Source organism: Cavia porcellus, unplaced genomic scaffold (assembly GCF_034190915.1).
Source record: "Cavia porcellus strain 051 isolate PalLab524CR breed Dunkin Hartley unplaced genomic scaffold, mCavPor4.1 scaffold_27, whole genome shotgun sequence".
Lineage (NCBI taxonomy): Eukaryota > Metazoa > Chordata > Mammalia > Rodentia > Caviidae > Cavia > Cavia porcellus.
Window position 1 is genome coordinate 36861564 of NW_026947510.1, and position 72089 is coordinate 36933652.

General features: G+C 39.3%; 1 protein-coding gene across 13 annotated transcripts; it reads right to left on the reverse strand.

Annotated features, from left to right (window-relative positions):
- Positions 1–34973: 34973 nt before the first annotated feature.
- On the reverse strand, positions 34974–53426 carry LOC134473555 (uncharacterized). 13 transcript variants are annotated; one of them, XM_063238226.1, is made up of 21 exons: positions 53268–53425; positions 50778–50864; positions 49980–50075; positions 49258–49353; positions 48537–48632; positions 47820–47915; positions 47099–47194; positions 46381–46476; positions 45649–45744; positions 44920–45015; positions 44189–44284; positions 43461–43556; positions 42728–42823; positions 42008–42103; positions 41286–41381; positions 40549–40641; positions 39829–39924; positions 39107–39202; positions 38388–38483; positions 37753–37847; positions 34974–35241 (listed from the first exon to the last, which is right to left on the reverse strand). In XM_063238226.1, exons 1-20 carry the CDS (start codon positions 53335–53337, stop codon positions 37753–37755), a joined length of 1881 nt encoding a protein of 626 aa, XP_063094296.1. In that variant the 5' UTR covers positions 53338–53425; the 3' UTR covers positions 34974–35241. The 13 variants fall into 13 exon arrangements, with proteins under 13 accessions (XP_063094296.1, XP_063094302.1, XP_063094298.1 ...); XM_063238232.1 differs by lacking the exon at positions 41286–41381 and having other exon boundaries at positions 53268–53426; XM_063238228.1 differs by lacking the exon at positions 47820–47915.
- Between the last annotated feature and the right edge of the window lie 18663 nt (positions 53427–72089).

Here is a 72089-nt window from a genome sequence, read left to right on the forward strand (position 1 = left end):
CTTGTTGATTTCTGGTTGCTTTGGGAGTCTTTTGTCTGCCATGTACAGTATTTCCTTCTCCTCTAAATGCCTTTCTGCCATTCCAGCTTGTCTTGAAGGCAGCTGGATATGAATGGAAACCTGTACAAAATGTGAGTCAAAACTAATGTTTCCTCTTTAACTTTGGAGGTCAGGCATTTTATCTCAACAATAAAAAAGTAACTATTATGGAGATGAAAGACATTAGATAGTAGGGAATATCCCTTGCTCTTGGATGGGATTAAGTCTTATAACCCAAATGGCTGGACTTCCAAAATTGTTATAAGGATTTCATGCTATCCTGATCAAAATTCCAACAGCATACTTCACAAAATTAGAGAAAATGATCCTAAAGTTCATTTAGAACCAAAGGACAAATAGAATGGCAAAAGCAATTTTGGGCAATAAAGGCAAGGCTAGGGACGTCACAGTCCCTGACTTGAAATTATACTACAAAGCTACCATGAAAGTTACCATTAAAAACAAAACAAGCAAAACAGCAAAACCCAACGATAGAACTATCAGGAAAACAAGTCCAAACCAAGCCATAATGAAGAATCATTGGAACAGATTCAAAGGTGCACAAAGGACTCCAAACATGCTCAGCCACCTTGTCTTAAACAAAGGAGCCAAACAGCTCCTCTGGAAGAAAGACAGCCTCTATAATAAATTGTTGCAAAAACTGAATTTTGCCATGCAGAAGGTTAAACCTAGACCCATATCTCTCACCATGCACTTAACTAAAATCAAAAAGAGGTCAAAGATCTGAACATTAGAAAATAAACACTAAATATGCTGAAAGATGGAACAGGGAGGACCCTTGAAAACATAGGTGTGGGCAAAGAGTTAGTGAACAAAACCCAGTTGCACAGGATAAATCACAAAAGATTCCATCACTGAGTCTCATTTTACTAAAAAACTGTTTCCCAGCAGAGGTAACCACTAACAGAGTGCAGAAACCACTCAAGAATGGGAAATTATTTTTGTCAGCTGTTCCTGAGACAAAGGACTAAGATCTAGAATATATAAACAACTCAAAAACTCAGATTCCCCAGATTTGAAGGCCCAATCTAGAAGTGGGAATCTAAAATCAATAGACACATCTCTTATGAAGAATTATTCAACATAGTCACTTGAGACACATTAAGCCAACTCTGAGATTTCATCTTACACCAGAAAGAATGACTATTATCAAAATATAAGTTAAAAAAAAGACTCACACAAAGAAAATTAACATAAAGCAGCCAATAGCATTTTAATGTATGAGTAACATACTTGCTGAGAACAAAATAAATATTAATCTCCTCATAATAACTATAACAGAAATATCTAGACATAACCCAAGAATTGGACAAACTACAATGAAAATTTAAAAAACACTGATGACAGTAATTGAAGAGGGTGGATATATATTCATCAAACAATGTGAAAAGATATCCCATGTTCATGGATTCTAAGATGACATTTTTAAAACACTGACACTCTTTGTAATGTTTGCTACACTATGTCAGCTTATGAAGTTTAGAAATTTAACTAAGGGACTCAGCAGACAGCTGGGATTCTTACTGGGTAAATATCCTCAGTCTGTACAAAATGAGGTTCGAGGGGTGGTGTGAGTGCTACATCCACCCTGGGAGAAGCTTACAATAGAAGAAAGAAGAGAAGTCTAGTTGTTCCCCTTCTGCTCTGGCTGCTCTTACTGGATGCTGCCTTAAAGTGTTGCCCTGGTGCCATGGCCTCCTATCTTGGATCCTGCTGATCATGGACTGAAAGCTCCACAAACATTGAACCAAATAAACCTCTTTCCTTAATTTTGGGTTCCAAGTATTTTGTCCCAATAATGAGACAAACATAACCAAGACAGAATTTGGTACCAGGAGTGTGGTCAATGCTATGACTATACCTGATCATGTGGTTCACAAGCCTTTGGGGATGGCTGTGAGAGATGTCACTTGAAAGAGTTTCCCTGACACACCTTAAGCTGTTCCATATTGGAGATTCGGCTCAGAGCTTAGAAGACTGGGAAACCAGTAAAGACCAGGTTCAGAAGGTTTCTGCTAGGAAGAAAGACTGCATTGGTTGTTGGACACCAGACGATCAGTGTTATGGATTGACAGAAGGTTTGTCTGCATTTTGCTCATGTCCAGAGACTGCCTGAGACTGAGGTTAAGGATGGTGGGCTAACTTATCTGACAAAGGAAATTTCAAGGCAGTCAAAACTTGAGGCAGTGGCATGGCTATTTAGGGGGCTTTTCGCCAAATTTCTTTTGTGAATAAAGAGCAAAGAGCCCAACACTCAGTGACTCCCTGTCACCCAGGAACAATCTCTGAGGCCCACAGGGACCTGGAGTCTGAAATCCCCTCAGTGAGGCCTATAGGGATTAAAAGTCTGCACCCAGTGGCCATCCACACCCAGGAACCATCCCTGAGTCCTGCAGTGACTAGAAGTCTGTGCCCAGAGACCTATAGTCATCTAGTCACCTGCAGTGAGGCCCACAGGGACTGAGAGGTTACACCAGTGGCTCACCCACATTGAGGAACCAGAGGTAAGACTCCTGGGGACTGGGAGGCTGCACTGAGTGATCTGTCCACACATAACCATCTATGAGGCCTGTGGGCCTGGGAGCTGTGCCCAGCAATCCATGGTCATCTGAGAACCCACAGTGAGTCTCCTGGGGACTGAAAAGCTGTACCTAGTGACTTGTCCACACTCAGAAACTATCACTCAGGTCCATAGAGACCGATACTCTATGCCATGTTACCTGTAGTCATGTGGAAATTTTAGTGAGGCTTGAAGGGACTGGAAGTCTGCATCTTCTGACCTGCCTATGCCCAGGAACCCTCTCTGAGGCCAGCAGGGACTAAGAATCTGTGACCAGAACACCATGATCCTCCAGGAACCCAAAGTAAGAACTGCAAGTCCTGGGACGTTGCATCCAGTGACACACACACTGCCAGGAACAGTAGGTGAGGCTTGTGGGGACTGCGAAGCTACACCCAGTGACACAACCACACTCAAGAGCTCTCTCTGAGGCTGTAAGGATGATGAGTGTGTGCCCAGTGATCCGTGGTCATCCAGGAACACTTGTTGAATCCCTCAGGGAATGAGAGTCTGTGACCACTGACCTGCCTATACCTAGGAACCTTCTTTTAACAACATGAGGACTAGTAGTCTTGTCCAACAACCTGCAGCCATCCAGAAGCCCTCAGTGAGAACCAAGTGGGATGGGGAATCTGTGACCAGAGGTCCACGGTCACCCAGGAATCATCAGTGAGACCTGCAGAGACTGGGAGTCTGCACCTAGTGAACCACCCTCCCTGGAAGTATTGTTTGCAGCCTCCAGGAAGCAGCAATACATGCCCAGAGACCCACAGTCTTTGGCAACTCTCAGTGACATGCACCACCAGACCGGCTGCCAACACCGGAAGCAACTAAAACTTAATATCCCACTGATTTAGAGGAACACAGGAAAATGCCAAAATGAACAAACAAAATGAAACCTCAAACTTCCAACATCCAGATCAAGTACAGGAGTACATAGACATGGATTAATATAGAAATCACATACATGGAATTTCTGAAATGAATGCAATGGAAATAAAGAAACAACTCCAGAAAGTCATAAAGGAAATCAGAAATAATCTGTCAGGGAAAAGTAGAAATGATAAACATAATGAAAGAATTTGTGAGTATATCCAACAATGATATAGATAAAAAAAAAAAAAAGGAGCATTGAGAAGTGATGGAAACCTTGAATGAACAACACAGAAAACAATTAGGGTACATGAAACAGATTGAAGGAGATATCCAGAAAATCAAACTTTCCATCATAAACTGGCAAAGCTATGTAAAAAAAAACTGAAGACAGACTCTCAGACCTTAAAGACAGGTTTGCAGCCATGAAATGAAAGAACTCTTAAAAATGACAGGGAACGAGGAAATAATAATTGAACATCTACAAGATTACACAAAAAGAAACAATATAAAAGTGATAGATATCAACAAAAAATAAGGAGAAAGAACAAATGACATAAGAAAACTATTTGGAGAAGTAATAGCAGAAAGTTTCCCATACATGGAAAACAAACTTGACCTACAGATAAGGTCATATAGAACTCCACTTAGCCATAACCAGAATAAATCTACACCTTGACATGTCAAAATCAAGATCCCAGAAATTCAGCATGAGAACAGAATATTAAAGGCTGCTAGAGAAAAGAAACAGGTCTCTTGCTATAAAGGAAAGTCTATCAGAATCACAGCAGACTTCTCAGCACAAACCTTCAAGTCAAGAAGAGCCTGGAGTGAAGTATTTCAAATACTGAAAGAAAACAACTTCCAACCCAGATTGATGTAACCTGAAAAACGATCTTTAAAAATCAATGGAGAAATAACATATTTCCACAACTGCAGAACTTCATGACCACACAATCAACCCTACAGAAGAGCACTGAAAGACATTCTGTAAAGAGATTAAAATGATCACATTTCAGACAACAACAGAAAGAAGCCAGTAAGTAGCACAAGCAATTAAACAGAGGGGAAAAGTAAGGAACCAACAGCAGAATGATAATATGACAAAGATAAGACAATAAATAGTAATAACCATTAGTGTAAATAATGTCAATTCACCAATCAAAAGAAACAGACCAGCAGCGTGGATCAAGAAACAAAGTCCAACAATATGCTGTACCTAAGAAACACGTTTAACTCAAAAGAAAATTATAGACTGAAACTCAAAGGAAGAAAATTAAAATTCCATGCAAAAGGACACCAGAAAAAAGCAGAAGTAGCTATTCTGTTTTCAGACAATGTAAGCTTCAAACCAACAATCATAAAAAGAGATAAACAGGGTCACTATATACTTGTTGGGGGAAAGCTTGAACAAAGAATGATAGTGATCATAAATATATATGCACCAAATATGGGAGCACTGAACTATGTAATATAAATATCAATAGACATGAAAAGTCAAATAATAAATAATACAATCATAACAGGGGACATTAGCACCCCATGTCACAAAGAGACAGGTCAACTAGACAAAAAATCAGCAAAAAAATAACATAACTGAATCAAACTTCTGAACAAATGGACTTAGTAGATGTGTACAGTGTGCTCCACCCAAAAACAGTAGAATACACATTCTTCTCACCTGCATATGGAACGTCCTCTAAAACAGACTACATAATAGCCTACAGAACATGCTTACATAAATGCAAAGGAAGTGAAATTATGTCATTCATATGATCTGAGCACAGTACACTGAAATTGGAAATCAATAACACAAGAAACTGTAAAAGCTCCATAAACACATGGAAATTAAATAGCACCCTACTGAACAACCAATGTGTCACAAAGGAAATTTTAAAAGATGTTATACAATGTATACAATGAAACAAAAGTGAAAATACAACTTACCAGAAACTGTGGGACACAGTGAAAGCAGAACTGAGAGGGAAATTTATAGAGGTGAAGACTCATATCAGGAAAACTGAACAAGCACAAACAACCAACCTAATGCTGTATCTCAAATTTCTAGAAAAACAAGAGAAAGTCAAGCAAAAATCCCAAAGAAAAGAGGAAATTATAAAGGTCAGATCAGAAATTAACACAATGAAGATGGAGAAGACAATACCAAGAATGAATGAATCTAAAAGTTGTTTCTTTGAAAGAATAAATAAAGTTGATGAACTCTTTCTTAGCTAACCTTATCCAAAAAAGGAAAGAATCAGCTCAAATTCATGCAGTAAGAAATGAAAAGAATGAAATCACTACAGATCCTGAGGAAAGACAGAAGATCATCAAGATCATCAACACTACTTTGAAAACCCTTATTTCATAGGATCAAAAATACAGAAGAAATGGATGAGCAGCTTCCTAGAAACATCAGAATTGACAGAGTTAGATCATGAAGATATAAAACTTCTGAATAGCACAATATCAGCTAATGAAATTGAAAATATACTTAAAAACTTACCATCAACAACAAAATCTCAGGGTCTGGATGATTTACAGCTGAATTCTATAAGAAATTTACAAATAATGTAATACCTATACTCCTCCAACTCTTAAATGAAATTGAAATGCAGTCAATTCTCCCAAATTTATTCTAGGGGGCAACTATTATTCTGATACCAAAACTAGAGAAAGACCCAACCGAAAAAGAACATACAGGCCAATCTCTCTAGTGAACTTTGACACAAAAATCCTCAATAAAATGCTAGCAAGCACAATGCAGGAAATAATCAAGAATATTATACATCTTGAGCATGAGGAATTCATGCCAGGAATGAAGGAATGCTTCAACACAGGAAAATCAATAAATTTAGTACACTATTTTAACAGAGCAAAAGACAAAATCACATGATCATTTCAACAGATGCAAAAAAAAAAAAAAAAAACAGGAACAAGACAAAGTTGTCTACTATCACCACTCCTATTCAATATAGTTCTGCAAACATTAGCCAGAGCAATTACACAAAAGAGAGAAATAAAAAGAATAAAGGTCGGAAGAGAAGAAGTTAAATTATCATTATTTACAAATGACATGATACTTCACACAGAAGACCTGTAAAATACTACCAACAGACTTCTGGACTCAATAACCTAATTCGGTAGTGTACCTGGATACAACATAATACTCAAAAAGTCAATAGCATTTCTAAGCACAAACAACCTCAATGAGAGAGAATTTATGCCCTTTGAAAGAACATAAAAAAGTTAAATATATATGAATCAATCTAGCAAAGGAAGTAAAATATGTATACATTAAAAATTATAGTACTCTGAAAAAATGAAATTAAAGAGAAATTCAGAAATGGAAAGATATCCCTTGTTCATGGATAGAAAGAACAAACATTGTGAAAATGGCCATACACCCAAAACTGTTACACAGATTTAAAGCAATCCTATCATTGTTGGAATGTTCACTCTACAAGCTTTAATTTTGTGACTTGAACAATTATTTCTAAGATGGCAATATGTAATCCATTAACTAGTGATTTCCTACTGCGCATTTTTTTCTTCTGTAAATCTGTATAACTTGTACCCCTTCACTGTTTTTTTTCTTTTCTCCTTAAATAAAAAAAAAATAAATAAAGCAATCCTGATCAAAATACCATTAGCATACCTCACAGATCTGGAGAAGACATTCCTAAAATTTATATGGAGACCTAGAACAACAACAACAATCCTGAGCAAAAAAGAGCAAGGCAGAAGTCATCATAATCCCAGATATTAAATTATACTACAAAGCTGCTATAATTAAATCAGCATGGTCCTGGGGAAAAAAAAACCAGACCTGAGAACCCAATGAAATGGAACAGAATAGACAGACAATTGCAAACACACTCAGCCACTTTTTCTTTAACAAAGGGTCCAAACATGTTCACTGAAGGAAGACAACCTCTTTAATAAGTGATTTTGGAAAAACTAGTTTTCTACATGCCAAAAACTGAAACTAACCGCATTCCTTTCACCATGCAGTAAGCTAAAGTCAAATTGGATCAAACATCTAAATATTAAGACAGAAACACTAAACCTACTGGAAGACAAAGTAGGTACAAATCTCTAGGGCATAGTAGTAGACTGAGAGTTCATCAACAAAAACAAAACTGCATGGGAAGTACTTCAAATAATAACAACTGAGATTTCATCTTATTAAAAGATTTTTGCAAAGCAAAAGAAATCACCAACAGAGTGAAAAGAAAACCCACACACTGGGAAGTGATTTTTCCTAAATGTTGCTCAGAAAAAAGACTCTGATGTACAACATATAAAGAATGGAAGAAAATCAGGCCCCCCAAATTTAAAGACCCAATCCTAAAATGGGGCTTTGAGATGAATACACAATTCTCAGATGAAAAATGCAAATGGTGAAGAAATACTAATGACAAGTATATACATGAAAAAATGTTCAGCAACATGGTTCATTTGAGAAATGCAAATTAAAACACTGAGATTCCATCTGACTCCAAAAGAATGTCTGTCAGAGAGAAATCACCAATGTCAAATGCTCATGGGGCTGTAGGGAAAAAGGAACCCTCCTCCATTGTTGATGGGAATATAGACAGGTACAAACACTGTGGAAATCAGTGTGGTGCTTCCTCTAAAAACTACATTAGAGGTTCCATTCATCCCACCACTTTCCCTTCTGAGTGCTTTCCCCAAAGAAACAAAAACATCATACCACCATGATATATGGATCCTCATGTTTATAGCAACATAATTTGCAATAGCTGATTCTTGGAAACAACTGAAATCCCCATCAACAAAAGAATGGATAAAACAAAGAGGCATTATTTTTATACAATGGAATACTACTCTGCCATAAAAATGATAAAGTCATGGATTTTAGAGATAAAATGATGCAACTAGAAACCATACACATAAGTGAAATAAACCAGACTTGCATATGACAATACTGTATTGTCTCACTAATATAAAATTCTAAAAGAGTAAATAATATGCAAAAGTTACAATAGATTTAGTAAAAAGGAAAGAAATTTCCCAAAGGGAAAATATATTGTTTGATCAGTCTCACATGCCGTATCTCACAACCTGAGCAATTACTTTGAGGATAACAATATGCAATATAAAACTACTGTTAAACTCCTACCATGTTGTTTTAAAATCCTATATCATTATTGTATTTCATTGTTGTTCTTTTCATCATTTTAATTTCTTGGATTTTTTTCACTGTTGAAAATATTCCTTTTTTTTAATGTTTACAGGAGCAACCTGCAGCTCCAAATATATGCCAGGTAACAACAGAGACAGACTGTTAGAAAACAAACAAAAGGAGGCTGAGGGGTTAGCTCAGCAGCACAAGTACCTGCCTGGCAAGCATGAGGTCCTGAGTTCAACCCCTGGTCTCCTCCCAAATAATATTAGTCTGAGGCCAGTCTGGGATACCTACTGTATTTCTACCTGAAATAAGACCAGGTCTTATAGTGATTTTTGCTCCATAAGATTCAAGATGGCTTATTTTCAAGGGATGGGTTTTTTTTCATGTACAGCAACCTACATTTACTCACATAGGACAATCTACATTGATTTGTGCACAGAGATATACATTCATTCACATATGTCATCATCCTAGAACATCTCATCACTCTGTAGACCCCAAACTGCAGCCCCAAACTTTCTGTGACTCCTCTTTCCTACAGAACTTTTGTGCTCAGTCTCTCATGTCCTGTAGTACAGCTCTCCTTAAAAAGGCTTCCTGTGCATACAGCTGCTCACAGCGCCCTGACAACTCAGTGGCTGGTGATTTTAACCATGTCATGAATTCCTCATCCATGACATAATCACCTGCAAGCTGTACTTTACCACATCTCCATGCTGATTTCTCTCCATGCTATTTTCAGCACCGTCACTGACCTCCATGTGCACATAGTCCTTGAGCCCCTGTTCATCAAGAGCCTGGAGAGAGGTGGTCAGTACTCATGCAGGATCCAGTTTCATATGTTTCTTTCTATGTGAACAAGTTCTTCTGTCTTTGGTGTGGTGAGCACTGGCTGAATCCTAATGGCAGACCTGGGCAAATGAGTGGCAGTATTCGATGGAGTCACTTTCTCATCATTGCTTGTTGCAGTGGGCACTTCTGCTTCCATGAAAAATTTGCCCGCTTTAGTATTGTTTTTTATGACATGAACAACTTCTTTTTGGCCACACAAATTGCTGAAATACAGGTAACATGTGCACGTCTGTCCCCGGTGAGGGGAACACAGATGATAAGAGGCCCTCATATCTACTATCCTTTGAGATCCTGGGCCCATGAACCCCATGCCTCCTTCCACAGGAGTCATGGAGAGTTGGCATTTAGGACAGGACAGGCCAGCAAGTCACAAACACAAGCGCATTTAGTAATCCCGGGTCTTACAGCTTGAAATAGTGCTACCATCTAGAGACAAAGCAAATGGTACTACTGAAGGAAGCCATCCAGCCAGTGCTGAGATGCCTTGAATTCATCAGGACAGATTTCTTTTTTTTTAAAGGAAAAAGAGAAAAAAACAAAACAAAACAAAGTGTTGTAAGGGTACAAGTAATACAGAACTACAAAAAAAAAAAAAAACAGTAAGAAATCACCGGTTAATAGATTACATATTATCATCTTAGAGATAGTTGCTCAAATCACAGTATCAAAGCATACAAAGCGGACATTCAAACAGTGAGACTGCAAACAGTTGTGTTCAATGATCCAACCAAAAACATTAATATGGTCAGCTATTTAACACCCCTAAACACACTTGCTGTTGTATCTTTTGGAGCACTTTTTTTCCTTCTCTTTTTTACAAAAAAATTTACACATTTTGGGTCTTATCCTTAGGTCTTATTATGTTTTTTGGGGGAGAGAATAAAGTCAAATATGGCAAAACAAAGCTGTCAGTCAAAACCAAGGATAGACATAGCACATGATGTAAAAGAGAGTACAAGGTTATCAATAATGGTTATCAACAATGTCTCTTGTTTCCTTAAAAAGATTTGTCTATCTCATTAGATATTATAAAGTTGAACAAAACAATAGAGAACAAGACCAATAAAACTTAAGCATTGTAAACATTACAGGACTTCCAAAGGAGACAATAGTCAAACCAGAATGGGCATCTTAGTGAATCTTATTGCCTTCAAAGTAGTTACCTATACCCTCAAACTTGATACTATCATACAGAATGGAACAGAGTCTAATCAGTCAAAACAAGATAGTGGGAGTATTACAGGACTTCAAAACAAGTTAATAGGATATAAAAAAAAGTTACTGTTATATATCCTGTTAATTTTTTTAATTTTTCCCCTTAATTAAAAAAATAAGAAATAACTAAATAATTTTTTAATGAATAAGGGAGAGATTGAGATAAAAGAAGACATAACAACATAACAATACAGGTCAAAGCATGACTGTTTCAGCAACCTAGTGCTTCACCACCAAATAACCCGACTTAATAGTAGTTACCATAGTGTCTGTTTTTTCTTTGAAATATTTGAATAAAACTTCATATACTATAGCTTCAAATATTTCCATGTCAAGAAGCCCAGAATAAAGCCTTTCCAATTAATAAGTGAAAACTTTATAAGGCTTCAAGGCCACATAATGGGGAATCATGATTACCACATATTTTTATATACTTGAATCATTACTTACATTAGGAAAACTATTCGGTATTCACACATGCGAGATTGATTTATTTCACTTATGAGTATGGTCTCAAGCTGCACCCATTTATTGATAAATATCTCAATGTGATCTTTCTTTATAGCTGAATAATACTCCATTGTATAGAAATACCACAACTTTTTTATCCATTCCTCAGTTGATGGACACTTGGGTTGTTTCCAAGATCTGGTGATTACAAATTGCGCTGCTATAAACATAGGTGCACATATATCACTGTGGTATGATGCTTTCAGTTCTTCTGGGAATATGCCTAGAAGTGGAATAGCTGGAATAAATGGGACTTCCAATCCCAGCTTTTTGAGAAATCTCCAGACTGACCTCCAAAAAGGTTGCACCAGTCTACACTCCCACCAACAATGCAAGAGAGTTCCTTTTTCCCCACAGCCTCTCCAGCATTTGTTGTTGTTGGTTTTCTTGATCCTGGCCATTTTTTCAGGAGTGAGATGGAATCTCAGTGTTGTTTTAATTTGCATTTCTCTAGTGACCAATGATGATGAACATTTTTTCATGTATTTATTTGCCATTTGTATTTCTTCATCTGAGAAGTGTGTATTCATCTCAGATGCCCATTTTTGGACTAGATCTTTGAATATTGGGGATCTGAGTTTTTTTCATTCTTTATATGTTTTAGACAAAAGTCTCTTGTCTGAAGAGGAGTTCACTAAGATCTTTTCCCAGTTTGTGGGTTTTCTTTTCACTATGCTGGAGATTTCTTTTGACATATGGAAACTTCTTAATAAGAAGTGGTCCCAGTTATTGATTCTGGGAAGTATTTCCTGTGCGGTTTGAGTCCTGTTCATGAATTCTCTACCTACTCCTATGTCTTCAACATTTCTACCCAATTTGTCTTCCAACAGATTTAGTGTTTCTGTTTTAATATTCAGATCTTTTACCCATTTAGATTTTAATTTAGTACATGGCAATAGACATGGGTCTAGCTTTAGTTTTCGACAAATGGAGAGCCAGTTTTTCCAGCACCATTTATTAAAGAGACAGTTGTTCTTCCAGTGAACCTGCTTGGCTCCTTTATCAAAGACAAGGTGGTTGAGTGTGTTTGTAGTTGTGGTTGTATCTTCTAATCTATTCCATTGATCTTCGGCTCTGTTTTGATTCCAATACCATGTTGATTTTACTACAGTTGCTTTGCAGTATAACTTCAAGTCAGGGATTGTGATGCCTCCTGCTTTGTCTTTGCTGCTTAGAATTGCCTTTGCTATTCTAGGTCTCTTCTGATTCCAGATGAAATTTAGGAGTGATTTCTCTAGATCTATAAGGTATGTTGATGGTATTTTTATTGGGATTGCATTGAATCTATATAACTGTTTTGGGAGAATGGCCATTTTCACAATGTTTGTTCTTCTTATCCATGAGCAAGGGATGTCTTTCCATTTTCTGAGATCATCTTCAATTTCTTTTTTCAGTGTATTATCATTTTCACTGTATAAGTCTTTCACTTCTTTCGTAAAAGTAATTCCTAAATATTTCATTTTTTTGCTTGCTACTGTGAAGAGTGTAGTTTCTCTTATTTCCCTCTCTGTGATTTTGTTGTTCGTGTATAGGAATGCTATTGATTTCTGAGTATTGATTTTGTATCCAGCCACATTACTGAATTTATTTATTGTATCTAAGAGTCTTTCAATGGAGTTTAGGGGGTCTTCTATGTAGAGTATCATGTCATATGCAAACAATGATAATTTAACTTCTTCTTTTCCTATCTTTACCCCTTTTATTTCCCTCTCTTGCCTAATTGCTATGGCTAGTACTTCCAGTACTATATTAAACAGGAGTGGTGATAAAGGACATCCTTGTCTTGTGCCTGATTTTAAAGTAAAGGCTTTCAATTTTGACCATTTAGTATGATGCTGGCTCTTGGTCTATCATAAATGGCCTTTATTATATTGAGGTAAAGACCATCTATTCCAATTTTCTGTAAGGTTCTTATCATGAATAAATTTTGGACCTTATCAAAGGCTTTTTCTGCATCTATAGAAATGATCATGTGATTCTTATTTTTGGCTTTATTGATATGGTGGATTACATTTATTGAATTATGTATTGTGGACCATCCTTGCATTCCTGGGATGAATCCTACTTGGTCATGGTGTATAATCTTCTTGATGATTTGCTGCATCCTATTTGCCAATATTTTATTGAGGATTTTTGCATCTGTGTTCATTAGGGGGATTGGTCTATAGTTCTCTTTTTTAGTTGGGTCTTTCTCAGGTTTTGGTAATAGAGTAATATTTGCTTCCAGGAATGACTTAGGAAGGATTGCTTCCCTTTCAATTTCATTGAATAGTGTGAGGAGTGTCGGCATTAGGTCTTCTTTGTATTTCTTGTAGAATTCTGCAGTGAATCCATCTGGGCCTGGGCTCTTCTTTGTAGGTAAGGACTTAATTACATTTTCAATTTTATTAACAGAGATTGGGTTATTCAACAGTTTTACATCCTCTTGATCTAGCTTTGGTACTTCATATGTTTCTAAGAATCTGTCTATTTCTTCTGTGTTATCAAACTTTTGAGAGTAGAGGTTTTTGAAATAGGTGTTGATGACCTTCTATATTTCTATTGGGTCTGTAGTGATTTCACCTTTTTCATTTCTTATTGCATGAATTTGAGCTTTTTCTTCCCTTTTTTTAATAAGGTTGGCTAGGGGCTTATCGATTTTATTTATTCTTTCAAAGAACCAACTCTTTGATTCGTTGATTCTTTGGATTGTTTTCTTAGCCTCTATTGCATTGATTTCTGCTCTGAATTTTATAATTTCCTCTCTTCTTTTGGCTTTGGGCTTGACTAGCTCTTCTTTTTTAGCTGTTTGAGGTGTAGCATCAAGTTATTTATTTGTCTTCATTCTGTTTTCCTGATGTGGGTACTCAGTGCAATAAATTTTCCTCTGAGGACGGCTTTCATTGCATCCCACAAATTCCGGTAAGTTGTATCTGCATTTTCATTTTCTTTTAGGTATTGTTTAATTTCTTATTTAATTTCTTCTGTGACCCACTGATTACTCAAGAGGGTGTTATTCAGTTTCCATGTGTTTGCGGGATTTTTGCAGTATCTTTTATCATTAATTTCTAATTTCAGAGTGCTATGATCCAATAACATGGAAGGGATGATTTCAATTCTTTTGCATTTGTTTAAATATGTTCTGTGAGCTAATATATGGTCTATTTTGGAGAATGATCCATGTACTGCTGAGAAAAATGTGTATTCTGATGTTGTTGGGTGGAACATTCTGTATATATCTATCAAATCCATTTGTTCGCAGGTGTGATTCAGTTCTGTTATTTCTTTGCTCATTTTCTGTCTGGTTGATCTGTCCCTTGGTGTCAATGGCGTATTAAGGTCTCCTGTTACAATTGTGTTACTGATAATTTGAGTTTTCATTTCTGTTAATAGTTGTTTTATATAACTGGGTGCTCTGGAGTTTGGTGCATATATATTTAAGATAGTTATCTCTTCCTCTTGGAATTTTCCCCTTACAAGTATGTAGTGACGTTCTTTGTCCTTTATGGTTATTGTTGGTGTAAAGTTCATGTTGTCTGCAAACAGAATGGCTACTCTGCCTTTTTTTGGATTCCTGCTGTATGAAGTATTGTTTTCCATCCTTTGACTTTCAGTCTGTGAGTATCCTTCTGGGTTAGATGGGTTTCCTGTAAACAGCATATGGTTGGATTTTGTTTCTTCATCCATTCTGCTAGTCTGTTTCTTTTGATTGGTGCATTGAGACCATTTACATTAATGATTATTATTGTTAAATGCTGGCTTATTGTTGACATGTTATCTCTCTGCTGTTGCATCTTTATCTTTCTGTTCTGTTTAATTATCTGCTTTGCTTAGTGGTTTTTTCCTTTGTGTATCTAAACTGTCTTTCAGTATTTTTTGCAGGGTTGGTTTGGTGTTCATGAAGTTCTGTAGCTGTTCTTTGTCATGGAAGTATCATATTTCACCATCAATTTTGAATGATAGTATTGCAGGATACGTCTGTCTAGGTTGAAAATCATTTTGCTTTAGGATCTGGAGTACTTCACTCCATGCTCTTCTTGACTTTATTGTTTGTGCTGAGAAGTCTGCTGTGATTCTGATAGGTTTTCCTTTATAAGTGATCTGTCTTTTCTCTCTGACAGCTTTTACTAATCTATTCTTGTGTTGGATTTCTGGGATGGTGATTATTATATGTCTGGGTGTAGTTTTATTTTGGTTATGACTATTTGGAATTCTATATGCTTCACTGATCCTGATGTCAGTTTCTGATCTCATGCTTGGGAAATTTTCATCTATTACCTCTCTAAATATCCTCTTGACATCCTTTATGTTGTCTCCTTCTTTTTCATTAATCCCTATCATTCTTATGTTATTTTTCTTTGCATCGTCTTGCAGTTGTTGAATTGTTTCCTGATTCCTTGTTATTTTTAAAAGATCTTGCCTTTCCTGTTCACTAGCTGCAATCCTGTCTCCAAGGTCTGATATTCTATCTTCACTTTCATTAAGATGGTTTTTACAACTTTAAGTGGAGTTTTTTATTTCCTGTATATCTCTGTGCACCTGCATTATGTATTCTGTTTTGTTTCTTATATTGCTCGTCTAGGGATTCTATCTTTTTGTTTAGTTCCTCCAATTTTTTATCTGTGTTTTCTTTTCTTTCTTTTTTGTTTAGTTCCTCCAATTTTTTATCTGTGTTTTTTTATCTGTGTCTCATTTCTTTTATCATTTCTTCTTTTACCTGGGAGATTATTTCGAGTTTGAATTTCTTTAAAGCTTCCTGGAGTTGCTTGTTAATTTCAGTAGCTATTGTGTCCGATATTTGAGGTGAGTGGCATAATTTTCTTCTATATACATTGCTCCTAGGGTTTCTTGAGATGGGCTGGAGGTTTGAGGTTGTAATTTGGTCTTTTGTTTTGTCATTTTCCTATATTTCTGTGTTTCAAGTGTTATTTGAAAGCTTCCTTGGGGTCTGTTGGAAATCCCCTTCTATGTTTGCAGCTCCTGAGACCCTGGCACCCCATTACCCCAAGCCACTGGGCCTGTAGAACCAATGGCCCTCCTCTGCCTGTTCAGAACTCTGCAGTTCCAGATAATCTGGGCCTCAGGGACACTGTGCGCCCACCTGCCCATTGAAAGCTCCACAGCTCTCCAAGTGCAGCCGGGATGTGGAGGGGCATGTAGACGCCTCAAACCCACCTCTCCACTTCACTGCACCCGGAAGCCTGGAGGGACCCAAAGAGTCTGGGCTTTGGGCAGAGTGCACTGAGCAATCACCACAGGCTGCAGGGCCTCTGGAACCTGCAATGCTCCACTGCCCACTGAGACATCCACGGTCCTCCAGACACACGGAGAGGCTGACGCAGGTGCCCCAGATCCACCCAGCCCCTCCTCTGCACACCGATGGTGAGGTGCGGGAGTCCCAAACAGGCTGGTCTCCAGGGACAGCATGGGCCCGCCCACCCGTTGGAAGCTCCACAGTTCTCCAAGTGCAGCCGGGATGAGGAGTCTGATGTAGAGGCCTCAAACCCACTTCTCCACTTCACTGCACCCGGAAGCCTGGAGGGTCCCAAACAGTCTGGGCTTTGGGCAGAGTGCATTAAGCACTAACCACATGCCAAGGTGCCTCTGGAACCTGCGATCCTTCCCTGCTTGCTGAGATATCCACAGTCCTCCAGACACATGGGGAGGCTGATGCAGGAGCCCCAGATCCGCCCAGCCCCTCCTCTGCACACCAATGGTGAGGTGGGGGAGTCCCCATCAGGAGTGATTTCTAACTGTGGCACCACAGCCAGGGCTAATGCTTGAATATCAGCCCTGTGCACAACCAAAGCCTTGGCACCCCTTTTTGCAATCCACTCACAGACCACATCCTCTAGCTCAAGAACAAGGCCTGCCACCCTGACCCACACTTGCGCTTTGCATTCCCCTCATCCACTTGCTGACTGAGGTTCTCCTACTCCAACGGCCACTTTTGGACCATGTGGAGATCCAAATGCTTCTCCTTGCAGAAAGCCATAAGATTCTTGCCCCTTGAGCCCTCCACAATGCCCTTTTTGTACTTGATGGGCTAGCTTTTTTTTTTTTTTTTTTTTTTGGCACTCATCTTTTCTGCTTTCATGGCCATGGATCTGGTGGTCATGACTGGTTTTGGAAGATTCTGTACAACCCAGGGCACTTCCAGCACAATGTCCTGCACATCTTCCCAAGCACAGTCTACGGGGGCCATGTTAGCCTGACTGCTGCTGCCAGGGTGGGCTGTGTATGGTTGCCGTGGTGTTGGGTTTGGGGTTGTGGTCCATCTCAGGGTCCCATCCCAGTGTGCTTCATCAGGAAGCCAGCAGAGAGAGCTACAGGATGTGTGCACGATTTCTTCCCCATTGTTGGGGTTTTTTAAATTATTTATTTGCTTCTTGATTATTTCTTTTTTCCCCTTTAGTTACAAAATAAAAGAGCCATGAGCCCAGCAGGATGATTTAAAGCATTGTGAGTCTGGCCAGAAAAGAATCTCCAAAAAAGCTGTGGACTGTAAAGACAGAGCTGAGGAAATCTCAATTGTTGAGAAGAAAGATGAGAGCGGAAAGGATGACCTGAAAGCATCACAAAAAGCAGCAAGCCTTGAACATTTTCAGCCTCAAAACTGCAAAAGTGAAAGACTGTGCATTGAGGCAAACTCCACAGAGCACCATGTTCCAGAATGGCAGCAGCAGTCACACTGGGTTCATTCATGGCAGTGGAATGGGGAGTTTGTTCCTCACAATCAGGTTCAGAATGTTCAGCACTAATGTCAAGAGTCAGGAAAGTCTAGCTAATGCTCCAACTGGCAGCAGAAGTTGGCATCATCCATGTGGTGCTGGTTTTAGGTGCATACAGGATGCAAGAGTTCTGAGGTTTAAAAAGTTTCCACCTTGATTTCAGAAGGCCTAAGAGGCCAGCACTATATCCCAGAGTTGGCAATATGTGAAAATGTGAGTTTGAAATCAAAAGTACAGTGAAAACAACAGAAGTTTGGAAAAGCCAGGAACATGGATCATCGAAGGAAAGCTGCAAGGACAGAACAAAGTGGGCCTAAGAGAAAAGCTGTGGGAGCTACAGCCATCAGCAGTGCCATAGGGGTGGAGCCACACAAGCCCCTTGGAGTTCACAATTTGCCACAGATTGCTGCAAGTGCTAGACATGCTACCACAGGACTTAATATTTGCCCTGCTGGATTTTCGCATCTATTTTCATCACCAGGGGCGAGGTCTTTTTTCCCACTCCTTTCTCCTCTCTCTACTCCCCTCCCTTATTGCCTCTGTCCCTGTCTGATTCCCTCTCTCAACCTCCATCTTTTCTTCCACTCTCTGTCTTCCTTATTTCTTTTCCGTATTTTTCTTTCCTTTAAGGAGATATAATCAAGACAGAAATCTTGTACACTCATAATGTATACATCTTGATAAATTTGGCCATATATGTACAGTTGTGATGCCATCACTCTAACTAAGGTACTGAAGCTATCCCATCTTTAAAATATCTTTTGTGTGACTTCCTGCCAGACAGAACATTTTCGCTATTGTTCTTGCTGCCTGCATATGCTTCACCAGGAGGCCAGATACATAGGTGTTTTTGCTTTTTTTCTCTCCAGGCTTGAGGGTCTGTTGATTCTTCCTGGGTGCTTCAAATATGATGAGGTTAAGTTCTAGGTGGCCCCTTTTCAGAGGCCATAGTAATATTTCAATTTCTGTCTTCTGAAGCCTTCTTTTCTAACCATAAGCCCAGGAAATTTGTATCTGTGGCTGGAAATTCTTGCTCTTGCATTTAACAGAATCTTATCATCTGGCTCTTAGTCAATAATCAAACTTTTATTTCTCTTTGTAATATTTGTGAGGCAGTATTTCTTAATTGGAAGGAATTAGCATCATGATCTGAGTTGAGCTAATTGTGGTATCTGAGTTATGAACTAAGATTTTAGGGAGGGAGTTTAGGCCATGCGTTCATACACCAGAATTGGTGTTAATTGCAAATATCAGAATTGATGAGATGTAGAGTAAGGGTAGATTAAACTTTAGAAGACTAAAACTTCAGTGGAGTGGGCATTTGAAGCTTGAAGAATTATGGATATTTCATGTGTAGAGCTCTAATCTGGGGAAGATTCACCTTTAGAGGAATGATAGAATGAAACAGTGACAAGCAAGGATATTATTGAAGTTCTTGAAATATACATAGCAAATGAAGGACTCCACAAAATATTTAAAGCAAAATTTATATTTGTCTGATTATCTTGTGAGTCTCTGCTATGTTAAAGACCAAGTAAATGGAATATCACTAAAGAAAAGAATCATTTCTGTTATGTCCATTATAAAAGTGCCAATTAACTCATTAAATTTTCACAAATTCCTTCAATAATGGAAATTAATAGAGATTAGAAATGTATTATAACAGAATAAATATCAGTAATAGTATTTTCTTTATTTTAAAGAGATTAAAACAAAACAGGACTTAACAAAGCAGATGATATTATATCAGTACTGGCCATTATAATGACTTATTTTCTTCAAAATAGCTGTCCATACCATCGCAGATTAAAAAAAATCAAACATAGCACAATAAACCCATTCCAACTACAGAAGATGATCATTATAAGGCTTCAAAGCAATGTAATGGGGAATCATGATTACCACAAACTCTTATGAATTCTTACTATTTCTCACACTAGGGAGACTATATGGTATTTATACAGGTGAGTTTGATTTATTTCACTTATGAATATGGTCTCAAGTTGCACCCATTTATTAGTAAATATCTCAATGTGATCATTCTTTATAGCTGAGTAGTACTCCACTGTATAAAAATACCACATACCACATCTTTTTTATCCATTCCTCAGTTGATGGACACTTAGGTTATTCCCAAGATCTGGCTAATTGTGCTGCTATAAACATGGGTGCACATATATCACTGTGATATGATGCTTTCAGATCTTCTGGGAATATGCCTAGAAGTGGTATAGCTGGAACAAATGGGACTTCCAATCCCAGCTTTTTGAAGAATATCCAAAATGACCTCCACAGTGATTGCCCCATTCTACACTCCCACCAACAGTGCAGGGGAGTGCCTTTTTCCCCACAGCCTCTCAGAAATTGTTGGTAGGCTTCTTAATCCTAGCCCATTCTTTCAGAAGTGAGATGGAATCTCAGTGCTATTTTAATTTGTATTTCTCTAATGAGTAATGATGATGAACATTTTTTCATGTATTTATGTATTTATTTACCATTTGCATTTCTTCATCTGAGAAGTGTGTATTCATTTCAGATGCCCATTTTTGGATTGGGTCCTAGAATTTTGGGGGTCTGGTTTTTTAAATCTTTTATGTTTCAGACAGAAGTCCTTTGTCTGAGGGACAGATCACTAAGATTTTTTTCCCAGTTTGTGGGTTTTCTTTTCACTATGCTGAAGATTTCTTGTGACATGTAGAAACTTTTTAATAATATGTGATCCCAGCTATTGATTCTGGAAGTAATTCCCATGCTATTTGATCCCTATTCATGAATTCTCTACCTACTCCTATGTCTTCAAGATTTTTACCTACTGTGTCTTCCAACAGATTTAGTGTTTCTGTTTTAATATTCAGATCTTTAATCCATTTAGATTTTAGTTTAGTATATAGTGATAGGCATGGGTGTAGTTTTAGTTTTCAGCATATGGAAAGCCAGTTTTTCCAGCACCATTTATTAGTTTTTCCAGTGAACATGTTTGATCCCTTTATTGAGGATAAGGTGGTTGAGTGTGTTGGTAGTTGTGGTTGTATCTTCTAATCTATTCCATTGATCTTCAGATCTGTTTTTATTCCAGTACCATGTTGATTTTATTACAGTAGCTTTGTAATATCAAGTCAGGGATTGTGATGCCTCCTGCCTTGCCTCTGCTACTTAGAATTGCATTTGCTATTCTAGGTCTCTTCTGGTTCCAGATGAATTTTAAGAGTTATTTCTCTAGGTCTATGAGGTAAGTTGATGGTATTTTGATTGTGATTGCATTAAATCTGTATACAATTTTGGGATAATGGCCATTTTCACAATATTTACTCTCCTTATCCATGAACAAGGGATGTTTCTCTATTTTCTGATTTCTTTTTTCAGGGTATTATAATTGTCCCTGTATAGATCTTTTACTTCTTTCATAAGATTAATTCCTAAGTATTACATTTTTTTGGGTGCTAGTGTGAAGGGTGTGGCTTCTCTTATTTCTCTCTCCATAATTTTGTTGTTAGTGTATAGAAATGCTATTGATTTTTGAGCATTGATTTTGTATCTAACTACATTGCTGAATTTATTATATCTAGGAGTCTTTCAATGGAGTTTTGGGGGTCTTATATGTACAATTATCATGTCATCTGCAAATAATGATGATTTAACTTCCTCTTTTCCTGTTTTTACCCCTTTTATTTCTCTCTCTTGTCTAATTGCTCTGGATAGTATTTCTAGTACTATATTGAATAGAAGGGATGATAAGGGACATCCTTGTCTTGTGCCCTATTTTTAAGGTAAAGGATTTCAGTTTTTGGCCATTTATTATGATGCTGGCTGTTGGTTTGTCATAAATGGCTTTTATCATATTGAGGTTAAGACTATCAATTTTCTGTAAAGTTGTTATTATTAATGAGTTTGGACCTTATCAAAGGCTTTTTCTGCTTGTATAGTGATGATAATGTGATTCTTATTTTTGGCTTTATTGATATGGTGTATATCATTTATTGATTTATGTACATTGAAACATCCCTGCATGCCTAGGATGAATCCCACTTGGTCATGGTGTATAATCTTCTTGACGATTTGCTGCATCCTATTTACCAATATTTTATTGAGGATTTTTGCATCTGTATTCATTAGGGAGATTGGCCCTGTAGTTCTCTATTTAGTTGGATCTTTCTCAGGTTTTGGTACTAGAGTTATATTTGCTTCCAGGAATGACTTAGGAAGAATTGCTTCCCTTTCAATTTCATTGAAGAGTTTTAGGGGTGTCAGCATTAAGTCTTCTCTGTATTTCTTGTAAAATCCCACAGTGAATCCATCTGGCTCTGGGCTCTTCCTTATAGGTAAGGACTTAATTATATTTTCAATTTCATTAATAGAAATTGGGTTATTCAGCAGTTTTACATCTTCTTGACCCAGATTTGGCACTTCATATGTTTCTAGGAATCTGTCCATTCCTTCTGTGTTATCAAACCTATGAGAATAGAGGTTTCTGAAATAGGTATTGATGATCTTCTGTATTTCCACAGAGTCTGTAGTGATTTCATTCCTTATTGCATGAATTTGAGCTTTTTCTTTCCTTTTTTAATAAGGTTAGCTGGGGCTTATCAATTTTTCTCATTCTTTCAAAGAACCAACTCTGATTCTTTGATTCTTTGGACTGTTTTCTTAGTCTCTACTGCATTAATTTCTGCTCTGATTTTTGTGATTTCCTCCCTTCTTTTGGCTTTGGACATCGCTTGCTCTTGTTTTTCTAGATACTTGAGGTGTAGCATCCGGTTGTTTATTTGTATTCCTTCTGTTTTCTAGATGTGGGAACTCAATGCAATAAATTTTCCTCTGAGGACTGCTTTCATTGCATCCCCCAGATTCCAGTAAGTTGTATTTGTATTTTCATTTGCTTGTAGGTATTGTTTAATTTCTTCTTTAATTTTCCCTGTAACCCACTGATTACTCAAGAGTGTCTTATTCAATTGCCATGTGTTTGGGGTTTTTTTGTGGTTTCTTTTATCATTAATATCGTTAGTTTCATGGTTCTATGATCTGATAACATGCATGGGATAATTTCAACTCTTTTGCTTTTATTTAAATATATTCTGTGGGTTAGTATGTGGTCTGTTTTAGAGAATGTCCCATGTACTACTGAGAATTCTGTTGTTTTGGATGGAATACTCTGTACATATCTTTCAAGTCCATTTGTTCACAGGTGTGATTCAGTTCTGTTATTTCTTTGCTGAGTTTCTGTCTGGTTGATCTGCCCCTTGGTGTCAATGGTGTGTTAAGGTCTCCTGTTCTAACTGTGTTATTGCTAATTTGGTTTTTCATTTCTATTAATACTTGCTTTGTATACTCAGTGCTCTGGAATTTGGTGCATATACATTTTCTCTAACCAGAGCTTCTTTATCTCTTAGGATCATTCTTGGTTTGAAGTTCACATTGTCTGTGAACAGAATACCTATCCCTGCTTTTTTTTTCAATTCCTGTTGCAAATAGTACTGTTTCCCAACCTTTGACTTTCAGTCTGTGAGTTTCCTTTTGGGTTAGATGAGTTTCTTATAGATAGCATATAGTTGGATGTTGTTTCTTGATCCATTCTGCCAGTCTGTTTCTTTTAATTGATGAATTGAGACCATTTATATTAGTGGTTGTAACTGTTGTGTTTTGGTTTATTGTTAACATGTTATCTTTATGCTGTTGCATCTTTATCTTTCCATACTGTTTAGTTGTCTGCCTTTTTTATTGGTTTTCTCCTATGTGCATCTAAACTGTATTTCAGTATTCTTTGTAGGGTTGTCTTGGTTCTTCAGCTGTCCTTTGTCTTGGAAGTATCTTATTTCTCCATCCATTTTGAAGGACAGTTTTGCAGGGTACATCAGTCTATGTTGGAAATCGTTTTCCTTTAGTATCTGAAATACTTCACTCCATGCTCTTCTTGACTTCATTGTTTGTGTTGAGAAGTCTGCTGTGATTGTGATAGGCTTTCCTTTATAGCTGATGTATCTCTTCTCTCTAAAAGCTTTTAATATTCTATTTTTATGTTAGATTTCTGGGATAGTGAATATTATGTGTTTGGGTGTAGTTTTATTTTGGTTATGGCTATTTGGTTATGGTTATGGTTATGGTTATGGTTATGGTTATGGTTATGGTTATGCTTCACTAATCCTAATGTCAGTTTCCATTCTCATATTGGGGAAATTTTCAGTATTACTTCTGTAAATAGCCTCTTGATATCATTTATATTGTCCCCTTCTTCTTCATTTATCCCTATCAATATTATGTGACCTTTTTTTGAATCATCTTGCAGCTGCTGAATTATTATTTCCTGATTCCTTGTTATTTTTAAGAGGTCTTTTCTTGTTCACTAGCTGCAATTTTGTCTTTGAGATCTGAAATTCTATCTTCACTTTCGTTGAGGCAGTTTTGACAACTTTCAATGGAATTTTTCATTTCCATATGTCTCTTTGAATCTGCTTTGTGTATTCTGTTTCTTATATTGCTCATCTAGCGATTCTATCTTTTTTGTTGTTCCTGTAATTTTTTAACTGTGTCTTCTTTAGATGTGTTCAACATCACTTTCATTATTTTTGTCATTTCTTCTTTTACCTGGAAGATTATTTCTAGTTTGAATTCCTTTAAAGCTCCCCAGAGTTGCTTCTTTATTTCAGTTACTATTATTTCACATATTTTAGGCATATGGCATATATTTTCTTCTATGTACTTGGCTCCTAGGCCTTCTTGGGATGGGCTGGATGTTTGAGATTGCATTTTGGTCTTTCCTTTTGTCATTTTCTTATATTTCCATGTTTCAAGTGTTGTTCCAACCTTCCCCTTGGAGTGTTGGAAATTATCTCCTATGTCCTGGGCTCCTAGGACTCCTTTGGCAGCATAGCTCCCTCCTTGGGCAGCGAGGCCCCAGATTAAAAGAAGGTTACCAGGTGTGGCTCGGGCAGGCCTAAAGCCTCCTCAAGCAGTGCAACTCCCCGCTCTGGCAGCGAAGCTCCCTTGACCAAAAGAAGGCCTCCAGGCATGGCCCAGGCAGGCCCAAAATCCGCCGAGCTCAATCTAGTGTGGCTGCAAGCCAGGCGGGTCCCCAACCACCTGGAGCAAGGTCTTAAACTCTCCCAGGACTCAGATGGTGTGCAGGCACCCACCTCCTCAGGTGGTGAAGCTCCCTGGCTGAAAGAAGGTTACTGGCATGGCCTAAGTAGGCCTCCACTGTGCAGCTCCCTCCTCTGGGTGGTGGCAGCAGCAGCATGGAAGCTCGCCAGGCTGAAAGAAGGTCCCAGCCTGGCCTAGGTAGGCCTCCACAGTGCCAGTAATAGTATTTTCAGATAAAACAAAAAAGTACAAGACAAGGAGTAATGTGAGCTTCCAATCAAGAATGAAGGTCAAGCTTTAGCTACTGTAGAGAACAGTTTTGTAGTTTAGCATAACACAAGCTTGTGACTCCTAGAAATCTAGCCATGAGCATTATTCTACTCCACTTTTTTTTATCTTTCCATTTGACACACAGTTTGTTGACTGATGCATTAAAAGATTTTTAAAACATTTTAATAATTATCAAGAATAAGTCTAGGAATTTAAATGTAGTCTTTTCTGTAGCTACTGAGAAATAGCATACTAAGGATTAATAAACTCAGGAGACTGCTGTCCTCTCCTTGAAAACTTATACATGTATTAATTTAGAGTACTTTGGCTTTAATAACAACACACAGACTCTACCTGATCATTTCTAATCATATAACTAGACCTTTAAACACAGCTTATGCAAATTCATTTTAAATACTTATTAATTACATAAACTTTTTCTTCCCAATAAATTTACTTTTCCTTAATTTCCCAATAATTTACTTTTCCTTAATTTTAAATGTTTAATTCTTTTATTTCTACTATCTAGAATTTATTTTCTTATGTTATATGATAGAAACTTAACTTTTGTTAACTTTTTAAAAACTCAAACAGCATGCCTGATTAATACTGTTGTATTATTTTTATTAATATTCATAATTAATGGGTATCTAATTCCCCTCTTAAACTACAACTACTTTTGGGTGTTGTTGTTTTCTTTTTTCCTATGCTACACACTTCATTTACATGTCTAATTAGAACCAAAATTTTACTTTGAGATTAAATTTCTTATCATCGAAATCTTGGGAATAATTTCCAATTTCATTAAGAATTATACTTATTTTATAAAAAGAAAAGTAGAGCATAGATATTCAGAAATAGAATTTTTTCAACTGGAAAGGGAAATGAGATGGAGGAAGGAGAGGGGAAGAAGAAAAAAGGATTTAGTGACAAACAAATTGAAGGAAAAAATGGTGAAATAACTTTTTCAAACTGAGAGACAAAGAACAGCAAGTGGGGGAAAGGAAATGGGGACCAAAAAAAATATACAAAAAATTAAGATGTGTTACGTACATGTAGAAATTTTCCAACATCGATGTGGAGAGTTATACATTGCAGACATGTTATAATATAAAAGAATTATAGTCATTTTAATAGTAATTACTGAGATTATTTTGAGTTCATTGTTTCCTTGTTACTATTTTCTTGGTTCTTTTCATGTTTGTTTCAGCATGCAAATTTTTAAAACTTGCAATTTTAAAATTTCTTAGTTTTGATAGATAAATGTTAGAAATCTTAGTTCTATAATTTATTCCTCAGAACTCTTACAAATTTCACCTTATTACTTTTTAGCTTCCAAACTTTCAGGTGACAAGTTAAATATTCATATGTTGCTTCAGAATTTGTTAGCAATTTTTAATTTTTGGTTTCTTATTTTATATTTTTGAGGCTCTTTTAATTTTATCTTCATATTTTAATGCAGAAATTTCACCAAAATCTTTCTGGGAGTCTTTTAAACATTATTTCCTTCAACACTTAGTGAGTTTACAGTCATTTTCACTTTCTTCTAGTATTTTATTGATAATTTTTTAACGTTTATTACTTGATTTATTTTGGAAAATTTGTTAGATCATTATTGGAAATGTAGAATCTATTTTCTCTCTCTAGAGTTCTTTTCTTTGATTTTCACAAGGCTCTTTTGCAATGCATTCTAAGAAATGCTTTAACATAATCTCTAACTAATTCAAGTTTTTTGTGTTTATTAAATTTATTAGCATTGTTTTGATCCATTTTGGCAGACTGCTTTTCTAAACTTAGTTATCTATAAATATAACTTTATTTAAATGTGTGTTTTTTCTGTCTTTTTTCTTATCTGTTTTGTTAGGTGTTGGTGGTGTGGAGGTGAGTTTACTATTGAGCTTAATAACTGATCTGATTTCTCTTATGTTTGGTAAAACTCAGGGAGTCTTCTGTGTTGATAGAGATTGTCTAGTATCAGTTGTACTGAGATCTGGCATGTGTGTTCCTGAAGGGCAATGCTGCTAGCCGTTCTTTCTTAAATGTCCCTGTGATTCAACAAGTTTAAAAATTACATTATACAAAAACTATTTCCAATGTATTAAACTGGTGCTACACTTGTATTGTTAGCTTTTCTTTGATCTTAATCTCAGGGATATTGACAAACATATTAGTTTTCTTACAACTCTATGCTTCTCATGATCTTTAAAAAGTGCTTTACAATTGTTCTTGAATTTTTTTTTCAGGGCCATTTAACAATCACTTTATAGGTTTTAATTTTTTCCTTTTTTATTTTAAAATAAAAAAGTATAAAAACCATGATACAGATTTCAAAACAAAATAATAGAAGATTAACAGTGGTTAATATATTGTGTATTGCTTTGCTTTAAAAGTATTTTCTTTTCAAAGTAGTTGTTCAGATTACAAGATATAGACATGAAAAAATGATTGTACAATGAAAGCACAAACTTTTTGATGAGATAACAAAGGTTAGGAGTATAATTATCTGTCATATATATAATCTTTTCCCTTTTTCTTTTTTCCTTTCCCCCATCCTACATTGTTCTTTCCTTTTGAGCGGTTTCTTTCCTTTTCAATTTCACCGTATATATTGTACATTCTAGATCTTATTTACTCTTTCAATTTTTATACTAGGAAGACAATATGATGTTTACACATGTGGATCTTATTTATTTCATTTACAAGTATGGTCTCAAGTTGCATTTACTTACCTATAAAAACCTTGAGTTTGGAGCCAGCTGCAGGTGCAGGCTCCTCTAGCCAGCCTGCCATGCAATGGCTGGGCAGGAGACAGGGAGACGCTGGAGCCTGAAGATAGGGGAAGCATGAAGTTATCAGTAGATGTGAAACCATTTGTCCCCAAGTTTGCAGGGCTCAATGTGGCATGGACAGAGCTTCAGAAGCATGTGTCTTCCCTATCTGTGCAGCTACCTGCTACCCATTTGTATAAGAAGCACCAGTGACTGAACAGAAAATATATACAGAAGACAACCTTTAGAGTTTCAGCACTTCCACCCCAGTATCTACCTCAGAGATAACTCTACATTCATACACCAACTCTCCATATACCCTTTGAGACTACACAGAATGTGTGCTCAGAGCTTGTCTCACAGTTTGATTACAGCCAACCCAGTCATCACCAAGGTTTTCAGGCTCTGAAGTCCCCAAAGAAGTGTGTGCTCTCCCAAAAGAAATGAAAGCTCCATTAAAGAAAAAAAACCTATGATAAAAAAAAATGAGCCAAAATTCAAAAGGACTTATGATCCAGTGTCACTTGAGATCAAGTCAACCATTGGTCTCCACCATTTGTCCATTCATGCTGAGAATAGATCGACAACACATAGTTACCATAAGCAACAGACAGGAAACAGAACCACTGAAAAAATTCCATCTACCTCCAAACCTGAGTTTGCATTTAGCGGGTTGGATTTTCCTGAATTGCAGCATCCGGGGAGCAATGTATCAAGGATCCAGAAGCAATGCAGATGGGGACCTCTTTGGTCCAACACCACTATATCTCTTGTAGGAGAAATGGAAGAACCCATTGCAGTAGTGTCAGGGGATGAGAAAGTGGTGGGGGGAAAAACTCAAATGAATCTGTAACTGATTATGCTACTTCTAGCTCCTCATCATATATAAGAAAATTATATTGGATGCCAATATGTTATATAGTTTGGCAGACATTTTCAGAACCATCCCGAGTAGCCAATATACAAAGAAAAGCGTCACAGACACATATAACTATGCATTCCACCATAAAGTTTCATGATGCTAGAGAGGGACATCAGGAAAGAAGTAAGTCACTGATTGACTCTTATATGGTAGAGGGGATGAAATTGGTACACTTCCCCTTTATGGGTCCCCATATGCAGTTGCTTCTGCCAGGAAGAACAGACATGGCCCCCGTTGTGTCACTGAGGTAAGCTTCCTTGTTTTTCAAATTGGTAGCCCTGCTTGAGGCCCCTTGAATCAAGTTAGTGGTGAATTTCAGGAAACTAATATTCACTCCTTCCATGTAAAAGTCAATGCTGATACAATGATGGAAACCTGAAAAATTCCCAAGGAAAACTGGGAACCAAGCATGAACAAACGCAAAGTTAGTCACCAGCCTTTCAAGGTTGACAAATGTCCTATGGGGACAGGTGACTTCCAGTTTCAGCCTGCACATCCTCTGCGCAAAGTCTTCCCACTTCCCCTGTTGTGCTGCTGAACATTTACCTGGGTCCTGCTGTGGAGTTTCAAGGGGACCTCGGGGTTTTTACTATCCTGAGAGCAGCCTTAAATTCAGTTGGTCCTTCCAGGATTTCTCTTGCTTCTTTACTCTTTTGTGTTAAGTCTTCTGAGCATTTCAGTGCCACAGCTCAGTGTTCCTTTTCCATCCTTTATAAAGTAAAACATTTCCCTTACCTTGCCTTCTCAAAAGGAAGCCCAGAGTAAATGTGTACATGTGTGTCAGCAGTCACTTTGATGCCCAAAGTGAAGGTAATCAATAACTCTAATTGTTAGTACAGTCCAAATTTCATGAATCATCTTATGTGTGATGTTTCCAAAAGTTTTGGTGACATACATGTCATTTCTGCTCAGCTCTGCCACACATTAAGGTACCACACTTTAAACTATGTAACAGAAGTTTGATCCCTAACTTGCTTATGCTTGTGCTTGTGAAGCCTGGTCAAGGATCTCTGGTGCTCACCCTAAGTGTGGAGGCCTTGTTGAAGAACCAGAGATCTTAAAGCATTTTGCTCTTTGTACCTTGTGAGTTATTGTAGTGTAAGTGGTCATAGAAGTCCCACAGCATTCCCACAGCTCAGCAATATGAACATACATGTCTTACCACAAACCCTGCTATTTTATGTTTCCATGGATTTTTTCACATTCCTTCCCTTTCTTAGCATATTTTGTACAGTTGAGTGTGGGCCTTGTTTCATGTAGGAAATAGTTTGAATCACTGCCACTGATGCTTGTTTAACAAAAAACATTCACTTGAATCAGAAGCCTGATACTACCTTTGAAGACATCACTGCACTGTACTCCTGTTTTACTCTATTTTACTGGAGGACCTGTATGATTTCTCAGCTTCCTCCTCAACCCAAGATTTTGTCTGTAATATCCTATTCATGTTATTCTCTCCTCATGGATCTGATTTATTGATTCTTTTATCCTGAATTAATCCTTGCTCTGTTTTTCTCTTTTATCCACTTATTTGTGGAGAATGGCTTTATTTATTTTCTCTAAATCAGGCTCCATAATATGTATCACTGCCTTTGTTTGTGTCTGTATAGGGGATGTGCTGTGGTACTGAAGGTCCAATCCAGAAGCCCAGTGATGCATCCCCAGCCCTTTTCACTTTTTATTTTGAGTCAAGATCTCACTGAGTAACCCAGGCTGGCCCCAAACTTACAATCAATCCTCCTGCCTCTGGCTTTAATGTATTTACAAGTATTGGCAAATGCCACCGTGATAGGCTCATTCTCATTTTTAAAATTTGAGAACATATTATATGAGTTTTCAAAACCACTTTAGATATCTAAATTGGTAGCTCTCTTTTCAAGTGCTCTTCATATTTATGCATCCAGTTTGCCTGTACATCTCTTTAATTAAAATGTAAATAAGTCAGTATAATTAGGTGTCTATTATCACTTCATATCACATGTTGTTCCTATGTAATGGTTTAGTTTAATGCAGCTGTAGATAACTTGAGGACAGTTTCTTTGGAGGTATGGCAAGTAGGGCCATGTGCTTGGAAATCCTAGATAATATGGCCTTGCTTGTCCAGTGTGGACTCCTGGGTTCTGTGCTGTGTATCTACTGGGCCTTTCTGCAGGACTGAAAATACGATTCTTGGAAGCCTCCTAAACAGTGAGGTTTACTACAGATAATGTGACTCTTGCAGGATGATCAACCTGATGTGTTTTTACCTAGGCATGAGTAAAAATCTGGTCTTCTTTGTTTCAAGCAGTTTCTGACTTTGGAGCTCAAGCTGATCTGCATATTCATGAGCCAACTCCCCTTAACATCCCCAGAACTTGGATTACAAATGTGTGGCACCATGCCTTGCAGAGGAGTGTGTTCCAAAGGGAGAAAACGTTAGCAACGGGAAAGTCTTCTCTGGAGACTGGAGCAGCAAAGAGCTCTGATTGTGCTTTTTGGGTTTTATGAAAGGCAGCAAATAATGGTTTGATCTTTGCATGTCACTGTATTTAGTTCGATACTTGTTTACCATTTTAATAGATGGCCTATGAGAAGAGACCTGGAGAAGAGTGTCTTGACCAGGTGGCACATGTTAGACCTTCAGGTAGAAAGGGAAGGTCAGTGAAAAAGCACAGAGAGTAGAGCCAGGCAAACTTGTTTTGCTTTTGTGGGCCACTGCAAAAGTGGCATTCCAGCGAAGTCAGCCTTGTTCTTGTATTAATAGTCTTTGAATAGAGCCTGCGAATCTGACAAATGTCACTTAGCTCAAGCCCTTTCTCTGACCTTCTGTAATGTCAGCAAGGAGAGAAGAGATTAATATATCATAAAAGGAAAATATCACCTGTGGATTCACCAGACACAATCAAAACAGGTTAGAGAGGAGCTGAGAAGACAACCAGTTGCAGGGAATGGGTTGAAAGGAATGAGAAGCCTAAGGCAGGCAGCTGGAGCCACTTGAGGTGAGAGGAACACCTTCGCCATGCTTTTGTCTTCTGGTATCTGTTTCAAAGTTAATGTGCTTGGCCATTCTTGGATTGGGGTGGGGGGGGAAATAGAAGAAGAAGTCACCAAGAAGCAAGCCCTCCTGTGATGCAGCACCATGCACAGGCTGCCAGAGGGACAGACAGACCTCAGCCCCTTCTGGCACGCAGGCTGAGAAACAAAAAGAGCCAAACATCCTCTCCCACCTATGAGCGACGGGATGATCTGGAGAAACTGGCTGCGATGATAGCTATTGAGGTGATATGCAATTTGATGTTTGTGATGTGTGGTGTTTCACTGGCTTTGCAGGTCTAGGGCTGGTGGTCTCATCATCTATTCAGAGGATAACAGTATGCAGTGCAGCATCTATGGGGAATCTCCTTCTGAAGATGATAGCCATTGTTAATTCCTGGTCATCTGTTTTGAAGTCCTGTATCATTTTCATTGTTTTCTTGGGTTGGGTTTTATCCTGCTTTGTTTTGTTTGATTTGGTTATAACCAATGGCATGGGCAGCTATTTCAAAGATAGCAAGATATATTATGGTAGCAATTTTAGATTTACTGTTGGCTTTTTTGAAGTCCTTTATTGTATTCATTATCTTGTTTTTATTGTTTCTATTTTATTCTGTTCTGTCTGATTTTACTATGTCCAAAGTTATCTGCATCTATTTTGAAGACATCAAGGGCACTATGGTAACTATTGTTGATTTTGTAGTACTTTTAGGCCTGTACTTCTTAAACTGGTTTGTTTTGATTCATTTTGTTCTGTTTTATCCTCTTTAAAATAACAATAAATACATAAAAATTACAAAAACGAAAAAAGTTTTTAAAAACAATGTTAACATGCTACAATATGATCTCCTGATTTCCACATTGTCACTCCTGCTGTCCTCCGTATTAGTTTCCAGTGGCTACTAAAAAAGGAAGAAAAAAGAACAAACTCACTAACTCTGTGACATAAAAACCAGAAATTCACCCTCATACATGTTCGGAAGCTGCCCTCCAATGTTTAGGTGGCAGCAGGTTTATGGTCTTCAGAAACTTCATGGCTTCCAGAATGTCACCTCCTTGCTGTGTCCACAATGGGGTCTCTTCAGTGCACATGAATCCCTCCTGTCTCTCTGTGTGTTCGAATGTCTTGTTCTTGTAAGAACACCAGTCACACTAGATTCTGGCTCCTTGGCAGTCACGGTTGAACAAAATCACCTTTTAAGGTTGCTGTCTCCATATGTAGTCCAGCTTTTGCACAAATTAGCCCATAACACCTCCCAATCTTCTCTCCCTGAGTACCAGTTGTTTCACCCCGTTCCTAAGGAAAAGTATAGTAAACACTTCTGAATTCTCACCCAGGCACCATCAACTAGCAAATTCATGGGCTCTACCTTCAGAATATATAAAAAGTGCCCACTGGCCTAGTGTCTTCTCCAGGACTCTGATTCTGCAAGGATTTTCTCTCTCTGAGGACTTTACTAGCCCTCCAGTAGTACTGATGTTATTGTTCCCCTCTATCAAGGGCCTGATGACTTTCCACACAATACTCAGCAAGACCATTTCAAAACAAAGATTACGCTACTTCTTTTGCTTAAAATTCTCTAAAATTTTCTCATTGCACTTACAATGACTTAAATTCTGTATCTCATGTCTCCCATCAACATGTCCCTCTTTTTTTTGAAGACTGATGAGCTCTCTGAATGTGAGAAAAATTCAGAATCTTCTCAGCTTCTTTTGGTTCTGGTCTATGTGGAATCAAACAGCAAGGTTTTTACACGGAAGATGAATAGTGATGGGGTGGCTAACATTGTATTTCCAGTGAATGAAGTGCATTAAGTCCCTCTTGTCTAAGGAAGAAATCATGTAAATTGGAATAATCCCTGGGTATACTGAACAAACAAAGCAATTTGATGATATAATTGGCAAGTTGACGCATTTATCTCTGGTACCTTATCCTGACCAGACTGTCCCAAAATTTCTGACTATATGATTATTGTTCTGCTCTGCATACTCATTTGTTACTGACTCTCCATGAAGGTAGATTCCTCTCACATCCTCTAACATACTGTCATAGCCCAGTGTCATGAATACAGAAAACATTCACTAAGCATGTCTCATTAAACATGAAACAGTGGTACTTTAGACTTTAAGTATGTTATATAACTTAACATATTTGAACTATCTTATATCAAACTTATACGGTATATAAATGGTAGTTTGTATATCTATAATATAAAACCTATAGCATCCATTTAACAATCTGTACAATGAAACACACCAAAAGATACAATAGATAAGGAAATATTATAAGCCACATTTTCCATAAGTCCCTATATATTTTTTTAAACTTTAGTGTCATCATAAAAAAGCCTATTCGTCCTGCCTCCCACTGAACCAAATCCAGTGGAAAAAAATAAAAGGTCACTTCTGTCTGAAATGAAACACTAGTGGCTTCCCAAACATGTAAACTTTTTATTTCCAGAACCAGAGACTATGACATGTGATGTGGCAAAAGGGAATTAGGTTTCTTAATCAAATGACATTAAAATAAGAGATCAATGCTGGTGATCCATTGTAATTACAATACCCCTAAATGTGCAAACAGAAGGCAGAGTGCATAACACAGTGATGAGCTGGGATAGGAGAATGAACTGGACAACCCTGGAACAGTAGAAAGGAGTGTGAGGAAGAAAGTGGAATTCTTCCTAGAGCCAGCAGAATGGAACTCAGCCCTGGAACATGGATTTGATCTCATAGGAACCATTTCAAACTTCTGAGATACAACACTGTATGAAGATAAATCATATTGCTTTAAGTTACTGAGTGCATGATAATGTATCACAGCAACAATAGGAAAAGTAATTTACTTCCTACTGTTCTGTTTCACGTTGTCCTCTGGATCCTGACAAATTGGATTCTATTTATAAAGTATCTTAGATGAATAAAATTATTATGGATATTAACGCAAAGCAACTAAGCAATCGCTTCCCTTCTAAAATGAAAACTCTCAAAATGCATTTCAGTGAAATTTTATTAAGTCCATATTAAATGAGACAGACTAAGAAACGCCCCTCTCTTATGCATGGTACCATAGACAACATTCATCCAAGATCAGTGTCTTGATGCTTCTCTTCAGCTGGGTACATCTAATTTTTCACTACTTTTCTACAGTTATGCATTCTCTTGTAGTTTATGATAGCTTCTTCAAACATTCACGTCTTCTCAAAAAGTAGAAGATAACAAATAGGTAGTCCTGGTTGCTGTAGTTGCTGTTTCCTTTTCTAAATTAAAAATAAAACAGGAGTTACCAAGAGAATCCAGGGCTCAGAAGACCAGGCCCCTCTTTTGTCATTTCCCACTGTGACCTTGAGCATGGAACTTAATTTCTCTTGTGCTTTAAATGCCTTAAAATGCCTCAGTTTACATACTATTAATAATCATTTTGTTCCATATGGAAAAAAGTTTTAAGAGTTTTTAAACATCCAATAATGATGTTAAATACAGCGTCTCCTATGACCCAGGCTGGCCTCCTTCCTCAGTTGATGTAAAAAAAAAAAAAAAAAAAAAAAAAAAAAATCACAATTTCAAGCCCAGAATAAGCAACACAATCACTTAACCAGCTCTTGTTTCAAATTTTTAAAATGGAAAATTTTTAAATGGCAATTGCCAATGCCACGAAGGAAAGAAAGAAAGAAAGAAAAATAGCATCCCAAGGGCATCAAATCTCTAGAAAGACAACATGGATAAGACAGGAGAAACTGACCAGCAGGCTTTGCAATGGACAACCTGGCTGCTGTGTCAGTGCTGGTTTGTGCTGCAAAAAAGTAAAGAAATATTTCCACTGACTTCCAGAAAGTGTCACCCACAGTGTCCAGCATTATGCCAGTAGCCTCAAGTGGCTTTAGTGAAACACAGGACTTCCAATGAGTGAGCCTGAAGCAACATCTTCCCTGCTTCTGGGCTCTAAGATACTCTAGCAGAACTAAACTCCTATCAGGAACTACAATTCAAATGCACTCCAGGGGGATTTGGTGAAACTCACACATAAAAGTTCCTGAGAGAAGCCTTTGAACGGACGTTTGTTCTTGAGTTCCTACCATATCCCTTCACTTGAAGAGTATAGTTAGTTCATTGAACACTGTGCCTGGGTGAGAAGGGTGTGAAATAGACAAGACACCAAAGTACCACTTCTCCAATATGCCTAAAAACCTTCCACAAGAAACCCCTCATAGTCCAAAAATAGAAGGGAAAGCAAAGATCTTTAGCCGTATATGCTACTGTTCAGGTCATCAAAAGGAATGCACTTGCCGGAAATAATGACAAACATTCACTAATTTAAAATATTAAAGGCTTCTGGATTTTTCTTCCTACTAAAAATTGAAGCATCTGGGTTTGCTGGTAATGGCCATTTCCTGATAGGCAGAGGTGGAAACAGATGGTTCCTGTCTCCAGAAATGATTATCTGGGTCTGGGATGTGAGGCTGCTTCTTAGTTTTATAGTCAAGGAGTACCTATTCCTAGCATGCCAAGAAGCAGAACAATGTATGGGACATGTTGTTTACCAGCAGACACTAGAGGGCATAACACTGAAGTACTACTCTATCACTCAAAGCTATTTTTTTTTTTAAAGAAGACAATCACCGTTAAAGTTTAAAGCCATACAAACAAACTTATTTAAATAGATTCTTCAGCTTCCACTAAAGTACAACTTCTAGATTCCTACAACTACTACCTGCAATGCTCCAATGCATCTACAGCAGTGCTACAGTACAGCTTAGTAATTACCAGTAGGTACAATTGAATGGTTCAGAAACTTACTCCAAGGCCCTTTCTTAGCAAAATTCTCAAACAGCCCTCAAATTATAGGGTTTTGTTTGTGAAACAGGAAGGAATTGAAGTCTTTTGACCCCTTCAAAAGGATCAGACAGAAAATGAAAAAATATGCAGACTGGTGACAGCGTGATCAGACAGAATAAACGCTCCACTCATAAAGTTTTTGAATCTTGTCAGGCGTGGTGGCAAACACCTGTAATCCTAGCATTCAGTAGGGTAAGGAAGGAGGGTCATTTTGAGTTGCAACCAGCCTGGGGTATAAAATGAGTTCAAGTCCAGTCCAAACTACATTAGCGGGACCCAGTCTTAAAAAGACAAGAAACAAAGTTTTAAATCTCTTTTCCTTCTGTTTGGTCTCAATACAACTGACTTTTACAGTTACCAAAAGAGTCACAGAAAAGCTTACATAAAAGTCTGAAAAAGAAAATGAGGTGACTAATCCTGTGCTCTTCACCACATCCAATAACCCCACAGAGGCACCAAAGTGCTCCTCCCTCTCAGACAGGCTGCAAGAATGACTCCTGGGAAGATCATACAGATACCAGGGATCAGCAGTGTAGACAGTTAACAAATTCCGACTGCCACTAATACTCCAGGAAATGCTTGTTTCCCTCATTTTTCAAGCTTCTTTTGCCAAAATTTTGCCCTATCCCAAAGAAAAGGGAAGCAACATTACTTCTTAATATTAGTTGCTCCTACAGGACTTTCCTAAGCAATGACTTACAATCAAGAAATAAAAAGGAAAAAATTGTTCAGTGATTTAAAGGACTCTCAAATGTGGAAATGTCCAACACTAAGGTAGTAGAGAATTCTAGGGGAGAAAATAATGAAACACAGTTTTGGCTATACCCTGTGAAAATGCAGTAGACTGGAGGAAAGCAGAGTTTCACTGTGGCATTCAGGAAATAGGAGACATCAATGCCTGCCCAGGCCTCCCCTGAAGCAAGGCCCTTACTTACTCAAAGTCTATGTGTCCTTCTGAATATGTCTCTGATCAACTCTGATCCATCGATCACATCTACGCCAGCAGTTGGATCTTGGTCCACGATTGGATCTAGATCAATGTGAGCTCATTTATTATTAGTTCTTGTATCTAGATGCTCCCCTCCCCAATTCAAGCCTCATAAAATCAAAGGGGAGAATTCAGAGGGTGATAAAGTGTGTGGAATATTCAGATGCAATAGAGGTATCAATGTGATAAATGATAGTAGACTCACTGTAGTATAAGTGACAAAATCAATATATTGCCTGTGATCTTCGCTTTAATACCACTCTGCCATGCCAGTCTGCTTGGCAATCACCTGACTATGGATTGAAACCACTATAGGCTATGACCTGACATAAACGTTTCCTCCTTTAACTTTCAGTGTTGAGTGTTTTATCTCAACACAAGAAAAGGAACTAACACAGAGAAGAACATATCAGACTCCTGTGCACCAGAGAATTATATAAAAATACCTGAACCATGAATGTAGCTAGTGTTTAATGGTGAAAATCCCTTACCCTGGAGGAAAGCAGGGTTTCGCTGAGGCATTCAGGAAATGAGAGATAACAATGCCTACCCAGGCCTCCCCTGAAGCAGGCCTTTGCTTACTCAAAGTCTGTAGATCTTTCTGGAATGTTTCTCCGGTCGATTCTAATCCATCGATCACGTCTATGCCAGCAGTTGGATCTTGCTCCACAACTGGATCTATATCAACAGTGAATTCATTTATTTTTAGTTCCTTTATCGCAAAGCCTGTCTCCAATTTGAAGTTTCATTCAGTCAAAGGGGAACTTAGAAGGTAGTTGTGTTATGGTGTGTGAATGTGTATTCCGGTGTTGTGGTGGTATTAAGACGATTAATGACAGTAGCTTCACTCTACTGTAGTGAAGGGACACAATCAATAGGCTTTGAATCTGGATAGAACACAAAAGGAAAACAAGGAAGGCATGCTTCCTCCTGCTGTGGCTGCATACAGTCTGTACTGTCATTGGCTGCTTCTCCTCTGTGATAGCCCTCCTCAATGCCAGCTTGCTTTGGGCACCAGATGACTATGGATTGAAACTACTATAGGATGTGACCAGAAATAAACATTTGCCCATTAACTTTTAGTGCTGAGTATTTTATCCCAGCAAGAGAAAGGAAACTAAGATGGAGACGAACATATACCACTCTGCAGCACCAGAGAATTGTGGGAAAATATCTAAACCATGGGAGTAGCTCACACTTAACGGTGCAAATCCCATACAATGGAGGAAAGCAGAGTTTCACTGAGGCATATAGGAAATAGGGCCTGCCCAGGCCATCCCTGAAGCAAGGCCCATACTTACTCAAAGTCTGTGTGTCCCTCCGGAATATCTCTGTGCTCGATTCTGATCCCACGATCACATCAACTCCAAAGGTTGGATCTTGGTCCACAATTGGATCTGAATCAACAGTGAGTTCATTTATTAGTAGGTCCTATATCTAGATCCCCTTTCTCCCCAATCGAGCTTCATGTAGTCATAGGTGGGGATTTGGAGTGTAGTTATGTTAGGGTGTCTGAATGTGTATTCAGATGTGATGCTGATAGGAAGGTGGTAAATGATAGTAGTCTCACTCTAGTGTAAGTGATGCAATCAATAGGTTTTGAACCTGGATAGAAGACAAAAGGAAGGCAGGCTTCCTACCGCTGTGGCGGCATTCAGTCTCTATCCTGTCATGAGCTGTTACTCCTCTGTGATAACCCTCTTCCATGCCAGCATGCTTTGGGCACCAGCTGACTATGGATTGAAACTACTACAGGCTGTGACTTGAAATAAACATTTCCTCCATTAACTTTCAGTGTTAAGTGTTTTATTCCAGCAAAACAAAGGAAACTAAGATAGAGATAGACATATCACACTCTACTCCACCAGAGAATTGTGGAAAAATATCTGAACCATGGGAGTAGCTCACACTTAAACGTGGAAATCCCATACAATGGAGGAAAGCAGAATTTCACTGAGGCATGTAGGGAACAGGGCACAGCAGTCCCTGCACAGGCCTTCCCTGAAGCAAGGCCCATACTTACTCAAAGTCTGTGTGTCCTTCTGAAATATCTTTGTGGTCGATTCTGATCCATCGATCACTTCTACTCCAAACGTTGGATCTTGGTCCACAATTGGATCTATATCAACAGTGAGTTCGTTTATTATTATGTCCTATGTCTAGATCCCATCTCTCCCCAGTCAAGCTTCATGCAGTCATAGGTGGGGATTTGGAGTGTAGCTATGTTAGGGTGTCTGAATGTGTATTCAGATGTGATGCTGATAGGAAGGTGGTAAATGATAGTAGCCTCACTCTAGTGTAAGTGATGCAATCAATAGGCTTTGAACCTGGATAGAAGACAAAAGGAAGGCAGGCTTCCTACTGCTGTGGCTGCATTCAGTCTCTACCTTGTCATGAGCTGTTATTCCTCTGTGATAACCCTCTTCCATGCCAGCCTGCTTTGGGCACCACATGACTATGGATTGAAACTACTATAGGTTGTGACCTGAAATAAACATTTCCTCCATTAACTTTCAGTGTTGAGTATTTTATCTCAGCAAGAGAAAGAAACTAAGATGCAGATGGAGTTATCACACTCTGCTGCACCCAAGAATTGTGGAAAAATGTCTGATCCATGAGAGTAGCTCACACTTAAAGGTAGAAATCCCATACAATGGAGGAAGAAAAGTTTCACTGAGGCATATAGGAAACAGGGCAGAGCAGTCCCTGCCCAGGCCTTCGCTGAAGGAAAGCCCATACTTACTCAAAGTCTGTGTGACCTGCTGGAATATCTCTGTTGTTGATTCTGATCCATCAATCACATCTCCAAAGGTTGGATCTTGGTCAACAATTGGATCTATATCAACAGAGAGTTCATTTAATATTATGTCGTATATCTAGATTCCCACTCTCCCCAACCAAGCTTCATGCAGTCAAAGGTGGGGAATTTACAGGGTAGCTTTGTTAGGGTGTCTGAATGTGTATTCACATATCATGCTGATATGAAGGTGGTAAATGATAGTAGCCTCACTCTAGTGTAAGTGACACAATCAATAGGCTTTGAACATGGACAGAAGACCAAACAATAAAGAAGGAAGGCATGCTTCCTACTGCTATGGCTGCATTCAGTCTTCCCTGTCCGGTCATAAGCGGCTTCTCTGCGATACCCGTCAGCCATGCCAGCCTGCTTTGGGCATCAGCACACTGTGAATTGTGAGTACTGTGAACTGAAATAGACATTTCCTCCAAAACTGTTAGTGCTGAGTATTTTATCTCAGCAAGAGAAAGGAAACTAAGATGGACATGGACATATCACACCATGCTGCACCAGAGAATTGTAGACAAATATCTGAACCATGGGAGTAGCTCACACTTAAAACGTGGAAATCCAATAAAATGGAGGAAAGCAGAGTTGCACTGAGGCATGTAGGGAACAGGGCAGAGCAAAGGGCAGGGCGCAGTCCCTGCAAAGGCCTTCCCTGAAGAAAGGCCCACACTTACTCAAAGTCCGTGTGTCTGTCTGGAATGTCTCTGTGGTCGATTCTGATCCATCAATCACGTCTACTCCAAACGTTGGATCTTGGTCCACGATTGGATCTGTATCAACAGTGAGTTCATTTATTATTAGGTCCTATATCTAGATAGCCTCCATCCCCAATCAAGCTTCAGGCAGTCAAAGGTGGGGAATTTAAAGGGTAGTTGTGTTAGGGTGCCTGAATGTGTACTCACATGTGATGTTAATATGAATGTGGTAAATGTAGTAGCCTCACTATAGTGTAAGTGACACAGTCAATAGGCTTTGAACCTGGATAGAACACAAAAGGAAGGCAGGCTTCCTACCGCTGTGGCGGCATTCAGTCTCTATCCTGTCATGAGCTGTTACTCCTCTGTGATACCCCTTTTCCATGCCAGCATGCTTTGGGCACCAGCTGACTATGGATTGAAACTACTACAGGCTGTGACTTGAAATAAACATTTCCTCCATTAACTTTCAGTGTTAAGTGTTTTATTCTAGCAAAACAAAGGAAACTAAGATAGAGATAGACATATCACACTCTACTCCACCAGAGAATTGTGGAAAAATATCTGAACCATGGGAGTAGCTCACACTTAAACGTGGAAATCCCATACAATGGAGGAAAGCAGAATTTCACTGAGGCATGTAGGGAACAGGGCACAGCAGTCCCTGCACAGGCCTTCCCTGAAGCAAGGCCCATACTTACTCAAAGTCTGTGTGTCCTTCTGAAATATCTTTGTGGTCGATTCTGATCCATCGATCACGTCTACTCCAAACGTTGGATCTTGGTCCACAATTGGATCTATATCAACAGTGAGTTCGTTTATTATTACGTCCTATGTCTAGATCCCGTCTCTCCCCAATCAAGCTTCATGCAGTCATAGGTGGAGATTTGGAGTGTAGCTATGTTAGGGTGTCTGAATGTGTATTCAGATGTGATGCTGATAGGAAGGTGGTAAATGATAGTAGCCTCACTCTAGTGTAAGTGATGCAATCAATAGGCTTTGAACCTGGATAGAAGACAAAAGGAAGGCAGGCTTCCTACTGCTGTGGCTGCATTCAGTCTCTACCCTGTCATGAGCTGTTATTCCTCTGTGATAACCCTCTTCCATGCCAGCCTGCTTTGGGCACCACATGACTATGGATTGAAACTACTATAGGTTGTGACCTGAAATAAACATTTCCTCCATTAACTTTCAGTATTGAGTATTTTATCTCAGCAAGAGAAAGAAACTAAGATGCAGATGTAGTTATCACACTCTGCTGCACCCAAGAATTGTGGAAAAATGTCTGATCCGTGGGAGTAGCTCACACTTAAAGGTGGAAATCCCATACAATGGAGGAAGAAAAGTTTCACTGAGGCATATAGGAAACAGGGCAGAGCAGTCCCTGCCCAGGCCTTCGCTGAAGGAAAGCCCATACTTACTCAAAGTCTGTGTGACCTGCTGGAATATCTCTGTGGTCGATTCTGATCCATCGATCACACCTACTCCAAAGGTTGGATCTTGGTCAAAAATTGGATCTATATCAACAGAGAGTTCATTTAATATTATGTCGTATATCTAGATTCCCACTCTCCCCAACCAAGCTTCATGCAGTCAAAGGTGGGAAATTTACAGGGTAGCTTTGTTAGGGTGTCTGAATGTGTATTCACATACCATGCTGATATGAAGGTGGTAAATGATAGTAGCCTCACTCTAGTGTAAGTGACACAATCAATAGGCTTTGAAACTGGACAGAAGACCAAACGATAAAGAAGGAAGGCATGCTTCCTACTGCTATGGCGGCATTCAGTCTCCCCTGTCCTGTCATAAGCGGCTTCTCTGCAATACCCGTCAGCCACACCAGCCTGCTTTGGGCATCAGCACACTGTGGATTGTGAGTACTGTAGGCTGTGAACTGACATAGACATTTCCTCCATTAATTGTTAGTGCTGAGTATTTTATCTCAGCAAGAGAAAGGATGGACATATCACACTCTGCTGCACCAGAGAATTGCAGACAAATATCTGAACCATGGGAGTAGTTCACACTTCAACGTGGAAATCCAACAGAATGGAGGAAAGCACAGTTGCACTGAGGCATGTAGGAAACAGGGCACAGCAAAGGGCAGGGCACAGTCCCTGCAAAGGCCTACCCTGAAGCAAGGCCCACACTTACTCAAAGTCTGTGTGTCTGTCTGGAATGTCTCTGTGGTCGATTCTGATCCATCAATCACGTCTACTCCAAATGTTGGATCTTGGTCCACAATTGGATCTGTATCAACAGTGAGTTCATTTATTATTAGGTCCTATATCTAGATACCCTCCATCCCCAATCAAGCTTCAGGCAGTCAAAGGTGGGGAATTTAGAGGGCAACTGTGTTAGGGTGTCTGAATGTGTACTCAGATGTGATGTTGTTATGAAGGTGCTAAATGTAGTAGCCTCACTCTATTGTAAGTGACACAATCAATATGCTTTGAACCTGGATAGAAGACAAAAGGAAAGGAAGGAAGGCAGGCTTCCTACTGCTGTGGTTGCATTCAGTCTTTTCTGTCATGAGCTGCTTCTCCTCTGTGATACACCTCTTACATGCCAGCCTGCTTTGGGTACCTGCTGACTATGGATTGAAACTACTATAGGCTGAGACGTGAAATTAACATTTTCTCCATTAACTTTTAGTGTTGAGTATTTTACCTGAACAAGAGAAAGGAAAGTAAGATGGAGATGGACATATCACACTCTGCTGCACCCAAGAATTGTGGAAAAATGTCTGATCCTTGGGAGTAGCTCACACTTAAAGATGGAAAACCCATACAAGAGAGGAAGCAGAGTTTCGCTGAGGCATATAGGAAACAGGGCACAGCAGTCCCTGCCCAGGCCTTCCCTGTAGGAAGAACCATACTTACTCAAAGTCTGTGTGTCCTGCTGGAATATCTCTGTGGTCAATTCTGATCCATTGATCACGTCTACTCCAAACGTTGGGTCTTGGTCAACAATCGGATCTATATCAACAGTGAGTTCATTTAATATTAGGTCATATATATAGATACTCTCTCTGCCCAATCAAGCTTCATGCAGTCAAAGGTGGGGAATTTACAGCGTAGCTTGTTAGGGTGTCCGAATGTGTATTCAGATGTGATGCCGATATGAAGATGGTAAATGATAGTAGCCTCACTCTAGTGGAAGTGACACAATCAAGAGGCCTTGAACTTGGACAGAAGACCTAAGGATAAAGAAGGAAGGCATGCTTCCTACTGCAGTGGCTGCATTCAATCTCCCCTGTCCTGTCATTAGCTGCTTCTCTGCAATACCCATCATCCATGCCGGCCTCTTTGGGCACCAGCACACTGTGGATTGTGAGTACTGTATGCTGCGAACTGAAATAGACATTTTCTCCATTAACTTTTAGTTTTCAGTACTTTATCCCAGCAAGAGAAAGGAAACTAAGATAGAGATGGACATATCACACTCTGCTGCACCAGACAATTGTAGACAAATATCTGAACCATGGGAGTAACTTACCTTTAAACGTGGAAATCCCATACAATGGAGGAAAGCAGAGTTGCAGTGGGGCATGTAGGAAAGAGGGCACAGCAGTCCCTGCCCAGGCCTTCCCTGAAGCAAGGCCCATACTTACTCAAAGTCTGTGTGTCCTTCTGGAATATCTCTGTGGTCGATTCTGATCCATCAATCACATCTACTCCAAACGTTGGATCTTGGTCCACTATTGGATCTGTATCAACAGTGAGTTCATTTATTATTAGGTCCTATATCTAGATACCCTCTATCCCCAATCAAGCTTCAGGCAGTCAAAGGTGGGGAATTTAGAGGGCAACTGTGTTAGGGTATCTGAATGTGTACTCAGATGTGATGTTGATATGGAGGTGGTAAATGTAGTAGCCTCACTCTAGTGTAAGTGACACAATCAATAGGCTTTGAACCTGGATAGAAGACAAAAGGAACGGAAGGAAGGCAGGCTTCCTACTGCTGTGGTTGCATTCAGTCTTTTCTGTCATGAGCTGCTTCTCCTCTGTGATACACCTCTTACATGCCAGCCTGCTTTGGGTACCAGCTGACTATGGATTGAAACTACTGTAGGCTGAGACCTGAAGTTAGCATTTTCTCCATTAACTTTTAGTGTTGAGTATTTTATCCGAACAAGAGAAAGGAAAGTAAGATGGAGATGGATATATCACACTCTGCTGCACCAGAGCATTGTGGAAAAATATCTGAACCATGGGAGTAGCTCACACTTAAAGATGGAAATCACACACAGTGGAGGAAAGCAGAGTTTCACTGAGGCATGTAGGAAACAAGGCACAGCAGTCCCTGCCCAAGCCTTCCCTGCAGGAAGAACCATACTTACTCAAAGTCTGTGTGTCCTGCTGGAATATCTCTGTGGTCAATTCTGATCCATTGATCACGTCTACTCCAAACGTTGGGTCTTGGTCAACAATCGGATCTATATCAACAGTGAGTTCATTTAATATTAGGTCATATATATAGATACTCTCTCTGCCCAATCAAGCTTCATGCAGTCAAAGGTGGGGAATTTACAGCGTAGCTTGTTAGGGTGTCCGAATATGTATTCAGATGTGATGCCGATATGAAGATGGTAAATGATAGTAGCCTCACTCTAGTGGAAGTGACACAATCAAGAGGCCTTGAACTTGGACAGAAGACCTAAGGATAAAGAAGGAAGGCATGCTTCCTACTGCTGTGGCTGCATTAAGTCTCCCCTGTTCTGTCATTAGCTGCTTCTCTGCAATACCCATCATCCATGCCAGCCCTCTTTGGGAACCAGCACACTGTGGATTGTGAGTACTGGCGGCTGTGAACTGAAATAGACATTTCCTCCATTTAGTTTTAGTTTTGAGTACTTTGTCCCAGCAAGAGAAAGGAAACTAAGATAGAGATGGACATTTCACACTGTGCTGCACCAGAGAATTGTAGACAAATATCTGAACCATGGGAGTAGCTCACACTTAAACATGGAAATCCCATAGAATGGAAGAAAGCAGAGTTTCACTGAGGCATTTAGTAAACAGGGCACAGCAGTCCCTGCCCAGGTCTGCCCTGAAGCAAGGCCCATACTTACTCAAAGTCTGTGTGCCCTGCTGGAATATCACTGTGGTCGATTCTGATCCATCAATCACGTCTACTCCAAATGTTGTATCTTGGTCCACGATTGGATCTATATCAACAGTGAGTTCATTTATTATTAGGTCCTATATTTAGTTCCTCTTTTTCCCCAATCAAGTTTGAGGCAGTTAAAGGTGGGGCATTTACAGGGTAGCTGTGTTAGGGTGTCTGAATGTGTATTCAGATGTCATGCTGATTTGAAGGTGGTAAAAGATAGTACCCTCACTGTAGTGTAAGTCATGCAATTAATAGGCTTTGAACCTGGCAGAACCTCAGAAGAAGGCAGGCTTTTACTGCTGTGGCTGCATTCAGTCACTTCTGTCATGAGCAGCTGCCCCTCTGTGATATACCTCTACAATGCCACCCTGCTTTGGGCACCAGCTGACTGTGGAGTGAAACTACAATAGGTTGTGACCTGAAATAAACATTTCCTCCATTAACTTTCAGTGTTGAGTGTTTTATTCCAGCAAGAGCAAGGAAAGTAAGATGGAGATGGATATATCACACTCTGCTGCACCAGAGCATTGTGGAAAAATATCTGAACAGTGGAAATAGCTGACGCTAATGGTGGAAATCACACAAAATGGAGGAAAACAGATTTTCACTGAGGCATGTAGGAAACAGGGCACAGCATTCCCTGCACAGGCCTTCCCTGAAGCAAGGCCCATACTTACTCAAAGTCTGTGTGTCCGTCTGGAATGTCTCTGTGGTCGATTCTGATCCATCGATCACGTCTACTCCAAACGTTGGATCTTGGTCCACGATTGGATCTATATTGACAGTGAGTTCATTTAGTATTAGATCCTACATCTAGATCCCCTCTCTCCCCATTCCAGCTTCAGGCAGTCAAGGGTGGGGAATTTAGAGGATAGCTGTGTTATGGTGTCTGAATGTGTTTTCAGATTTGATGTTGATATGAAGGTGGTAAAAGATAGTAGCCTCACTGTAGTGTAAGTGACACGAACAATAGGCTTTGAACTTGGTGGAACTCAAAAGGAAGGCAGGCTTCCTATTGCTGTGGCTGCATTCAGTCCCTGTCCTGTCATGAGCTGCTGGTCCTCTGTGATACCCCTCTGCCATGCCAGTCTGCTTTGGGCAGCAGATAACTATGGATTGAAACAACTATAGGCTGTGACCTGAAGTAAACATTTCCTCCATTAACTTTTAGTGTTGAGTATTTTATTCCAGCAAGAGAAAGAATCGAAGATGGAGATGGACATATCACATTCTGCTGCACCGGAGAACTGTGCTAAAATATTTGAACCCTGGGGTTAGCTGACACTTAATGGTGGAAATCCCATATGATGGAGGAAAGCAGAATTTCACTGAGGCATGTAGGAAACAGGGCATAGCATTCCCTGCCCAGGCCTTCTCTGAAGCAAGGCCCATACTTACTCAAAGTCTGTGTGTCCTTCTGGAATATCTTTGTTATCGATTCTGGTCCTTCGGTCACGTCTACTCCAAATGTTGGATCTTGGTCCACGACTGGATCTATATCAACAATGAGTTCATTTATTATTAGGTCGTATATCTAGATCCTCTTTATCCCCAATCAAATTTCAGGCAGTCAAAGGTGGGGAATTTACAGTCTAGTTATGTTAGGGTGTCTGAATGTGTATTCAGATGTCATGCTGATATGAAGGTGGTTAATGAGAGTAGACTCACTCTAGTGTAAGTGACACAATCAGTAAGCTTTACCCTGGAAGAACCTTTTAAAAAGTCAGGCATTTACTGCTGTGGCTCCATTCAGTCTGTTCTATCATGAGCTGCTACTCGTCTGTCATACCCCTCTGCCATGCCAGCCTGATTTGGGCACCAGCTGACTATAGATTGGAACTACTGTAGGCTGTGACCCGAAATAAACATTTGTTCCATAACTTTCAGTGTGGAGTATTTTATCTCAGCAACAAAAAGGAAACTAAGTTGCAAATGGACATATCACACTCTGCTGCACCAGACAATTGTGGAAAAATATCTGAACCATGGGAGTAGCTCACACTTAACAGTGGAAATCCCATACAATGGAGGAAAGCAGAGTTTCACTGAGGCATGTAGCAAACAGGGCACAGCAGTCCCTGCCCAGGCTTTCCGTGAAGCAAGGCCCATACTTACTCAAAGTCTGTGTGTCCTGCTGGAATATCTCTGTGGTCAATTCTGATCCATCGATCACGTCTCCTCCATACGTTGGATCTTGGTCCACGATTGGCTCTATATCAACAGTGAATTCATTTACTATTATATCCTATATCTCGATCACCTCTCTCCCCAGTCAAGTTTCATGCAGTCAAAGGTGGGGAATTTAGGGGGTAGCTGTGTTAGGGTGCCTGAATGTATATTCAGATGTCATGCTGATATGAAGATGGTAAATGATAGTAGCCTCACTGTACTGTAAGTGACACAAACAATAGACTTTGAACTTCGTGGAATGCAAAAGGAAGGCAGGCTTCCTACTGCTGTGGCTGCATTCAGTCTCTGTCCTGTCATGAGCTGCTTCTCCTCTGTGATACTCCTCTACCGTGCCAGCCTGCTTTGGGCACCAGCTGACTATGGATTGAAACTACTGTAGGCTGTGACCCGAAATAAACATTTCCTCCATTAACTTTTAGTGTTGAGTATTTTATCTCAGCAAGAGAAAGAAACTAAGATGGAGATGGGCATATCACACTCTCCTGCACCAGACAATTGTGGAAAAATATCCGAACCATGGGAGTAGCTCACACTTAACAGTGGAAATCCCATACAAGGGAGGAAAGCAGAGTTTCACTGAGGCATGTAGCAAACAGGGCACAGCAGTCCCTGCCCAGGCTTTCCCTGAAGCAAGGCCCATACTTACTCAAAGTCTGTGTGTCCTTCTGGAATATCTCTGTGGTCAATTCTGATCCATCAATCACGTCTACTCCATACGTTGGATCTTGGTCCACAATTGGCTCTATATCAACAGTGAATTCATTGACTATTAAGCCCTATATGTAGATCACCTCTCTCCCCAATCAAGCTTCATGCAGTCAAAGGTGGGGAATTTAGAGGGTAGCTGTGTTAGGGTGCCTGAATGTATATTCAGATGTCATGTTGATATGAAGGTGGTAAATGATAGTAGCCTCACTGTAGTGTAAGTGACACAAACAATAGGCTTTGAACTTGGTGGAGCGCAAAAGGAAGGCAGGCTTCCTACTGCTGTGGCTGCATTCAGTCTCTGTCCTGTCATGAGCTGCATCTCCTCTGTGATACCCCTCTGCCATGCCAGTCTGCTTTGGGCACCAGCTGACTGTGGTTTGAAACTACTATAAGCTGTGACCCGAAATAAACATTTCCTCCATTAACTTTTAGTGTTGGGTATTTTATCTCTGCAAGAGAAAGGAAATTAAGATGGAGATGGGCATATCACACTCTGCTGCACCAGACAATTATGGAAAAATATCCGAACCATGGGAGTAGCTCACACTTAGCAGTGGAAATCCCATACAATGGAGGAAAACAGAGTTTCACTGAGGCATATAGCAAACAGGGCACAGCAGTCCTTGCCCAGGCTTTCCCTGAAGCAAGGCTCATACTTACTCAAATTCTGTGTGTCCTGCTGGAATATCTCTGTGGTCAATTCTGATCCATCGATCACGTCTACTCCATACGTTGGATCTTGGTCCACGATTGGCTCTATATCAACAGTGAATTCATTTACTATTAAGTCCTATATCTAGATCACCTCTCTCCCCAGTCAAGCTTCATGCAGTCAAAGGTGGGGAATTTAGAGGGTAGCTGTGTTAGGGTGCCTGAATATATATTCAGATGTCATGCTGATATGAAGGTGGTAAATGATAGGAGACTCACTGTAGTGTAAGTGACACAAACAATGGGCTTTGAACTTGGTGGAACGCAAAAGGAAGGCAGGCTTCCTACTGCTGTGGCTGCATTCAGTCTCTGTCCTGTCATGAGCTGCTTCTCCTCTGTGATACCCCTCTGCCATGCCAGCCTGCTTTGGGCAGTAGCTGACTATGGATTGAAGCTACTATAGGCTGTGACCCGAAATAAACATTTTTTCCTTTAACTTTCAGTGATGAGTTTTGTATCCCACTAGAGAAAGGAAACTAACACAAAGGGGGGACATGTCAGACTCTGTGGTGCCAGATAATTATGGAAATATCTGAGCCATGAATGGAGCTACTGCTTAATGGTAGAAATCCCATATACTGGAGGAAAATGTAATTTCACTATGGCCTTCAGGAGACCAGACACAGCATTGCCTTCTTCGGCCTCCCCTGATTCAAGGCCGTTACTTATTCAAAGTCTGTTTTTCCTTCTGGAATATGTCTCTGGTTGACTCTGATGCATAAATTGGGGGTATGCCACCTGTTTTACCTTTGTCTTTGATTGTATCTCTTCCATCATTGAGCTTATCTCTAATGCTAGCCAATCCAGGCAAGTAAGCGACCAATTTTCGAGGAGCTAAAGAGAAAAGGAGAAATTAAGACTTCTCACTGAAAGTGTTTCTTTACACTCTTCTTGTTCCTAGCTGCACCCTTCCTCTTGGGAAAACATGGAATAAGAAGTCATCCCTGGGTCCACTGTGGTCATGAAAATGTCTTCCAACTGTGGAACATCAGGCAGCCACCACTTATGAGACAGCAATCAGTGCTTCCCCTTTGAGGGGCTCAGTGTAGCAAAGAACAGTCAATATTGTGTCTCTGACTGTGTGTTGTTCAAACTGGTTTTGAGTATTAACTGCTTTCAAGTCCTACAATGTCTTAAAAGTTGTGTTTTTATTAAAGTATTTATGTAATGTTATGTTCAATTATATTATGCCTGATGATGTGGACAATTCTATTGAAAAATAACAAGAGAAAGCATATATAACTATGTAAATCACCTAATATTGTGGTCCTATATGTCTTTTTCATTTCATGTTTTTTTAGGAATTTATTTTGTTGTCTTTTTTTCTGTTTTTCCCTATAATACCGAAAGGATAGATATACATGTAGAGATTCACACATGGAAAGAATTTCTGAACTATTTACGGGAACATATAATACACGATGTAATGAACAGCTACTCTGAGAAAGAAGAGACATTAAAGAACCCAGTGTTAATTCTGTAGCATTATGATATAAAATCTAGCAATACTATCATTCACTGTTCAGAGTGATATTAGTCTAGTCTCTTATGTTCAATTTCAGCATATGCAAAGGTAAAGACTGCTACTACAAAAAGACAGAGAAACATTATGGTAGACATTACTGATTTCCCCAAAGTCAGGTCTTGAAGAACTAAAAAGCCTTCATCATCCTGTAATGATTTGATTAGTTCTACGATGTTCAGTATATATTCAATGTGTGTGAAGATGGGGACAACTATTTGGAAGAAAACTAGAGAAAACAAGATAGACAGTGAAGATCTCCACTGGACTTGCTTTGAAATCTGTGTTTCTTTAAATTGTTTCCTTATAAACTATTTTGTTATGTTTAATCTTACCCTCTTTAAGATAAAAAACAAGTGTGTAGGACTGATAACCATATTACTAAGTTCTTGTTGGATCGTTGAGCAGAACTGTTTGCAGTGTCATTATTTGAATATCACTTTGTATACTTTAATTTTCTATCTCAAGCAACTATTTCTAAGATGATAGTATGTACCTTATCGACTGATGATTTCTTACTGTTTATTTTTCTGAAATTCTGTATTGTTTCTACCCTTTTTCTCTTTTTTTTTTCTTTCTCTTTAAATAAAAAAAAAAACTGAAGCAGAAAAAACCTTGCAAGATGACCCTCCATAACCTCTGCAGCTGAAAGCTAAGAGCAAAAAAAAAAAAAAAAAAAAAACCTTAGGCTAAATTATGCATCAAGGAAAATGACTATCTAAATACAAGCAAGAATGAAATCAACTCCTAAAAGGGCTATTGTTATTACTTTCTAATTTAATGAACTATAGCTAAGACTCCATTCTCAGCAGGTCCCATGGAACACCCAGTCCTGACATCCTTGGGCAGGTTAACCTTATAAGCATCAGAACCGTCAAGATCTGTTGAGCAACAAGTGGTACTCAAAACAAGTGCAGAGTCATTGTGGCAAGTGCCACAATGCCAAAGACAAAATCACTACATCTCTAAAGCTGTCTTTTTTCCTTTTTTTCATTGTTTTTTTGAGACAGAGTCTCACTATAGCACAGACTGGCACTGGAGTGCTGCAAGATATGAGCCACCATGCCACCCTTACTTTGCCTTATCACACATCCAAAGCAGTAAGAGAACCAACCAAACACCCCAGAAACTGACAGCTGCCTGAGAAACAGGGTAAGAAGAAACAGAGTACCTTAATCTAAGGTAATGAACATTTCTGCTCCTGAGAAATGAACCTGAGTTCAAGAAGAAACTAGGAAGGAAAGCTTTGGGGTGAAAAATTCCTTTCATCTGTGGTTAGTGAGGACACATTTGTTTCATTCCTCACAATGATTTACAAGTTCTCATCCTACACCAAATGATCACCTTGTTTGTGACCAGGCCAACTGCTCCGACTCTCTGAAATTAATTGTAAAATGAGAGACACTTCTCCTCTAGACTTTTTAATCCTAAATTAAATAGTATTAAATAGACCTCTTTAACATTCATTCCAGGAAAGGATTCATAGGAAAACTTAACTAGCTCTGTGATCACGTGCCCTAATCCCATCTGTCCTAGCTATGAGATCAATTCAAATCCACAAACAAAATCATAGTCTACTTATTCAAATACCCAAGGCCCCATAACTCATCTGCCATCTGCCTTTACACAATTGAATTTTCTTTTACAGTCTCTTCCTCACACTCAGTCTCTACACACACATCACATCACTTCACACACATTACAACACTTCTTACCTAGGTCTGGTAAGGGCACAGACCCAGCCAAGACACACAGAGCACAGAGGACCAGAACCTTGTAGAGCATGGTGCCAGTGGGGTAGAGCTGAGACTGCAAGTGTGCAGGCAGGACTTCACACTTCTCAGCCAGCCCTCCTCTGGGCTTTTATGGACAGACCTCTCCACTTCTTGTCCCCTCAGGCAACATTCCTCAGGCAGTTAAAAACAAAAGCCTCACCCAGCCCAGGGAATAGCCCTGGAGGGAAAGCTGGACAAGGACCAGGGGGTGGGAGAAGGAAGGAGGATGTTAAGAATTAAACTCTGATAAGATTCTTTGCAAAATAATTTGCCATGCTGACTATATATGCACCACTTCTGGCTGCCTCTCCCAGTGACAGGGGGCATATTCCTGTTCCACCAGCTGCTGAAACAGCTCTTCTCAAAGGGCTGCAAGAGTGGCATCCAAGCCCCAGCCACATACAGGTTTCTGAATCCCTTAGGTCACAAAAAGGGACCCACTATCATAGTCAGAACCTACAGGTGAATTTCACTCTGTGGAGCACCCTGTTGCAAAGGCAATCTTAACACTGCTGTCAGAAGCTGAAAGAGTACTACAGATAACAATTACTGCTATGTAATGACAACAGAAATATCTAAAATTATAAGAGTCTGCATGTGCTCATGTTTCTCAACATAATCTCAGTGGTAGGAATTATCTTCCATTTCCTGTGAAGAACATTGAGGTTAAGATTAAATGACCTCACAATCACTCCTGCAGAAGTGTCCTGAATGTAGACTCTTTCTTGGCAGTGTGCACCTAGCCCCTGTCATGCCTTGCTCAGTCCTCCAGGGCCAGCAGACCCTGAGACACACCCTCGGTTATAACACTGACTCTATCCCACGAGTGTCCTGCTCAGTTTATCTCTCTGATCCTTGCCCTGTGAAGTGTGGCACTAATGAGATTTCACCCTATTGTAAGGGAAATGCACATTAGAGAACATCTTGCTTTTCTTGAAACAATTTCCTTGGCAAACTCTGCACAATGAAACAGAACCCAAACATAATACTTACAAGCTTATAGATAAGAAACTTGTGAAAATCTTACAGACAAATAACTCCAGCAAACTGTCAGACTCAAGTGGCAAAATGATGCCCTAAGTCACAGACCAGTGGAGGAAGGGGACATTTTACCTGGACTGGGCATAGTATGAGAATATTTCCTTACTCAACAAAGTACAAAAGTTAACTCCAAATGTGCTGACTTGAATTTCTGAAATCTTTGAAGAGTTGGACTAAGTTGTTTAAAAGCCACTGAGGAAACAGTGACTCCTTTCTCTAAGCTCCAACCCAGTCCTAGACATGGATAGGAATTGAAACTGGGGCCTTTACGTAAACTGAGCTACAATCCTCAGTCCCTTTTTCTGTTTTGCTTTGTTTTGCTGTCTTTTGTTTGGGTCAGAGTCTCAATAAATCACTAAATCACTCAGGCTAAAATCCAACTTGTGATGCTCTTTACTCAGGTCTCCTAGAGTGCTGGGATTACAAGGATTCATCCCCCACTCCCAACTTTGTATAGCTTTCAGTGTGGGGCTTTTATTAAAAAGGAACTAAGTAATTATGAGCTGGGTTTGGTGGCACATACCTATCATACCACCACTCCAGGAGATTGAGTCAGGAGGATCACAACTTTGAGTCCAGCCTGGGAAATTAGCAAGATCCTATTTCAAAATTTTCAGAGGGGTTGGGGATGTAGCTCAGGAATGGAATGCCCCTGGGTTTGATCACCCATTACTGTAATCAATCAATAAATACAAATTTTTATTATTGTATTCATATTTCAAGTCCTTGCACTTTTTTGCATAAATTATCAAGCATTGTAGATCTTAAGATCTCAAGGTTTCAAGGTATCTCAAAATGTATTCAGCTCACAAAGGCATCTCAGTTCTTCTTTGAAATAGAAGACTGTTTTAAGTCATATAACAAGCTTTTCAGGCAGCCTGACATCCTGGACAACGGGGCAGTCAGTGTCCAAAGAACAATACTTCATCTTTGGACAATCATTCCTTCTAACAGCCTTCTTGGAACTTCAGCCTATTGATCCCAGTTCTATCCTGAGGACCACACACATTAAAAACAGGTTGTTTCTCTCACTTCAATTAACAAGAATAGCTACCATTTTACTTTCAAATTTCTATGCCGTCCTAAAAAGAAAATATAAGTTTCTTCTCTCCTTCTTTATGGGTTTTTGAGATAGACCATCTCCATGTGTTACAGTCAGCTGAGTTACATAGAAATATTATAGGCAGTCAGACAGGGCTAGGCCCTCAAAGGAGCTAGTGCAGAAAACCAGATACCTTGCAGCTGTGGAAGAACAGACACCTCACTGCAGGCCAGACCTCAAGCCAAAAGGAAAAACCAAATGCACCCACATACTAAGGATAAATACCAGGCATCAATATCCTAAATAGGTATCTATCACCTTGAGGAAGCCAGGAGCCACTAACCCAACCTCCTGCAAGGAAAGCTCTTGCTCAATATTCATGCTCCCTTGCTTTGACTTGCTTCCCCATTTGTCCCTGATTTATTCAATTCTACCTGAATAATTATACTCGTACTTTTATTGGTTGACCATGATTTTGTCTTATCTCACGGCCACCTTGCATTTTCTCATTTTTCCCACCTTGGACCTGCCTCATTTAGTGGTTTTGCTCTATAAAAGTCCCTAGAAAAGACAGAGTCTTTGACAACACACTTAGAACACTTTCTATCTCTATCAGAAGCTTTCTTTTCCTTAAGGAATAGATTCCACTCTTAGCCTCCATCATTCCTAAAATTCATTCTTCAATTTTAAAGAACACAAATGCATACCAGACATCTGGTAGGGTGGGAGTTTCTTTCCCCTGTGTCACATGTACTTCAGGTTGACCTGGAACCCACTATATATATCCTAGGGTGGCCTCCAATTTTAGGCCAAACTCCTGTTCCACTCTCCCAAGTGTTGGGATAACAAGCATACACCACAAAGTTTCCTCCTGTCTTTTTCCCTGAAATTTCTCCAATATCTGGTAGATTGTCTGGAACATTAAAATGATTGGTTCTTTCTTAGTTTATGAACAAATGACAAAATAACTGTTTATCCTAACTTGTGTATTGTCTTTTAAAAACAAAACACCAAAATTAAAGCAATTTATCACAGGGTTCATCCAACTAAGTAAGGACATAAAAGCCTTCTATCATCCTTTCTGAAGAACATTTATTGCATTAAACTGGTTGATACATGATCACTAAGAGGTAGGTCTGCCAAAACATAGGAGCATCATTTGGATGGCATTAAAGATGCTCCAAGACTTTGCTTCTTCCCCTCAATAGTGCAGTCAGCTTCTAGAACAGGATCTGAGCTGGGTACTGTCATGCAGAGGGCATCTCTGCTCCTCCCTGTGCCCAGTCCCAAAAGAATCAAAATCTGAGGCACCCAGGAGACTCCTGTCACATCAGGTGCTTCTTAATTTTCAAGCCCCAATAATCATTCCTCATATAGGAGGTAATTTGAAAAAAACAAGACTCGTATAACCTATATGAGCAATAGAAAACACAGCATGGAGTAAAGACACTGAGACCATGGACCACGGATTTAGCTCAGCAGCACAAGGGCCTACCTGGCAAGTGCAAGGTTGTGAGATCGATTCATTGTAAAAAACAAAAAAAAGATATTGAGACCAGGTTACCTCTCCTCTTAGACTAGAATTGGATATAGAGAAACTTCAACTTCTAGGCTCACAAGAAGCATTTTTTTGAGAACATGAACAGTGAGCCAGTTTTAGGTTATTCAAAAGAAGCTCGAAAATTGATTCTTACTTTAAAATTATAACCATGAAATGAGAATATATATCATATAAACACAATTTATACTAACATATTAAGAAATCTATGATCATATATCTGTAGAATCTGAAAGTCTAGTTATTAAACTAATGTTTACAGAATTACTGGGAAATGCAGTGACAGGAATAGCAGAGGAGGTAGGCAGAAGGCTGAATGTGAAGACTTCGGGGTCCAATAGCCTAGCGATAAATCCTGATTCTTCTATAATTATCAGGAGACACAGCCAGAGTCCACTCAGTGCCTCTGCTCTTCTCTTTGAAGTATGCAATATAAAAGTGGGTTTTCCTTCCTTGGATTCTTGTGGGTATTAGGTTAATGTATTCTTATTTTATGTCTAAATTTTAAAAAGCACACAAAAAAGGCAAGCTATGATTTCTAAGTAATGAAAATGAGAAAGGCTCAGGTCCCAAGGAGTGGTCAATAATATTTTATGGAGGGAGCAGAAAAGAGCATGATCTGGGAGAGTCCTGTGGAGAAGATGGACCAGTTGATGTGAGAGTAGCTTTCAGTTGATCCAATAAACACACCTGCAGGTTTATAGAGAGACGGAAAAGGCCTCCAGGCAAACACAAGTAAAAAGCAGTGGAGGAGACAAGTGTGTGGTAAGTGGGGAGTGGTGGCACACCCCAGTAATTCCAGCACCTGGGAGACGCAAGCAGGAAGAGAATCACAGTTTAGAGCCTTGCCTGGGTGACTTAGCAAGAACATTTCTCAAAATCAAAGGCTGACTCTAAAGATCAAAACACAGATCAGCACAAGCTATGTGCATAGTCAACAGATTAAAACCATTAAAATGCTGAGGAAGCCAGGCATGGTGGTACCTGCCTGTAATACCAGCACTCAAGAGGCTGAGGCAGCAGCAGGATCTTCTCGAGTTTGAAGTCTGTGTCGGCTAAATAGGAAATTATGGTCAGCCTGACCCTGCCTCAAAAACTGCTATAAATAAATAGTATGTGTGCTGTGGAAATACTTTCATTTTTCTCAAATTTCAAAGTTATTTTACTTAAGTTTAATTTACCTCAGAGAAGAAAATGGTAAAAGCACACCAATATAAGTTACCACAAAATAAACTTCCTAAGCAATGAGACATAAGCAAGGAAAAGGACACTATAAAAAAATGTTCTACATTTGAAGATGGGATTCTTTATCTTTGGCCTTATTGGTTTCTTCCCCAAAAAGTCATGTTGCAGGCAGCTGAGTTAGTTAGAAATATTATAGGTAGTGAGATAGGGCTAAATCCTCAATGGAGCCAGTGAGATACCTGGCAACTGGGGGGCAGTCGGGGACACCTGGCACCTCCTGCTGTGATCCAGGCCTCAAGACAAAAGACCAAACAAAGGCACCCATCCCCTGAGGATTGATACCCTAAATAGTTCCCATCCTCCTAGGGAAGAGTCACTCACTGATCCATAAGAATTCCAACTCTCTATGTGACTCATTTCCCCATTTGTCCCTAATGTGACCAGTTTTACCTGAACTATTGATCTTATTGGCTAACTATAGTTATGTCCCCCCTTATGCCTAACTGCCTTGTGAGCTCCCAGTCTTCTCCCACCTTGAACCTATGGTTTTACTCTATAAAACTCCCTGGAAAACACAGAGACCTTGGCAATCAACTTGGGACAACTTCTGTCTCTTTTGAGACAGAAGCTTGCTTCCTCTCAATTGATAGAATTTTCAGTGCAGCTAAAAAGATAGAAATATGAAATAAAAGTGGCCTTTATTTTAAGAATGTGGAGAGAGACTCCATGACCTCCCTCTGGCTTTCTCTCTGCCAGACAAGTGGTGTGGGGGCATGCATGTAGTTTAGGTTTGAGGTGAAGCCTAAGGTGCATTACTGTTGCACAGGTAGCCCATTGGAATTCATTTCACACCACAGGTAATTGCTTAGGAACAGGGAAGGTGACCTCAAGATAAATCCCCTTGGTTCCACCTCCCAGTCTCCCACCACTCCAGCTTCCCATTCAGGGCAAAATCCCTTCATTCCTATCTTTTTAATATTAGGAAAAGGGTAAAAAAAAAATTTCTTTTACTGCTTCCTGATGAAAGGGGATGCTGTACTAAGGTTTAGAAGGGTCAACGGGATGACAGTTAATGCCCATGTAGAAGCTGGTGCAAGGTATTTTAGCCAGGACAACTTTATCATTGGTGAATGCCCACACATTAGACTGGAAAAACAAAGAGACAAGGTGCTATGAGGAGGCAGGCCACTATCATATTTAAGGACCCAGGTGAGGTAGAAGGAAAGATGCCTTTGATTTAAATATGTCATTTTATCTGGACCATGTTGAGGTAGAATCATTGCCATGGTGAAGTTGAATTCTGAAAAGTAAGTGTAGGGTTAGGAGGAGTGGCATTATGAGAGGTGATTATTCCACAAACTGAAAGGGTAAAAGTTAAGAGGGTAGGTAGGTAAGACTTGTTTCTGGTATGCATGATGTGGGAGTCTTTAGGAAAGACTGTTGAGAGTCCTGCTGTAAAATGGATAATTAATAGAATGTAAGAAATTAGGAACCAAATTGGATAATGAAACATGAGAAAAGGATGGTTAGATCTAGGGCTGAGAGGGCACCACTTAGCCTGAGTGATGTGAAACCAGGATGGCACTCTAGCAACTTTGACCACTGTTGAGGTTGCCAAAAAGACCAGGTATGGACTGCTCTTCCTTGGTTGTAGTCCTTGGGATGACTTGCTATAACAGGACTTTAGTAAGTATATTAGCAGTCTCTCTGGTTTTGGGAAAGGCTTTTATTCACTCTGAAATAGTACAAACATGGGTGAGAAGACATTTGAGAGTTTTGTGGCAAGGCATGTGTGTAAAATTTATCTGTCAGTCTTGACCAGGGTTGTGTCTGAGAAATTGGTGAATCAGAAAGGAAGCGGGTGCTATGTATCCCTGAGGAGAGGTTTTACTAGAGATAACAGGTGTAAGCTGTTGAGACCTCAGTCTGGGTCAGTCTGCATAAACACAAAGGAATAAAAAGGCATTTTTAAGATCTAGGATTGTAAAGTGAGCGGTGAGGGAGGGATATGAGAAAGTATGGTATAAGGATTTGGCACCACTGGGTGGATTGGGGTAACAGCATTATTGAGTATCCTAAGGTCTTGTACTAGAGGGTAAGACCCATCAGGCTCGAGTATGAGGAGAATAGGAGTATTATAGAGCACATGGGTAGGTTTAAGAAAACCATTGTCTAAAAGGTGCTTAATTATAGGTTTAAGTCCCTGTACATGTTTGGAAGCTATGGGACACTGGGGAACACAAGGAAAAATTGGAGGATCCCTGAGATGAATTAAAATAAGCTTGGCATGGGCAGCACAGGTGGGATTAGCGGTATCTCAAACTATGGGATTGACCAGAGAAGAAGCGAGTCTGGAACATGCATGAAATAAGGCCTGTCTGTCAAGGCTGCACAGGTTGGCCGTCAATACCCCCTATAGAGACTGAGGACTTAATATAGTGGCCTGAAAACTCAGGAAGAACCCTATACATGGCCTCTATGTCCACATGCATAGAGACTGTCTTATCTGAGACCTCTAGTGGGACTTGGGGTTCTGAGAAGGACACCTTAATTGCGGCTGTGGGCCCCGAGCCCCGTCAGTCTTCAGCAGCAAGTCAAAGCAGATCTGTCAGCAATGAACCTGACAGTGTTGGCATTTACTGTGAGGGCTAGAAGTTAGGAGGATGGCTTACCCACTCTCTGGTGGATAGGACAGTCCAGTAGCACTGGACCAAGGCCCCAAAGGAACACCAGGATGGGGCACTGTCTTGCCCAATGTCCTTCTGCTGCATTTGAAGCATGGTCCAGGAGGGGCTCATTGGAATTTATTGCATGCCACATGTAAATTGCCTAGGGTCAGGAAAGATGATCTCAAGATAGAGACCCTTGGTTCTGCCTCCCAGCCTCCCACCGCTGCAGCATTCAGGACAAAATCCTTTCACTCTGAATTAAATAATATTAAAGAACCATCTTCAGCACCCAGTGTGGGAGGAGATCCATTGGAAAACTCACTAGCTCTCTTTCGACCATCACCCATCTGGCCCAGCACTCAGCTCCTTGACCCCACCTAAAACTGAGTCCAAGTACATTTTATCAATTTGACTTCTTAACATCACAGAAGTTTTCTTTTCTTTACTCTTTTATCTTCTCTCTTATTCTCTCCTCTGCTTCCTCCTCCTTCTCCTTCTTCACCTTCTTGACCTTCTCTTTCTCTTTTTTCTTCTTCTTTCTCTCACTTTTTATTCCTTCATTTCTCTCCCTCTTTGTTTCTCTACCCATACACAAACCACAACAAATTCTCCAAAATACCTCTAATAGGTCCTTTCCTGAGGTGGGTACTGCCCCAGCCAGGACACATATTAATCACCAGGGTCTTGCAGAGCATGGTACCAAAGGGAGTGCAGCAGGCAGGACAACAGGTACATCAAGGAGGACTCTGTGGAGTTTTTTAAACCCTTGACTCCTTCTCCCTGAAGGAATCACTAATTAGCAGATTGAAAAAAATCCACACCAAGCAGAGAGAATTTTGAGCCCTGGAGAGAAGAATGAAAAGGCAAGGAAGGGTGTCAAAATTCAAGCTCTGATAAGGTCCTTAGCAAATAGGAGGCAATGCTGAATTGTCTGCCTCTCCCAGTGGCAGGGAGGAAATTCCTGTTACACTAGGTGCTAAAGCAGCTCCTGTCCTGGCCCAGGGCTGCAAAATTAGCATCAAAACTCAGCCACATACTGCTTTTCTGAGTTCCAAAAGGCTTCTATGTATTACAAAAGCATCACACTCAGCACCTGCAGGTGACACTGATTCTACAAAGCACCTTGTTGCAAAGGAACTCAACCCTTCTGTCAGCAGTTGAAAGAGAATTATGAAAACCTTAACAACTGCTATGTAATGAGAACAGAAATATCTAAAATATAAGAGTCTGCCTATATGACTACTTTATTTCTCAACAAGACCCTATAGTGGAAGAATTATTGCTTCCTGTTTTTGAAGGGAGAAGAAGTTGGATCCCATGTTCTAGCCTAGCTTGGGCTACTTATTACCTCAAAAAAATTAATATCTTAAACTAGAAAACAATTAAATTTTTTAAAAAATTTTTTTCATTTAAAAGTTTGGGAGGCAATGGAAGGTGGTGGGTTCATTCCTTCATACAAAGCAACAGAAGTTGAAAGCAGAATAGAAGATACTAGTGACAGGAAAATGCAGGGGAGGGAGAAGTCAGTCACTGAGTACAATTTTATTTGGTTAGAAGAGTAAATTCTGGTGTTCTATAGCAAGATGAACCTACTTAATAACAATGAATTATATATCTAAAACTAGGAATATTTGTTGTTTTTTTTATTTAAAATACAACAGAACAGGACAAAACAAAGACAATTGAGACAGTGTAGGGAAATTGTTACAGAACTTCCCAGCAGGTTACTGGGATAACAGTAATAGGTATGACAGTATATCTCATTATTTTCACAATACTTGTTCTTTTAATCATGTATAGCAAAATAAAATTAAGTACAAAACTTATCAAAACAGAATATTGGGCCTCTACATCCGCCTCCCCATCCCTGCTGCACTTGGAGAACTGTGGAGCTTCCAACAGGGGGGGGGGGGGGCGGGACCATGCTATCCCTGGAGCCCAGCCTGTTTGGGACTCCCACACCTCGCCATCGGTGTGCAGAGCAGGGGCTGGGCGGATCTGGGGCACCTGCATCAGCCTTCCCATGCGTCTGGAGGACTGTGAATACCTCAGCAAGCAGGGAAGGATCGCAGGTTCCAGAGGCACCGTGGCATGTGGTGAGTGCTCAGCACACTCTGCACAAAGCCCAGACTGTTCGAGACCCTCCAGGCTTCCAGGTACAGTGAAGTGCAGAAGTGGGTTTGAGGCCTCTACATCAGCCTCCTCATCCCAGCTGCACTTGGAGAACTGTGGAGCTTTGAATGGGTGGGCGGGCCCACGCTACTCCTGGAGCCCAGCCTGTTTGGGACTCCCAAACCTCGCCATCGATGTGCAGAGGAGGGGCTGGATGGATCTGGGGTGCCTGCCTCAGCCTCCCCATGTATCTGGAGGACTGTGGATATCTCAGCAAGCAGGGGAGGATCGCAGGTTCCAGAGGCACCACGGCCTGTGGTGAGTGCTCAGCACACTATGCCCAAAGCCCACACGGTTCGGGACCCTCCAGGCTTCCGGGTGCAGTGAAGTGGAGAGGTGGGTTTGAGGCGTCAACATCCACCTCCACATCCCGGCTGCATTTGGAGAGCTGTGGAGCTTCCAGAGGGCAGGTGGGTGCACAGTGTCCCTGAGGCCCAGCTTATCTGGAACTGCAAAGTTCAGAACAGGCAGAGGAGGGCCATTGGTTCTACAGGCCCAGAGGCTTGGGGTAACGGAGTGCCAGAGTCTCAGGAGCTGCAAACATAGAAGGGGATTTCCAACAGACCCTAGGGAGCTTTCAAATAACACTTGAAACACAGAAATATAGGAAAATGACAAAACAAAAGACCAAATTACAACCTCAAACCTCCAGCCCATCTCAAGAAACCCTAGGAGCAATGTATATAGAAGAAAATATATGCCATTCACCTCAAATATCAGACACAATAGCTACTGAAATTAACAAGCAACTCCAGGAAGCTTTAAAGAAATTCAAACTCGAAATAATCTCCCAGGTAAAAGAAGAAATGATAAAAGAAATGATAGAGATTCTCAATATATCTAAAGAAAACACAGATAAAAAATTGGAGGAACTAAACAAAAGATAGAAACTCTAGATGAGCAATATAATAAACAAACAATATATAATGCAGATGCACAGAGATATACAGGAAATAAAAACTCCACTGAAAGTTGTAAAACCACCTTAATGAAAGTGAAGATAGAATTTCAGACCTTGAAGACAGGATTGCAGCTAGTGAACAGGAAAGGAAAGATCTTTTAAAAATAACAAGGAATCAGGAAACAACAATTCAACAACTGCAAGATGATGCAAAGAAAAATAACATAAGAATGATAGGGACTAATGAAAAAGAAGAAGACAACATAAAGGATGTCAAGAGGATATTTAGAGAAGTAATAGCTGAAAATTTCCCAAGCATGAGATCAGAAACCGACATCAGGATCAGTGAAGCATATAAAACTCCAAATAGTCATAACCAAAATAAAACTACAAACAGACACATAATAATCACCATCCCAGAAATCCAACACAAGAATAGAATAGTAAAAGCTGTCAGAGAGCAAAGACAGATCACTTATAAAGGAAAACCTATCAGAATCACAGCAGACTTCTCAGCACAAACAACAAAGTCAAGAAGAGCATGGAGTGAAGTATACCAGATCCTAAAGCAAAATGATTTCCAACCAAGACTGATGTATCCTGCAAAACTATCATTCAAAATTCATGGTGAAATATGATACTTCCATGACAAAGAACAGCTACAGAACTTCATGAACACCAAACCAACCCTGCAAAAAATACTGAAAGACAGTTTAGATACACAAAGGAAAAAACCACTAAGCAAAGCAGATAATTAAACAGAACAGAAAGATAAAGATGCAACAGCAGAGAGATAACATGTCAACAATAAACCAGCATTCAACAGTAATAACCATTAATGTAAATGGTCTCAATGCACCAATCAAAAGCAACAGACTAGCAGAATGGATGAAGAAACAAAATCCAACCATATGCTGTTTACAGGAAACCCACCTAACCCAGAAGGATACTCACAGACTGAAAGTCAAAGGATGGAAAAAAATACTTCATCCAGCAGGAATCCAAAATAGGCAGGAGTAGCCATTCTGTTTGCAGACAATGTGAACTTTAAACCAATAAGAACCATAAAGGACAAAGAAAGTCACTATATACTCATAAGGGGAAAACTCCAAGAGGAAGAGATAACTATCTTAAATATATATGCACCAAACTCCAGAGCACCCAGTTATATAAAACAACTATTAACAGAAATGAAAACTCAAATTATCAGTAATACAATTGTAACAGGAGACTTTAATATGCCATTGACATCAAGCGGTGTCAACCAGACAGACAGACAGATCAACCAGACAGAAAATGAGCAAAGAAATGACAGAACTGAATCACACCTGTGAACAAATGGATTTGATAGACATATACAGAATGTTCCACCAACAACATCAGAATACACATTCTTCTCAGCAGTACATGGATCATTCTCTAAAATAGACCATATATTAGCTCACAGAACATATTTAAACAAATGCAAAAGAATTGAAATCATCCCTTGGATGTTATCAGATCATAGCGCTCTGAAATTGGGAATAAATGATGAAAGATACTGCAAAAATCCCGCAAACACATGGAAACTGAATGACACACTCCTGAGTAATCAGTGGGTCACAGAAGAAATTAAACAATACCTAAAAGAAAATCAAAATGCACACACAAATTACCGGAATTTGTGGGATGCAATGAAAGCCGTCCTGAGAGGAAAATTTATTGCACTGAGTTCCCATATCAGGAAAACAGAATGAATACAAATAAATAACTTGATGCTACACCTCAAACAGCTAGAAAAAGAACAGCAAGTTAAGCCCAAATTATAAAAATCAGAGCAGAAATCAATGCAATAGACATATAAGAAAACAATCCAAAGAATCAACGAATCAAAGAGTTGGTTCTTTGAAACAATAAATAAAATCAATAAGCCCCTAGCCAACCTTATTTTAAAAAGGGAAGAAAAAGCTCAAATTCATGCAATAAGAAATGAAAAACATGGAATCACTACAGACCCAATGGAAATACACAAGATCATCAACACCTATTTCGAAAACCTCTACTCTCAAAAGTTTGATAACACAGAAGGAATAGACAGATTCTTAGAAACATATGAAGTACCAAAGCTACATCAAGAAGATGTAAAACTGTTGAATAACCCAATCTCTGTTAATGAAATTGAAAATGTAATTAAGTCCTTACCCACCAAGAAGAGCCCAGGCCCAGATGGAGTCACTGCAGAATTCTACAAGAAATACAAAGAAGACCTAATGCCAACACTCCTCAAACTATTCAATGAAATTGAAAGGGAAGCAATCCTTCCTAGGTCATTCCTGGAAGCAAATATTACTCTAGTACCAAAACTTGAGAAAGGCCCAACTAAAAAAGAGAACTATAGACTGATCTCCCTAATGAACACAGATACAAAAATCCTCAATAAAATATTGGCAAATAGGATGCAGCAAATAATCAAGAAGATTATACACCATGACCAAGTGGGATTCATCCCAGGAATGCAAGGATGGTTCAACATATGCAAATCAATAAATGTAATACACCATATCAATAAAGCCAAAAGTAAGAATCACATGATCATTTCTATAGATGCAGAAAAAGCCTTCGATAAGGTCCAACATTTATTCATGATAAGAACTTTACAGACAATTGGAATAGATGGTCTTTACCTCAATATAATAAAGGCCATTTATGAAAAACCAACAGCCAGCATCATACTAAATGGTCAAAATTTGAAAGCCTTTACTTTAAAATCAGGCACAAGACAAGGATGTCCTTTATCACCACTCCTATTTAATATAGTACTGTAAGTACTAGCCAGAACAATTAGGCAAGAGAGAGAAATAAAAGGGGTAAAGATAGGAAAAGAAGAAGTTAAATTATCATTGTTTGCAGATGACATGATACTCTACATAGAAGACCCCCTAAACTCCATTGAAAGACTCTTAGATACAATAAATAAATTCAGTAATGTGGCTGGATACAAAATCAATACTCAGAAATTAATAGCATTCCTATACATGAACAACAAAATCACAGAGAGGGAAATAAGAGAAACTACACTCTTCACATTAGCAAGCAAAAAAATGAAATATTTAGGAATTACTCTTACGAAAGAAGTGAAAGACTTATACAGTGAAAATGATAATACACTGAAAAAAGAAATTGAAGATGATCCAGAAAATGGAAACACATCCCTTGCTCATGGATAAGAAGAACAAACATTGTGAAAATGGTCATCCTCCCAAAACTGTTATACAGATTCAATGCAATTCCAATAAAAATACCATCAACATATCTTATAGATCTAGAGAAATCACTCCTAAATTTCATCTGGAACCAGAAGAGACCTAGAATAGCAAAGTCAATTCTAAGCAGCAAAGACAAAGCAGGAGGCATCACAATCCCTGACTTGAAGTTATACTACAAAGCAATAGTAGTAAAATCAACATGGTATTGGAATCAAAACAGAGCTGAAGATTAATGGAATAGATTAGAAGATGCAACCACAACTACAAACACACTCAACCACCTTGTCTTTGATAAATGGAGCCAAGCAGGTTCACTGGAAGAACAACAGTCTCTTTAATAAATGGTGCTGGAAAAACTGGCTCTCCATTTGCCGAAAACTAAAGCTAGACCCATGTCTATCACCATGTACTAAATTAAAATCTAACTAGGTCAAAGATCTGAATATTAAAGCAGAAACACTAAATCTAAACACTAAATTGGAAGACAAATTGGGTAGAAACCTTGAAGACATAGGAGTAGGTAGAGAATTCATGAACAGGACTCAAACTGCACAGGAAATACTTCCCAGAATCAATAACTGGGACCACTTCATATTAAAAAGTTTCTGTATGTCAAAAGAAATCTCCAGCATAGTGAAAAGAAAACCCACAAACTGGGAAAAGATTTTAGTGAACTCTGTCTCAGACAGGGACTCTTGTCTAAAATATATAAACAATTAAAAAAAACTCAGACCCCCAAAATTCAAAGATCCAATCCAAAAATGGGCATCTGAGATGTATACGCACTTCTCAGATGAAGAAATGCAAATGGCAAATAAATACATGAAAAAATGCTCATCATCATTGGTCATTAGAGAAATGCAAATTAAAACAACACTGAGATTCCATCTCACTCCTGAAAGGATGGCCAGGATCAAGAAAACCAACAACAACAAATGCTGGAGAGGCTGTGGGGAAAAAGGAACTCTCCTACACTGTTGGTGGGAGTGCAGACTGGTGCAGCCTTTGTGGAGGTGAGTTGGAGATTTATCAAAAAGCTGGGATTGGAAGTCCCATTTATTCCAGCTATTCCACTTCTAAGCATATTCCCAGAAGAACTGAAAGCATCATACCACAGTGATATATGTGCACCTATGTTTATAGCAGCACAATTTGTAATCGCCAGATCTTGGAAACAACCCAAGTGTCCATCAGCTGAGGAATGGATAAAACATTTGTGGTATTTCTATACAATGGAGTATTATTCAGCTATAAAGAAGGATCACATTGAGATATTTATCAATAAATGGGCACAGCTTGAGACCATACTCATAAGTGAAATACATCAATCTTGCATGTGTGAATACCGAATAGTTTCCCTAATGTAAGTAATGATTCTAATATATAAAAATATGTGGTAATCATGATTCCCCATTATGTGGCCTTGAAGCCTTATAAAGTTTTCACTTATTAATTGGAAAGGCTTTATTCTGGGCTTCTTGATATGGAAATATTTGAAGCTATAGTATATGAAGTTTTATTCAAATATTTCAAGGAAAAAACAGACACTATGGTAACTACTATTAAGTCTGGTTATTTGGTGGTGAAGCACTAGGTTGCTAAAACGGTCATGCTTTGACCTGTATTGTTATATTGTTATGTCCTGTTTTATCTCAATCTCTCCCTTATTCATTAAAAAAGTTATTTAGTTATTACTTATGTTTCTTTAATTAGGGGAAAAATTTTAAAAATTAGCAGGATATATAATAGTAACTTTTTTTGATTTCCTACTAACTTGTTTTGAAATCCTGTAATACTCCCACGATCTTGTTTTGACTGATTAGACTCTGTTCCATTCTGTATGATAGCATCAAGTTTGAGGGTATAGGCAACTACTTTGAAGGCAATAAGATTCACTAAGATGCCCATTCTGGTTTGACTATTGTCTCCTTTGGAAGTCCTGTAATGCTTACAATGCCTAAGTTTTATTGGTCTTGTTCTCTACTGTTTTGTTCAACTTTATAATATCTAATGAGATAGACAATTCTTTTTAAGGAAACAAGAGACATTGTTGATAACCATTGTTGATAACCTTGTACTCTGTTTTACATCATGTGCTATGTCTATCCTTGGTTTTGACTGACAGCTTTGTTTTGCCATATTTGACTTTATTGTCTCCCAAAAAAAAAGTGATAGGAACTAAGGAGTAATAAAACCCAAAATGTGTAAATTTTGTTGTAAAAAAGAGACAGAAAAAAAGAGCTCTAAAGGATACAACATCAAGTGTGTTTAGGGGTGTTAAATAGCTGACCATATTAATGTTTTTGGTTGGATCATTGAACAAAACTGCAATCTCACTGTTTGAATGTCCACTTTGTATGCTTTGATACTGTGATTTGAGCAACTATCTCTAAGATGATATTATGTAATCTATTAACTGGTGATTTCTTACTGTTTTTTTTTTTTTTTTTGTAGTTCTGTATTACTTGTACCCTTACACCGCTTTGTTTTGTTTTGTTTTTTTTCTTTTTCCTTTTAAATAAAATTTTTAAAAAAACAGAATATTGAATAGAACAGTACCATTAATCAGAATAAAGCAAAACAGTAGTAAAAATATTTGCCTTCAAAAGATGGTAGAAAGAAATTCCCATTATTCGATATATTGCATATGGTCAACCTCCAAAGAGATGTTCAGATCTCTGGTTCCCATTTGCTAAAGTGGGGCAGGGGAAGTGGGATGTTTGACTCTCAGCCCATGTATCGGTAGGCTCACTATTGCTTAGCAGGGAGGCAGGCTGGTTGCTTGGTTTCGCAGCATCCTAAGTTCCAACATGGTGCAGATTTCAGGAGTCACTTGTAGTTCTCCCCTTGCAGTGGCGGCAGCCTGCCACACCACAGCCGCTTACTAGGGAGGTGAGCTGGTTGCTGCATCAAACTAGGACCATTTGAACATACTCACTGTAAAGAAATGATAAACCTTTAGGACAATAGCCATGAGTTATTTAGCCTGAGTTAATCACCACTCAATATATGCATGAATTTAGCCTGAGTTAATCACCACTCAATATACACATGAATCATATCCCATCAATTTTGATATTAATCAAAATCCCACAAAGTACTTTATAAAACTGAAAAAATATTATTTCATAAAAATATATTAAAAACCTGTAATATGTTCCCAGAAGGTACAGTGACATGATAGGAGAACAAATTGCACAGACAGTTTGGCTCTTGGGACCAGATCAAGCACAATTTCACAGAGGTAGAGCACTTTCCTAGCAGGTAGGAGGCCCTGCATCCCATTGCCAGTGCTGAAAAGAAAATATTTGTTTTCAAGTAGAAAAAGAACTTCTGAAACTGAAGAATGAGTGGTGTGGTCAGTCAGGCTGGTGCTTTAGGAAGACAAACCAAACCAGCAAAGAAGAAAGCAGGGTCCCAAGGCAATTCATCAGCAGAGCTGGTGTGCACTGAGAAGGACCTCAAATTAGGAAAGACATTACCAAGGCAAGATCAACCAGCCATGGGGGCTGGTTGGCTGTGGCTGTGATCAAGGTGCCTCCACTGTGAGCTATGGACCTGCTCACAGAAGTTAGTTTCCTAAGCTTTTTGTTCCTCCAAGACAACAAGAATTCCAAAGCTGACGATAGAAAGGAGACAAAAGGCAGAATGCAGAAAAATATAATTTCTGAGACTTGTCTGAGAGCAAACACAGTGAAGAAAGCATGATTTGATAGATGAGGAATGAATTTCACTAATTTGATGGAAGTTCTTGGGCCCATGTTTTGACTGGTGTTGGCCATATTCTCATGAAAAATTCCCAGACTGCCTCTGCTGTCTTCATCTGTTAAATGTTTTAACTCAAAGTCAAATCTTTTAGCTGAGTGTGAGGGTCCAAGCCTACAAACCCAGAATTTCAAGGGCTGAGTCAGGAGGGCTGCCTAGAGTTTGAGGTCAATCAGGGCTACATGGTCATTTGAAGTCCAACCTAGATGACATAGCAAGAACCTGTCAAAAAAATAAAAGAAAAGAAAGAAAATGCTTTTAAGGAGTCCTGGTAAAGATGATAGATAGAGAAAAGCAGGCTACAGACACTCCCTGAGATAGTCAACTTAGAATTCAACATAATACAGTGTGAGGAGTCCTGAACAGAGGGAGATGAATCCTCTTGACCCAAGGTGAGAAGAACCAATCAATCATACAGTTTCAGTGCTACGACTGGAGCAGCTAAAAGCTCAGGACTCCTACTGAAGCACCCAAACTCATGCAGTGGTGACTTACTGAGCCATCTGAAATCCTGCCACTTTGACTCAATGGAAACGCACTTGCACTCAGGACGGGAGTTGGCAAACCGCACAGAGAAATGAGCTGATGGGGAACCTGCATTGACCTGCAGTGAGTGCCAGGAATAAAACCTTTCCATAGGATAAAAGAGGCTCCAACAGATGACATTCTGGGACTAGGCAGACTGGCAAGAACAAGGAGCTGCAGTGACTTCAGTCAACTGCTCCCTTCTCAAGTAGAATTGGTGGGGAGCGCTTGACCTTGGTCATGCCCTGGACTGAGACTCAATAGGCTAGCCCAAACCAAGTCCCGATGCCTGGCAGTGCACCCTAATACAGTGAAGCCCTCAGCAGGTTGACTGACCCAGAGGGGAGCGCCCAGCATAGGCTGCCCTATTTAGTACCTCCATTAAAAGAGATTACCAGAAAATTAAAAATTGAAAACTGGAAAAACTGCTTGACAGAAACTAAGGATAGATTGTCCAAACTGGAGGACAGGTTTGCAATGTGGGATCACGTTGGAAAAATTTCTTAAAAATAAAAAGGAAGCAAGCAGTAACAACACAAAGGCTAGAAGACAACAAGAGGATCTATAACTTAAGAATAAAAAATGTAAATGAAGAAGCAGGGGTACAGACAAAGGAACTACAAAGGCTATTCACAGAAATAATCAAGGAAAACGTCCCA

Bases quoted from the DNA above. Each gene is read 5' to 3' on its own strand.
- LOC134473555 (XM_063238226.1), bottom strand. From the start codon at position 53,337: ATGCTCTACAAGGTTCTGGTCCTCTGTGCTCTGTGTGTCTTGGCTGGG. The intron at 47,195-47,819 runs GTAAGTATGGGC...CTGTCAATATAG, and splicing joins GAAGGACACACAGACTTTGA to ATCCAATCGTGGACCAAGAT. The intron at 45,745-46,380 runs GTAAGTATGGGC...CTGTTGATATAG, and splicing joins GCAGGGCACACAGACTTTGA to ATCCGATTGTTGACCAAGAC.